Source organism: Columba livia, chromosome Z (assembly GCF_036013475.1).
Source record: "Columba livia isolate bColLiv1 breed racing homer chromosome Z, bColLiv1.pat.W.v2, whole genome shotgun sequence".
NCBI classification, from domain to species: Eukaryota; Metazoa; Chordata; class Aves; order Columbiformes; family Columbidae; genus Columba; species Columba livia.
In genome coordinates this window covers 72,110,036-72,182,124 of record NC_088642.1, presented here as the reverse complement: position 1 = coordinate 72,182,124, position 72,089 = coordinate 72,110,036, and the positions used below count along the sequence as shown (strand labels likewise).

Sequence of the window (72,089 nt, the reverse complement as noted above, 5' to 3'; positions counted from 1 at the left end):
CCTTTCCTTTTTTAATAACCTGGTCTCAGTAGTAAGTTCAGTGGGAGCCAAGAGAAATTCCCTTAACATATCTTTCACAACTCCTGTTGCAGTGTTTAGATTCTGTTGGGTACAGAATTATTAGGTTTGGCTAAAGGAACAGAATTAGGGCATAGATAAACCCACCAGACTTTCAATGAGAAAGTTTACCTTAGCAGGCCTCATTTCTATAAAATTAAGTTCCTTCTCAAGACCACAGCAGAGTTATTCCAAGGAAAAAGACATGGCAGATGGATTTGTGATTTTTAACGTGGATAGGACCTAGTGTTTTCTCCTTTTATCCTCTTCTCAAACTATTGCTGTGCTATGGCTGAGGATGAAGTAGTTTTCCTCTCAGAATAGGTCTAGCTCTTTTGCCTTCTCCAATATTCCAGACTGGGCCTCCTAATACCTCCTTGTTCCCTGAGCAAAGTTTAAGCCTGGAGTTTATCTCAGAGCATTGCACCGAGCTCTCAGTTCGAGAAGTCTTCCAAATCTGTGGTCCACCAGGGAAGAAGACAGAGGAAATTTCACCAATGTTTGAGCCATGTGAATTACACCATAGGTACAAAGACAGAACAATTTCCTTCTCAATACATGTGCCCCAATATGCTGTAAGCTGTGAATACTTTTTAGTGTCTTGATTCACTGCAAATGCAGGGATTACTGAGAAAGAAGTAGTAAGGCAAGCCAAGAGTTTTCCCATATGGTCCCTAATTAAGTCCTGTTGCTCTTTGGCCTTTAGGTGCCAGAAAGCAAACTAACTGCGAGTTTCTCTCTAAGTCTGAATTTCTTACTTTTTTATAATTTGAAGGCAAACTTCAATGATATATTTTAGAAATACTAGGAAAAGAGGAAATTATAAGCCATAAATTGCAGAGAAGAAAAGAAATGAAAGTTCTTGTAACTCTGAGACATTCCCAGAGCCTGTGGATTACTGACAGAACACCCCGTATTGGCTGTATCAGGTGTGTCAATGGGAGTAGATGTTTTCAGAAAATGAAACAGACTGTAGAACAAATAGGTTTTAGCTAGGACAACTTTGCTTCTACAATCATAACAGTTTGTGAGTTTTATGAGACAAAAGGAAAATCCTTTCAAGACACTCTTTGCACATCTGAAAGAGCAAGCAGCTCAGAATTGAGTAATTTTGAGAATAATAAGTTATCCAGACAGTTCAGCGCAAAATACTTGAAGCGTTGAATAGTTAGAGGCCCAAAGAAACAAAGCTGCTGTTTAACACTGATTCCGGAAAACACAGAGAGAAGTATGTATGAAAACACATACCTACAATGTATGGCACGTGTCTCACAGTAGTCCCTCCATATCTGATGAGAAGAATTAAAGTGACATAAAGCATGTCTTAAGCCTTGGAAAAGAATTCCTTTTCTAAGGGGACAGCAGAAACCAGTGCTGAAGACCAATTTACGAGGGTCAAACTGCAGAGGGCAAGGCAGAAGTAAACCACAGCACAGATTGCTGTGCAGATCCAGCAGATGAATTTTTAATCCTTGCCACCATGTACCTCTAATAGCCATATACATGCAAGAGGCAATGAAAATTCTTAAGCTCTGATCTTCAGTGGCCTGAGCAACAAGAGCAAAAAGCACAAGACAACCATGCAGTATCCAGAAGTGGTTCTGGCTTCCAGTTTTAAAGACACTGCTCCTTGGCAAGTGGACATGCCACATGCTGGTAAGCCCTGCCCAAATTTAAGAAAATTATGGGCAACAAAACTTTTAAATGTCATCTGCTTCTCTCTCTTGCATACATATCTTGAACGTATCAAGTATGCTCTGCAGCTCCTGACATCACTCAGATGTAGCTCTGGACAAAGAGACTTACAAGCATATAGACTTTATTTTTTCATAGAAGTCTTGTCTGTTTTCACAGTTTAATTGGCTTTCTCTCCCACGTTCTAAGCACAAGAGGTTATTGGCTGTGCAGTACAGGGGCCACAACACCTTCACCCACTGTCAGCATTTTTCAGTGGAACCAGTCTAAAAACTGCTTTCCGGCAAGTTTCTCTTCTGATCAACATAGGCTGAAGGGCAAGTCCTGATGCCTCAGCAACCAAACACCCTCCATGCTACAACCTCCTTTCACGTAGTTGTAGACAGTGATAAGGTCTCCCCTCAGCCTCCTTTTCTCAAGGCTAAACTTGCCATACGAGAGAATAAAAAGAATAGTTCTAGGCCCTCTTGCAGTTGACACACATCTGTGAAGAAAATTAATAAATAAAACTAAATTACATGGCCTTTGCATTAACCTGAATGAATGTGTCTTCCAACTGGAAAAAATAGTCTAGGTCATCAGTAACAACAATATTTAAGGGTCGATATTTACATCAGTACTTTTCATCAGACCACATTCTTTGCCTGATTTGTTCCCATTACCAAGTTTACCAGCTTGGAAACATAAAACTAAAGTTACGCAGGAATTGCAATGTTCCTTTCTCTGTTTTCCACTCAGATTACTGCAATCTTCTTGCCTGATGGTCACAGGATTACTATTTCAGATCTTGGGATGTTCTCTGATCAGAATGCAAACAATAACATTTGCATAGACTCTAAAGGAATTTTAGTATGGTTAATACTTCTACAAATATACTTTTGGGCTGCTCTTCTTGCATTTAAGCAGGAAGGGAAAAAAAAAATCTTAATCTTTGTCTGCTAACTATAAATGTATTCACTGACCCCGTTTCACAACTGCTTAGAATTTTGTGTTTGGGCAACAACCCCTGCATCTAGATCTGAAGATTCCCATCAGTTCCTGTAGGCTCTTTAAAATCATCTCCAAAACTGTCTTCAGGTCTTTGCTGAGCCAGTGTGACTCTCTTGCTCTCAATGTCACTTGATTGTAAAAGTTCTCTGGATACACTTCAGCATGAGCCCATGACTGGGGAATTAGGGATCACTGGTTTTTAACAATGTGATATTGCTGCCTCTTTCCTGGCAGCTCTGTGACATGAGTTGAAAATGAACCCAGAGGCTCCCCTCTTTGTCCCACCCAGTGTGGTGCAGCAGCAGCTGGGTACATTATCCCTCACGCCTCTGATATAATATCCCAGACCGTGCTGTGGCCACCGCACGTCGGAGTGGGAAGCAGGTGGCACATTTCTACGAAAAGCACCAGTGCCTTGGCAAGAGTATCACAGCCAGCGAGTCTGATCATCTCAAGCATGTGGCTGCATTTTCAGGGCCCCTCACCACCACTGAAAGAAGCTGTGCTATTCCTGCAGGTGCTTCTGGGCAACAGCTTGGAAAGCAAATGTTCTGCCATGTGGGCCCCTCGGGCACGGAGCACCACTGAAGATACGTTTGGCATGTAGGCCTGCTGTCAGGGAGGAGGCTAAAGCATCCTGCTACAAGTGGTGAGGGAACACGAAACTTCTGTGGGAAATGCTACTAGCAGCAGATCGTAGGCAAACAGCAAGAAGGCTCCAAATCTGACTTCCAAGATAAGGGTGGTGAGTCTGCTACAACTTATCATGAATGTGAGTCCAACAGGACATTGCACCTGGGCTCCTCAGTTTAAGAAGGATAAGGAATTACTGGAGAGAGTCCAGTGGAGAGTTACAAAGATAATCAGGGATCTGGAGCATCTTTATTATGAGAAACGACTGAAAGAGTTGGGTCTCTTCAGTCTGGAGAAGTCTGAGAGGGGATCTTATTTATGCTTGTAAGTATATCAAGGGTGGGTGTCAAGAGGCTGAGACCAGACTTTTTTCAGTGCTGCCCAACAATAGGATGAGCAGCAACAGGGACAAACTGAAACACAGGAGGTTACATCTGAATGTGAGGAGAAAATTCTTCATTTTGAGGGTGCCAGAGCACTGGAACAGGCTGCAGAGATGTTGTGGAATCTCCTTCTCTGGAGACATTCAAAACCTGCCTGGATGTGATCCGGTGCAACCTTGTCTGGGTTGCACGTTAGGAAGGGGCTGGACTAGATGATCTCCAGACGTCCCTTCCAACCCCAACCATCCTGTGATTCTGTGAGATGGCTGAAGGAGAGGGAAATAATTCCATACAAGCACTCAAAAGTCAGTGGGTCACATTCGCTGCAGGAGTCCCCACAAATACACCTTCTGTCCTTTCAGCTGTGTACAGGAGGCTACCAGAGTAGACGAAAGGGAAAATGTCCCTAAAACAGCGATGATAGCAGACACATTTGAAGAAACACTTGCAGAGGGGGGGCAGAAATAATGAAATATAGTAACAAACAAATAATATGTCTACAAATTTTTAAAAATGCAACAGATTTCATAATGAACTCCTTTATGGTAACAGTGCACACTATTACTCATTTGCACCCTTAAATGTGCTTGAGTTACACTATGCCTTTGTTTCTCTCCTTGTTCACTAATTTCCTTCTAAATAGAAAAACTTTATTCTGTAATAGCATGACTTAATTCACCATGGGAATTGTCTTATTAAATTTTATCCAGAAATCAGATTGTAAGTGCATATCAACTACCAAACAGTCACAGTGGAGAGCTTATGAGTTAAATTTTCTACATAGGAATGAGTCTGCAAGTATTTGTGAAACAGAGGAATTCAGCAGAAAAGGGGGGTGAATTAATTATTTACACTTACAATCAGAAAAACTCTGGTTTTAAACCAAAATTTCTTGCAAAATTAAGCTCCATACTATGTGTTGCATTGTGCTGCATGATGTCCTAGGATAACATCTATCTTAATTAAATACCATATTTTAGGGTGTTCTAGGTAAATTTACTGCCTACATACTAAACTGCCCTGCAAAAAAGATCTGTCACCTTGGAGTCTTAGCTAGCTGGGGAAATTTGCTTAGGTCTCAACACAGGTTGGTTTGAGCTTTTGAATACTAATAAATAATCTTCTTACATTCCTGGACCCACTGAGTACATTACTTAATTACTTACGTTACTTAATTAACTTATTTTATTAATTAATTAAGTTACTGTGTGATGTTTATAAGCAAAATATCTGTAACTGATCCCTTAATTTTGCTACTGCTAATGAAATTAATTAGCAATTATAAATGCAGGTACACAGTTCCAGTGGGACTTCTTTGATTCTTAGCTCAATTGTTTTCATCAAAACTTAGGTATGCTCACCATCAACAATACCATTAGGCAAGAATTCAATGCAACAGCATCCAAAAGAATGACACATCAACCAGCTAAACTGTGGGACAACAGAGCTATCTCACCGATTCCTCCCCCATGTCAGTAGACTAGCAGAGCTCCTTCCTAGCAAGACTGACAGCATTTGGAAAAATACAACACTGAATACAAACACTGCAACCTTTAGGCATCACACTCAATCCAGAGCCAAAGAGATATCAACTTCATGTCACAGGAATTTCAGTTGTTGTACTTTTCTACAGTCACTCTGTTGCATGCGTTCAAAAAAACCCACATGCATGTTTAACCATAAGAAGGTTTTGGAACATTATGTAGTACAAGCACTGAGTCAGAAAGCTGTGGTAGATGAGGAAGAAAACAAACAGTAGGCCATGGCAAGCAACTTAAGGCTGTCTCTGAAGCACCTCATAGCAGCCCGGGTGCAGCAGCTCACTCTGCCCTGGAAACTGACTGCTGAGGTGTCAGGAGGCCACCCCGACCATCCTGCTCGACTTGGCTGCAGGAATCCTCACTGCATTGCCCTCAGGGTGTACAGCATGGGAAAGAGGTGCCTGAGGCAACAGCATTTATTAGCCATCCTTTTGGATGCTAGTTATCAAGAAGATGTCAGAGAAACAGTGAGGTTAAAAAGTGGACTTCCTGATGGCTCCAGATGTGCAGGTAAAGCAAACATAAAGAGACTCCCTGCTCAGTATTACATATCTTTTTCAGATGCAAGGGTCTAACCTCTGTTTGGAAGGGTTTATGTTATTGCTAAGGGCAAACAGCAACAATTCTTATAGGAGAGAAATGCAGTGAAACAACACAGCCATAATAAGACAATACTGGCATCTAGTGGTTTTTAAAAGAAGTCATACTTGGGTATTTTGTGAAGTTTTTGTTTGTTTGTTCATTTTCTGTTAAGAAGCATTTCCTTTCGAAACAGATTCTTGATACACTTCCCATACTTTGTCAACTAAGACCAAAATAAAGGTTGTGATTTATTCCTAAACACTGAGGAAAGTTTTATTTCAACTCTTCTTGATTCAGTTTTGGCACTCACTCAATAAAGTCAATTGTTGCAGCAAGAAATAAGACACAGAAACATTTCATTTTGATAGAGTTTATGCTCTAGCAATAGCTAGACAGAGCGGTGATCTTCAGTCTCCCCAGGTTCCCACACCAGGACATCTGGTTTTCTGCAGTAATTTCCCTCTGCATTAGAGGACTTTTTGTGCTGGTGGTCCTGCCCTGAACTCACACTTATGCCATACCCCATTTTATTATTTACCTAAGAAAGTATTCAACACAAGACGGAACAGTACTCCAAAGTTTTTCTTGGTGATATGCTAAGAGGAGTGGGTTATCTTTGGGTTATGCATATGTTCTATTAATATTCTAATGAAAGCTCTAGAATATGGCTGAGACTAGGAAACATGCTTTTAGTCCATTATTTGTCACAGAACACATACGGTTGTAGCAAAACAATTTTTCTTAATCTGCAGTGGTTTACTGAGGCAAACAATGCCCGCACAGTCACATAAAACCAATTAAGCAGTGAAATAAACTGAAAAAGAGATCTACATAAAACGGGCAAAACACAGAAAAAAAAAGAAAAAAGAATGCAGCTGTTCTTCCTTCAGGGAGGACTCAGGGACTAACGCCTGCATAGCTGTACCTGGGAGGTAGTTAGAGAAGACTGTAGGAGAAAGCTATACACATTCGCACTTTTAATGGATGTGGTGACAAAAAATCAAAGATTTTTCCCACTTCTTTGAAGGTCACTGAGCTTGTAGATGGCACCTGAAATATCTGCACTTACAGAGACTTAAGAGAAGAGTCAAGAAAAGGCCACACATGCAACAGCTTCTTTGCGCTAAAAGAAGCAATACCTCTCCTCAGATAAAGAAGCAGTCAAAAGGAGAAGGGAAATAGACCTTGTGAGGGGACTAACAGAAGTGTTGGAGGGAGAAAGGAACAGGCACAGCCTTGTTTATGCAGGACTTAAACAATAGCAAAGAGTTGCAATGTTAAACAGGGAACACAGCTGATCAAACCACATGGCCTTGCAGTGTCAGTCCAGGAGTCTGTAGAATAATGTACGGATCAGGCGCAGGAAAAGGTTCTTGCAGAAAGATGCTAGCAAAAGCATCTCTGAAAAGAGCTTTTCTTTGCTCCACACCAAATATAGGTCGAGCAGTCTCAGGCATGCATGTACATGCTCCACAGAATACTGAACTGCTGCCACTCTGACCTGGGACTGTGGGAAAGCAGTGCATCCAGGGCTATGGGTTTTGTGATAGGGACTTCTCCATCCAAACATAGCATCATCTTTTGATTGATACAGACCTCGGACAGGCTCCACCTACCAATATGATTGCAAAAGATTCTGCAGGCCATTACCGGCATAATGGGATTCTGATACAAATTTCTTTTTTTTTTTAAGAATTTTGTCCCCAAATTCTGTTTTTTTAGATGTCTGTCTCAAAGTAAACCTCCCAACAAATTATTGTTTTAAAATTCTAATCCCTCAATGCATTTAAGCTTATTTACAAATGTAAACACACATTTCACTCTATTGGAATCTTTACTGAAGCAGCACTGCAAATAAAATCACACAATTCACAAAAAAACCCACTCTAAACTTCACTGATGTTTCTGCCTTTACAACAGCTGTCAAATCCTAAAATACCTGGGCCTTATACCAAAACAGAGAAAAGACAGATGTAATTATCATTTAATTCTGCTTGGCAAAACAGTGTAAAATTGGATAGTTGTATTGAGTTAGAGAGTGATGAGAGAGCACAGTTTACAAGATGAGACTTGTCAGAGCTTGAAACATTCCCCTCTATCCATATACTCAGAGTTTTTTAAGAAGCACTTGCACACTGGCTCACATTTGACTCAATCACATGCAGTGTTCCATTGTATTTCAATAAGAAAAGAAAGAATACAATAACCCCCAGGTCCACTGCAGGAAAAAGGCTTAGACTCAGACCATCATTACAACCAGTAATGCAGTTGCCACTGGGCAGAATATTATGAAGCCCACTTCATCTATGTGTGTTTTCTCTTTTTTTTTTTGCTCAAGTGGTCATGCCTTCTTTAGACAGAGATGAGTTTTTTATTTAACTGGAAAAGCAATGGAATAAAGCATTTTTCTTCACATTTGACCAGCTTTGACGATTATAAATTCCACTGTATTAAATACCATTCAAACATGAGACCAGATGTCCTCATGTTTACAACACATTCTTTTGGCACAGCTTGTCAAAACACTGTCAGTGTTTTGACACTAAATTCTGCTTTTCAGTCCTCACGGGTGAGAAGGAACCTCAGGTCATGGTCATACTGGCCTTCACTAAGGTCTCCAGTGTCCTGTAGAGAAAGCTCGAGGGCCATCATCTCATTGCCTGATTGAGCAGGCACCTATGCAGTTTTCATACCTTCTCATAGAGTACAGTTTCACTATTCCTCCTTACTTTCTCCAGATGAGTTTTACAATGACATAACACTGACAGGTAAAAGAAATTTCCTTAGCTTAGGAGAGAAAAGAAATACAAATCAGGGAAAACTAGATTTCAACAAGATGTGCTTAGTGGCTTGAGTGGATATTTTAAATGCAGGATTTTGTTTCTCAGATTCCAACATTCAAATACAGCTTTGTCTTCTATACTTGTTGTAAAAGCTTGGAAAGGGAATTTTTTGTTAGAAAGATGTGTGTCAACACAAGGATTCAAGAAAACAGTGTGCTCAAGGGAACACCTGTGCTACTGTTGCCCTACTGGGGCCATTAATCGCTAAAATAGCAGTAACTGAGGAAAAATTGCAATGATAACAGAATGGAGAACTGTTGTGCATCTGAATTTAACAGACAAGCTGTAAGCTTACTGGAACATTTGCACTCCTACATAAAGCAAGTGATTAAACAGATCCATGAGCTCTAAAGTCTCTGTTTTTATCTAGTTTAAGGTTTTTTTTTTCTGAGAAATATCTTAACTTTTTATTCCCAGTTATAGTCACAAGCAACACAGAAAGAAATGGCCCTGACTTTGTGGCAAAACTCTTTGTGCTACATAGAGGTTCAGAAATTGTACCCAAAATTCATGTAGAGGACACGCAATTGTTGCTAAAACCAAAACAAGGTTTGGGGTTCTATTTTTTTTTTCTTTCCATTCCCTTAACTCTGACTCTTGTTAGGGGAAAGCATAGCTTTGCTTTTTCTGTCTAGACATTTACTTAAAATCAAAAGCAAATAAAAACCTATATTAAAATTAAATCATGTGGTGTACCCTTTTAGGCCCAAAGGACATACTTTGGGACTTCTTTAATTAGAACTTACTAACATTTGTTTGTTTGTTTTCCCTCAAGACTGTACATTCTAGCAAGCAAATCTGAGAGTCCATGTATTTTTCAGCCAATATTGTACAAATTTCTCATGCCTATTTTTTAAGGATGGTGACTTCTTTGTTACAGGTTGCCAGAAATACTACTAATTTTGTAATACATGGGTTGCTTCTGTTGCTCATTTTATGATCAAGGCAGGTCCTGCTTGCTCACTATTTGAAACCTGGCTTTATTACTAAAGCTTGTAAGGTATGATGCTAATTCAGGTGCATAGAATGAGGGCATCACACAACTAGCCAGAAATGAGAAGCTCCTCACTTTTCTAAACTGAACAGTGGCTGAATCTGAGGGCAGGGATTGCTGAAATTGTCCTGCAGTTAAGTGGTCTAACACAAACCTTCTGTGGATCACAGCCCACCCCCTGGCCTTTCTGATTTTCTAGCTGTGTTTCTTCATCCCAGTTATGTCTTGGAGCCCAGGCACTCTGCAGCCTATGTTTGCTGCAAGCCATGGGCACACAGGAGGAAAATATATCTATCTTCAGAGTTACTTTTGTGCTCTTCAATGCAACTCAACAGGAAAGGCACATGTTGGAACTTTGGTGAGCCTTGCAACATCAGAATTATCCCTGCCCAAGCACTGTGCCATATATTTGAATTAATGGTATGTGGTTCAGTCAAATGTACTATCGTGATGAAATAAAAAAAACCAAACGAAAACCAACCCAACAACTGACTGCATTTTTAAATTCAAAATAAAAATCTGAGGGTTTCCAAGGTTGCCACATCCTGTAAAGAAACAGAATTCAGATGATATGCAAGACACAGAAGTTGGCTGCGGACTATTCAGATACTAGTTTTATAATATTCATATGTCTGCAAAAAACACCTCTGAACACTCTAGTCCCTCTTTCAAAGTAAACCATGCATCTGTGTATTCAGAACGACTTTCTGGTAGTTGTTATTAAGTACAAAGCTCACCAGAACTAAGTATGTTTATTTTTTCCAAAGTACTCAACTCAGTATCCAAGAGAAAATCAAGAACCTTTCTTCTATCTGTCATTTACTCATGTCTGCTGCATCAGACACCCTTCAAAGGTACATGACTTTTAGAATGTTCCATGTCTATCAGTTTGAGACATTTTTTCTCTTCTGCTCTTCCTCGTAATGGATGGGAAAAGGAAGAACAGGAAATGGACCTACTGCAGAAGGAAAGAGGATGCACGTATAAATTTGTATGCATACATGTAAAACACATGACCATGCATGACTTTCCTTTGACATGTGTAACAGTTCTACCTGCAGATGCTCATAGTATCAACCCTAACTCACTCTTTAGTGGGAAAAAATTGCTCACACCCAAGAAACTCATTATACTGACAAAGTTTGGTTGGGTTTTTAGCTATAATACACCTGGATGTATAAATAAAAGAACTGTTGAAATATACATCTGCATGGACACATGCATGTCTAAAGTATGTAGGGAGTACAAATATTTTCTAGACATAATTAACAGGGCAACCTGACATGAAACCTTAACTTTCTGAAGAAGTTTTCTGAACAAAGCAGCATTTTAAATGAAGTTACTTCTGCTTTGTGATTTCTAAGGTGACAGGCTGCATTCAGCCTTGCTCAGCAGGAACTGAAAGCTGCCATTATCCAACAGGTACTTGCTGGCTCATATGGAATGAACTGACACAGTTAACTTGGCACACACAGGCCTAGAGGCAAGAAAATAGGAACACCTTTTACCCTTAAATAGGGCACAAGGACAGGTAACCTGCAAATGCTGTAATTCTGTTCTGGAAATGCAGTCATGGGTCAGTATCTGTCTAACAAAGGCATTTTAAAGTGTTCCACTGAAGGATTTCTGGAAAATTTTCTCCACTACCGATTTTCACATTTTTGAAGGTAAGAAATCACAAACTAAGTTTAGCTGAAATTCACATATTTACAAATGACATCATGGGAAGCTATTGTTGAATACTTAATTCTACCAAGCAGTACAGTGAGATCTTTTGTACAAAGTTTAGTCACACCTAAAACTGTTTCACTTTGTTTCAAGAGCATCTATTAGGACACAAAAATGATCTATTTCTCAACAGAGTTTCTTTCTCTTTTCATGAGTCAGACAGACAGCATGCTCTCTATACTTCAGGCATATTAGTTGACTTTTAAGGAGGAGCCTAATAATGTACACATAATCCCATGCAGCATGCAGTTCTTTATATTTTACAGGCTTCTTACATCTCCAGTGATCATAGTTTGGCAAAAGAGAAAATGGGTTATAAGACAATTAAATATTTGCTTTAACCTGGCACAGAAAATTTATTAACTTTTTTCTCCTGAGATCATACTGTTAATCTTGAGAGTGCAACACAAGGAAGACTACGTGCCTCTGCATTAGTCACATCTCCGAATATACATAAAAACGGAGACTATGTTACAATAAAATTCAAGCAATGCTGAAGGACTGTAAAGTCAGAAACCATTTGTTGTGTGGATGGCTAACATAAATGTCAATATGGCAGCTGTGTTTCCATAGCTGCTTAGGTCTCTTTCCTTCTTTAATAATCTTCTGCTCCTCCAAAACATGTATAGGGACTTTATAGCAGCTACGTGTAAATAAGTAAAGGACTGTTTTCTTAGCACTTCTCTAACCATTAACCTACACTTTTCAGTGCACATACAACCAGCATGTAACTTAGAAATTTCTAGGAGTTTAAGTATGTTATGTATACAGTATTGAAAACACAGAGTATATGAATGTGAAGATTGTACATTCAAAAAGGGTATTAAACTTAGGTCTGGTTAAGTATTCTCCAGTTGCTAGGAAAGCTCTGCAGTTTCATGTTGACCCCCAGGACATTCATGCAGTTGCTTTCTGTATTACTTTTATCACACAATAAGAAGGGGACATGCAGCCCTGATTTACAGATTCCCAGTAGCTCTGCACAGCTGTGAAACTCCAATTCACCATATGTGCTCATCTTCTTCACTGCATACCACAGGCTATGGCCCTGCCTTGATAATGTCATAGTCACTCTGAAACTGAAATGAAAGTGAGCAGAAGCATCTAAAGACAGTTAGATGGCTGTTGCCTTTGTCAATGCTGAGCAATCATTGTTACTGACTAGTAACATGTCAGAGAGGTCATTGTTGCTAAATAAAGACCATTCATTTTAATAACACTTTCCTGAGCTTCCCATGGCAATATAATCATGTCACTTCAGGGTGGTGAGGTTTTTTTACATGTGAAACCCTGCTTAGCAGTTTATTCTCACAGTACCAACAGAGGGAAACACCAACCCTATTTTAAAGAAACCATGTCCCCAGAGCAACCTGTCTCACTGAACAGCTGTGGGACACCAAAGCGTGGCACAGCACTGATATCCTTGCTTTACTGAGCAATTCTTCCTCTTCTTTGGGACTTTGCTCTGGAAAGAGGCCAGAAAATAGAGAGCCAATGGACTCGCTAATGGGTGTGTTAGTAAAATAAATGTGTTTATAAAGCAACCGGATAGAAGACACTGATGTTTCTGTCATGTCACATTACTTTAGTTCAGTAAGGCCATTTGGGATAAGTTACTGTAGGTTTGGTACCGGACCTATATTTGTCTCCTGTGAAGTGCATGTTGCCGATTCAGTGGTTTTTCGTATTTGGCTTAGTCTGCTGAAACTGCCACAGCTGCTAATGCTCCAGAAATTCCAGCGAAAAGAGAACTTCTGAACCTATGGCCTTTGGTGATGTTTGATTTTTATTATTTTTTTTTTTTTTTTCTGAGAAAGCTATTGCAAATCAGACCACACAGTATTTTTTGTATAAGGATATTTTACTGCATGTTAATAACCAGTAGGCATTTGGCTCACGTAAGCTGTATCAACAGACAGAGCAAACAAAGAAAACAAAGATGTGCTTTCTACTTTTCTATCAGATATGGGCACGTAGCCTGTGGAGCTACCTAATCTGAACACAGACCGACTTCTCATGCTGTGTATTATGTTGCAAACACCAAAAAAGCCTGAGGAAATCAAGTCAGAGGTCCAGGTTTTCTGCAGCTAGCCTTGACCTCCTACTCAGACCTTGAACATCTTTGGTCTGGGGGTTTCCACAGCAAGCGCAGGACGGGCAGCCTCAGGCGTGTCACTGTGCTCCGTCTTCAAGAGAAGCAGAAACCGGTGAGCACTGAGCATCCGCAATGCCTGGGTTTGCTTTGCTACTGTTTTTCTTCTCTGCGGCTCACCCAGCCTTTTACAAACAGTGGCAATTACCACTTCTCTGAGGGAGGGCGGGCATGGGAGCAGCTGTCAGGGCACTGCAGATAAGGGTGGAAGGGGAGGGTTGAGTGGAGGACAGCTGCAGGAGAGGCTGCCTGACAGCTGAAACTCCACAGAAAGGCAAGTGCTGCCCTGGCAAGGAGGCCACCAGGAGGGCAAAGGGGGAGAGCCTGTTTTGGAGGGCCCGCAGCAGCCACATTGCCCAGGGACAGCCCAGGACCAGTCCTCCAGCCCCAAGTATCTTCCTCCCCCGGCTGCTGGGGGCAGCTGTCCCCAACCCGGTGTGCCCACGGTCGCCAGCTATCCTGCGGGCTGGAGGCAGACTACACCACACACCCTGCCTGAGCCTCCCCTCAGGCCGCCGCCATCATCTTCCCAGGTCACCACAGGCCACCATCTTCCTTCAGGCCGCAGGGAGCAGCGAGCAGCCAATATGTTGTGCAAATCTGCCATCTTCTGGTGAGTAAGGCAAGTGGGATGCTCGATGAAGCTGCGCTGCCTGAGCAAACCGTGAAACAGTAGTAAATACGAACTTTCTGTTGTTGTTGTTTTAACTTATGCATTTCACACACCACGATTTCTCCTACATGCAGGACGCTTGTTACAAATACACGGGATCTGGCATTTTTCGGCAAAAGGAGTATGCAGCAGCTGATGGGTTCCCTTTGGCAGCACTGCACCCTATGTTTTCCCAAATCCCTGCTTGGCTGGGGAGCTCGGGAACTCTGCCAGGGGCTGTCATTGGGAGCAAACCCTGCAGCAGCAAACCCTGCAGCAGCAAACCCTGCAGCAGCAAACCCTGCAGCAGCAAACCCTGCAGCAACAAACCCTGCAGCAACAAACCCTGCGGCAGTGCCTAGGGTGTGGGGCAGGACCAAGGACCTGGCCATGGCACGTGGGAAGTGTAAAATCCCCGGCACCCTGCAGGCACCAAGGTCTCACAGCCCTGGTGCTACCTGGAGGTCTTTGCACCCTCAAAGACCTGGTGCTGGGTCTTCCACCACCTGTGTTATGTTCTTCACTGGCTGACACCATGATGTCAGCGTGAGAAATGTGAAGACCAAGAGCAAGCACTGGGAATCGGGGCAAGATCATGTCCCTTGATCACAGGGCAGCTTAAAAGTGGATGCAAAATCATTTTCAGGTTCAGTGAAACAAGCTGAAAAGTCCTGACTGACTGGTACTCTCTTCTTTGCAGGAGGTTGCAAAGTTGAGATCCTAGCTCCTCAGCATAATGGAAGTCTTTTCCACAAGCTACTTTCATTTTTAATGTGAAGAAATGCTGTAGCTGTGAAAAGGAAAGATACCATACTGATCACATCTCAGCTATTGCACTAGAGCTCTTCTCTGCAGACCTTTAACTGACATTTCTCCGTTAGAAGCAAAACTGACTCAATCAGTAATAAACACAGTCTCTTTATTTCGAGTAATTGCATATTAAGTTGTACTGAACTAAATCCTATAGCTGAACAAAGAAACTTCACCTATGAGTATAGATGGCTTTAAATTAAATGTTTTGTGTCAAGCAGTGGATTTTAGTTTGTAACCAGCAGATGGCCATTGCCGGTTCTAATGAACATTTACTTCTGGTAGCAACTCTAGGTTCTGGCTGTCATGTTAGATATAGCTTCCATTGTTTGCAGCTGCACATTTTAGCTATCATTCTGTCAGCAAAAAATGCTGCTAAGGAAACCAAGAAACCAGTCCTGGAAACCATTTGATTGCTGCATGACTGGTAAATTCTTGACAGGTGTTTCTGGATTTTCAAATGCAGTCTTTAGGCATTCCTCGGGAAGCCTGACTGGTGTCAAGTAACTAGTTCAATGCCTTACATGGTTTTGAGTATTTTTCTTTGCTGTTATTTGTCCCCTAAGAAGTAAAGAAATAAGCTTTGAACTAGTTTGCAAGGAACAAGTTTGCCAGCGACTTCCTGCAGTATTTTGGAAATGGGTCTGATTTGTTTGGCTTTGTTTTCTTTAGACACGTTATTTGCTTTCTCCATTCTTTAGAATATAATTTTTGGCACATGTCCTAATTTTGTTAGAATGTGATATTTCCTTCAAGCTGCACTGTAACTGAAAGGCAAAATGTCTGTGTAACAGGCATTCCCTTTGCAGTCATTTAATTCAGTGTGCTAGCACATCTCTAAGAAGCTCCAAGCATCTCTAAGAAGTGTTCCTAAGAATATATGGACATTGTATGAATAAGATAATATTTTCATCACAAGTACTTCAAGGTGTTCCTACTGCCAATTTCAGGGACATCACATCAATTAAAGAAGCAGTGAATTATACAAATTGCATTTTTGATGCACTGCAAAGCCAATGTATGTAATTTATTAGATTTTTTTCTCATGATGGTTCACAAAAGCTGCATTTCTTGGAAAGAACTGGATATTTGTTTGTGTTTGTGATAGATCACAGTATCACAGTATGTTTGGGATTGGAAGGGACCTCAAAAGCTCATCTAGTCCAATCCCCCTGCTGTAGCAGGAACACCTAGGTGAGGTCGCACAGGAACATGTCCAGGCGGGTTTTGAATGTCTCCAGAGAAGGAGACTCCACAACCTCCCTGGGCAGCCTGTTCCAGTGCTCTGTCACCCTCACTGAGAAGAAGTTTTTTCTCAAATTTAAGTGGAACCTCTTGTGTTCCAGCTTGATCCCATTACCCCTTGTCCTATCATTGTTTGCCACCGAGAAGAGCCTGGCTCCATCCTCATGGCACTCACCCTTTATATATTTATAAACATTAATGAGGTCCCCCCTTAGTCTCCTCTTCTCCAAACTAAAGAGCCCCAGCTCCCTCAGGCTTTCTTCATAAGGAAGATGTTTATCTTGGTTGCCCTACACTGGACCCTCTCCAGCAGTTCCCTGTCCTTCTTGAACTGAGGGCCCCAGAACTGGACACAATATTTCAGATGTGGTCTCACCAGGGCGGAGTAGAGGGGAAGGAGGACCTCTCTTGATCTACTAGCCACCCCCCTTCTAATACACACCAGGATGCCATTGGCCTTCCTGGCCACAAGGGCACAGTGCTGGCTCATGGTCATCCTGTTGTCCACCAGGACCCCCAGGTCCCTTTCCCCTACACTGCTCTCTAATATGTAATTTCCCAACCTATACTGGAACCTGGGGTTGTTCCTGCCCAGATGCAGGACTCTACACTTTCCCTTGTTAAATTTCATCAGGTTATTCCCCGCCCAACTCTCCAGCCTGTCCAGGTCCCACTGGATGGCAGCACCGCCTTCTAGCGTGTCAGCCACTCCTCCCAGCTTGGTGTCATCAGCAAACTTGCTGATAGTACACTCTATTCCCTCGTCTAAATCGTTAATGAATATATTGAATAATATTGGCCCCAGCATAGATGATATTGTTTCTCCAGTTTTAATGGTTGTGTGGAACTCTGAGATGTTTGGTGTCACCAAAATATGTTCCTTGTGCTTGCTTTTGCTTCTTCACTATTTTCTATTTCACAGTTCCTGCAGAGGATGGTGTTTACTTCTTACCAGGATATTCTGGTCATGTGTAAAAAAAACCCAATGGATTTGCTTCTGCATCCACTTTTACACATGTCCAATAGAACTGCATAAAATTTAATTCATGGCTCCATGTTTACATTTTTTAATGAAACAATTTTTATCTGACAATCTGCAACAACTAAGTTGATGGCTGCTCGTGCTACCCTCCATGTTGTTGTGGTTTAACCCAGCAAGCAGCTAAACACCATTGTCATGGAGGCAACCCACAGGTCAATTTAAGGGACAACAAGGTCCAAAAACAACTTTTATTGAACTGGTGAAAAACAGGGTTTTAGCACTCCAAAAGTGACTTAAATACAGGTTCGGATATCAGTTGAGGAAAATTATTGAGACAGAAACTAATACAACAGGTGGTCCACAGTGTGCATGCACGTGGCTTCACCCAAAACAATGCCGGAGCCGTCCCCGAGTCCCGGAGGAGTACACACTTGCCTAAACACGGTGCAGGATTATTTTTAAAGAGATACACGTACTCATAGTGAGTACGGAAAGTGTGCACTCGCGATTCTGCGAGAGTAAATTTATAATACGCTCGCAGTCCTGCGAGAGTTATTTTACTTACACGTGCAGATGTGCAAGGAATCCTACACGTGCTTATGTGGAAGCACAGGAGGAAAATACGCTCGCGATTGTGCGAGGGGCTCTCGGCGGCCACTCGCGATTGTGCGAGGAAATAATTTAAAGTACGCGTGCTCGTATTGGACACGGAAAGTTACGCGTGCAAGTGTGCACGGGAGGAAAATACACTCGCGATTGTGCGAAGGGCTCTCGGTAGCCACTCACGATTGTGCGAGGAAATAAAGTACTTGTGCAAATGTGCACGGAAAGAAAATACACCCGCGATTCTGCGAGGATTAATTTTACACGCGCTCATATGGAGCACGGAAAGTTATACGTGCATACGTGCACGAAAAGTGTAAATATACTTGCAATCCCACGAGAAGTTTTACTTACACCCGTGGCGGCAAGGCAAGCGGAGTCCCCATCCCGGGGAGGGGGCTCTCGGCGGCAGCATCTTGCTCGTGCTCCGAGAGACCTGCAACAATGGGCGGAGTCTCGACGAGAGTCCCGTTTTTATCTGATCAGATCTGACTGTAGGCACTCTAGAAGCTTGTCTGCACCCCCACACTGGCTGTGGGTGCCCCTGAAGCCTCCAAACTTCCCCCACACTGGGCGCGGCTCAGTGTGCCTTGGCACTCCCTTCTCCTAATGGCCCTGGCCAGGGTGCTCTGGGGCCAAACAAAAGAAGCTGTTAGCCTCAAGTAGCAGAGAAAGAGAGATGTGCCATACTGAAGGAGGGAGGGGGGTTGCATTCTGTCACAACCATGCAGCTGTTCAGTGTCGCCCCACCATGCAGTGGGGTGGGAAAGAGAGTCAGGAGAAAAGGTAAATCTCATGGGTTAAGATAAATGCAGCTAAATAGGACAGAAGGGGGAAATAATAACAATAGTAGACTATATAAAACAAGCAATGCACAAAGCAACTGCCTACCACCTGTCAGCCCATACCCAGCCACGTCCCAAGTAGCGGTCCCCCTGGCCAGCTTCCCCCAAATATATACTGAGCATGATGTCATATGGTATGTAATAGACCCTCGACCAGTTTGGGTCATCTGTCCTGCCTGTGCCCCCTTCCAGCTTCTTGTGCACCTGGCACAGCTTGAGAAGATGAAAAGTCCTTGACTACTTGACAACAATTAAAACATCAGTGTATTAACATTATTCTCATTTTAAATCCAAAACATAACACTGTATCAGCTACTAGGAAGAAAATCAGGTATTCCAGCTGAAACCAGGACTCATGTATAAATTTTAATTCCTTCCACTCTTCCCAGTGAGTTAATCAAAGCATCAAGGGACTAGAATAAGGTATTCAAATTTTAAACATACCGGTGAGAGCTGAAAGTGTGCTGTTGATTCAGAATACTATTTACCTTTAGTCTGTAATTCCCCATTGTGTCAGTTACTATTGGAAAATAAAATGGCAAAACAGAAACTGAAGCTTCAGTAGATAGAAAACCAGGAAGTGCCATGAAAGCCCATGGACTTCTGCTGACTAGATGAAAACACTAAATTTTCAGGTTTTCTGGGTTTCACTTGCTCAAGCTGTGGAGAATTCCAATCAGTTTCAATCCAAGCAAGTGGCTTTCTCACCAAGGACTGAAATATAGCACTCACCATGTACCCTCAGCCTGCACTGTGGTCTCTAGCAAGCCGCCAAATATTTCCATGCCATTTTCTTTTACCACAGACCCTAAAGGTCAAATTTTATTAAGCATTGTCCTTTAATACATTTAGACTATTTTGAATCATATCACAGAGCCAGTTTTCAAGAAGGCAGTCTTAAAATGTTGCCTCACATATAGATATGCAGAACACTAATGAACCTTTTAGGATGGACACAAATATCATCCAGGTACTACAGTGGCTGAGCAGTGGTTAGCAGGTACAGCCTAATGTAACGATATTGCCTTATAAAGCAGAAAGCATCCTCCTTGAAGGACAAACTCTTTTCTTGTGCACTACTAAGGCAACTGCATACTCTATAGAGTTATGATCTGCAGCTACGTCATTTGAAATAGAAATGATTATGAAAGCAGACACACCAAGCAAGAATCTGAAAGGCAGGATCGGTTGCCCTTAACTGTCGATTGTTTGTGAAGAAACTTCTACTTTCTACCGAAACAGAAAACTGGGACCTTGCTATTTTGTATCTTTAAAGGAGTCAGTGACACTAAAACCATTATGAAAAGGCGAAAAAAAGGTTACAGGTAAAGCCCTATACAGTGCAGGGAAGAGAAGTTTCCCAATAGGAAATTACTAAAATAACAGAACATCCTGAAGAAAGTAGGTTTTTTAATTGGATTCTTGAAATATGTCTGGGGCTACAGTTCAACTCCTCGTGGGGAAAAAGGAGGTGTTTCCCAGGCACTAAAGATTGGCTTGTAAGAAGGAGTGAAAATAGATGAGAATAAACACTTGCTATATATGTTAGTCATAAACTAGTTGGAAGCAGGCACCTGAATAAAAAACAATTTTGGATACCAGAAGTTTAAAATTGTGTTCTGAATCTCTGGCATTTGAGCTCATTTTTAGGAAAGAGGTAAAGAATTTATACTGGATACTGAATTTTATTTAATAACAGTTTGCAACCACCCTCTATATATACATGTACACACACTTGTAAGGAGTCCTATTTATTCTTACTTTTTTCTATAGCATTACTAATTCATAATGTATTGTTACAAATAGGTTCTAGAGAGCTACAAAGAGTCAAAAACACAGCCATTTTTTACAATTAATAAGGATTTCTACCTGAACATTTCCCTGCAGGACTTAGGTTGAACACTAAAGTCTTTATATGAATTTTAAAAATTTCAGTGTGTAAATACATGTTAAAGTTATGTACCATATCTCACCTTAGTTTGGAATCAAGGATCCAGTACAGCTCAGCAACAATCAACCTTTCACCTTTATAAAGCATTTTTTCTGATCTCAACATTGTTATTCAGCCAGTTACTTGCAGCCTTGTTTCAAAAATAGGAAAGCTGAAGATGCTCAAAGTTCAACAAATTACACTAACACAGAGCAGGTCTACAGCGAAGTTGGAAGTGTTCTTCATGTCTACTTGACCAAAATGTTATATTAGCACAAGGCCATCTATATTTTTGAGTTATATACAGTCACAGAAGTATTGCACCAAACCATTCAAAATCTGATTGTATAAAGATATCAGTCTCCTTTAGGTTTTCACTGGGAATGGCGTCCTTGGAGCATTTTCATTTCAATCACCTGAGTGGGTGGTAACAGCCTGTGGACTGATGTCCCATTCCCCACTTCTGTTTTTTTTCCTCTAAGGAGTTTTGATCTGTCCACTGTTAAAGGCTTCCCTCAGTTATAAACTCTGACAGAACCCTCAACCGAGAGTACGATTTGAAATTTTTAGGATTCAAGCTTTTGAAATGGCACCTCTACAGATTGAAATACCTGCATCGTTTAGTTAGAAAGAGAAAGTTTGCTTTGCAAAGGCACTGAGTATGTCTCCTACTTGTAAATCAAGATCCATTAATAATGAAGCATTTGAGAGTCCTATGATAAGCAAGTGTCAAAAGTTTCTTAAATGTCTGCATGAATACTGTGAACTGCCTCCTTGGCATTGTTTCAGGAGGGATTCAGAAAAACTGTACTGCAATTACTCCATTGTGCTTAAAAGGAGATGGAACATACTGTAATACAGTTTCAGTAGCAGCCGAATTATTAACCCTTCCAAGTACTCTTGTTTTCTGTAATTAAATGTGATGAGCCTCTGTTTGGTTTTTTTTTTGTTTGTTTTGTTCTGTTTTCCTCTGGGACAAAGGGTTTTGTCTGTTTGTATGGTTTCACTCTCATGGCCTAGGAGCTTCCAAGCAGACAGCACAGGATCACCCCCTTCCTGCCTCTTCTAGTTACTGGCAATGCCCTCAGTTTTTGAGGCACATCAGTGGTTCCCAGGATCTCTGTAAATCACTGTTCATAAAAGAGAAAATCAGACAATTATGTCCCTTTCACTAGTCCCCATCTTCTAGAAGTAATTTTTCAATTTTCTGCAGAAAATTGCTCTTAGGGTAAGTGCTGCTGACAATCTTTTAAGAGCTTAAATCTCTCTTTCTCTCCCTCCCCCTCTCAACCCTGCCACCTCTCTCAGCTTTAAATGAAACATGTAAAAACAAGACGTAACTGAAATTCATAAGACCTAAGCTGACGAAAACTGAGGCCTTTCGAAAATATATGACATGCTCCAAAGAAAAGGGATTTAAGCTAGAGTTAGAAAAATACCAGCAAATTAATTTTACAAGTAGTTTTTTACCAAATTTTTAATTGAGGTGAAAAAATGCTGAGAAGAAAATTCAGATATTCCTGGCAATTGAGATAGACTGTATTTTCCCTGTAATTTAGCAGAATAATAAAGTCCAACTGCTAACAATAATTTTTAAAAAAGTTAGAAAAGTCCAGAAATAATTATAGTGGCATCATGTTGCATACTGGGACAGCTTTGACAAAACTGGTTAGCTTATGGAGTGGGAAACAATTCTGAAGGAAATTGCTTGAAGTATTGAAACATTTACCCTGGCTAAATCCAAGTTAGTGGGCTTTCAAAAAATTGTTACAGAGAATTAATAAAGACGTATCTGTAAAAATATTGCATTACCAGAGTTCTTCACTGTGACACATTAATCATGCGTAGTCATTATCATCTTTATTTACAGTTTTGATTTTTCTTTACAGATCAGGTAGCAACCTTCATTCTCCTTTTGCCATTGTGTCTAAATGTCCCTGATGTAAATCTGGGTCTTCCTCCTACATTCTAAAACCAAATCCCATAGTAAGAGTACAAGGAATAGACAGAGCCAGGAATTTGTAAACACAGGTGAAAAATCCGTGTTAAGTATGTGACTAGAATTTTTTTCACCCATAAGAAGATACAATTTGCATAGCATTGCTTAAAACATGTTTAAATAAAGCTACTTGCTTGGATTCTGGCAATTTGCCATGAGAGCTGAGACTTCTGTTGTATCAGCAAGTGTCTTTTTCACTGTTTCTTGTAGCTCTCAGACAAGCAAATTATTTCTGCACATGCTAAAGACAAATGGAGACCCTGCATTCACCACAGAAGGCAGCAGTAACAAATATTGATGGCAGTTCTCATGTGAGACAGAGAAGATGCCCTCAGGGGCATCACAAGGTAAGTCCAGACGTGCTTGGCTCTAGTCATTGTTCATTTTATACATTAATAAATAGTAAATACATATCTCACAATTTTATATAGCACTGCCCCATTCCTCCCTCGCAACTGAGATTCATTCTTCCTTTAAGGTCCTTTTGTTCCTCTCAACTAAAACACACAAAACTGGTATTGACACTCTTCATCGGGGAGTGCCAGTAGACCCTGCATCTCTACATACTTCCTTCCTTGCATGCCAAGTGCCATTCTGCACAAATTCTCACCACCATCTCCCAGTACTTATGAAATTTCCAGGCCATCTTGCAGTCTCTGCCATACCAGTAGCCGGCATTCAGCAAATCTGTTGCCTCTCAGCTAGTTTCACCTAGAAAACAGGGTTTCCAGTCATGAAAAGGAGGACAGCATAACAGAGCAGTTGGAGTATGTCTGTACCCCATCAAAGACACCTTCAGCCCAGAAATCTGGTGAAAACACATTTGTTCAACACAGAGATACAAGCACATCCTCAATGTATGATGTCAGACACATGTAAACCTTTGTCCGCGTCTTTGGTCCTGCCTGCTACCCTCTACTTTGCCTGCTGTCCCGGATACTGCTTGCTCTGCCTCTTGTTCCTTTAACCACAAACATCTTGGCTATTTAAACTATTTTAGAATGCATATAGCCTGCAGGACTCCACACAGTCCTATTGGAATCATACAAGTCCAGGCAAAAAGGAAGTAAATTTTCTTCCCCTCTTTCTTATTCCCAGGTTTTAACATTTATACCTCAACACTTTGAGCAGGCTTACCAAATCTTGTTACCACAGCTTTCTGTGCACAGTTACAATACATACATTGCAATACACCATACATTATGTGAGTACATTATATGTTTCTCCTACATATTATGTCTTCTATTTTAAACTAAAGTGCCTCCTAAGCACACAAGAATGGAGTGAGAAGTGTTGCTTCTCAAGAAATTCAGAGTTGGACCCACTGACTACATGCTATAAACACAGAGCAATGCAGTGAAATGGTGCTGCTAATGATAGGTCATGTTCATTCCATGGTTGGAAGTGAAAGTGATCTCAGGTTGTTTTTAAGAGAGAAGAGAATCCTCTTTGTGGGACCAGAAAGATAAGATTTTAAGTGTATCCCAGTCATAACGCACAGAGATGTAGCTGTTCCACAAAAGCTCACTAACTCAGATTCATGGGTTTTTTTTTTTTGGAACAAAACAAAGTGTAAGTTGGTTTAAGAACCAAACTTGTGCCCCGGGTATTTATTGAACCACTGGTACATCCAAGGGAACAAAAATAGTTGAGTTATTTAAGAAAATGATCCATTTGTGTTTAGCCAAAGCCACACAAGTAATCTTCTCTTCAGCTTTATGCTAGCCACAGCTCCCCAATGGAATTTCAATTTATATCTCTTACATAATCAGAGCACACTTTCAGGGGAGAATTTGACCCTGAGGGAGGCAGGAGGACTGGAGGGACTTGCTAATAGTCATGCAGTAAAAATAGTCTTTTCATAAGCCCAGCATGAAGCATGGAGAATGCCTTGAAACATGCCCTAGCTAGTATCAGAAATAGCCGAGCCAGAGATGAAAAGCATCCTTCTGCTCAAATGTAAAGGGAAAAAAACCCGGTAGAATATTCTATAGTAGTCCTCATGAGTCACTCCAATGTGCTAATGAGTCCATCATAAACCACCATTTAAAATGGTATCCCTTTCTCAGCAGCACAGAAGCACACCAGTTCAGTGGACATTCAGGTTTTCGTACAGTCCTTCTCTCCTTAAATGCGAAATATGCTAACATGAGTCTCATTTCAAGCTCTCTAGAAATCTGTCCTTGCAGTCCAGTCATTCATTAGCAAAAAGAAAACTGAATAATCCTTGTGATCCCTGAGAAGCAGCACTTTCTTCAGGAGTTGGGATAAGAGCAATTTCTCTGCTGTTTTTGCCTGTGCAGCATATCTAGTTTCCCTATGGTTGCTGCAGGTAGCCTGGCTCTTTAATCCCTTGTTGTTGGACAATGATAGATTTGTCCTACTTCATGCTTGGAGGGCTAAGGGTTTTGTGTATCATTCTTCCAAATGAACAGCTTTTATCTCTAAACTTTCCTGTCAAGTATGGAGCTGCTCATCCAGCTTCCATGGAATGTAAAGAAGGCACTAATAAGGTGGGGTTTTAGTTCCAACTGACGTATAGAGAACAAAACATATGCAATTTTAAAGTCACCTCCTATTAATTGGATAAGCACTTGGGGCAAGAGCAGGGGACACACCTAGTCTTTTTTATGGCCAAGGAGTGATGTTATGAAGCAATGCAACAAATTCTAGTGGCCAAGCATTGATAAAAAGCTATAATTGTTAAGAAACTAAAGTGCCCATATAAATTTTGTATGAATCTCTATAACTGCAGCCAGTCTGAAGCAGATATTTTGAAACAGGAGTGTGCCCGGGAACCTGACTAAATCAGTGATAAAACTGTCCGCTGTAAAACACTACAGAAACTCCAGAAAATGCCAAGATATTGATAACATCTGTGTTTGAATTTAGAATAAAATACATAGAATTCTGTCCTGTTGAATACCTACTTACTATGAAAGCAATTTCTTGTTTGTTTGTAAAGAGTAAATCCTTTACAATAACCCACCCTTGCTACTAGAAACAGTTCAGCAACAGCTGCTGTAGAGAGGTATCTCTCTGAGGTTTCAAGCAAAGCATTTACTCTTTCCTTTCTGGGCAGAATTTTGCTTTATTGCATATTTACTTTTGAACATCTTTTTTTTTCCTTTTTTTTTTTTCTGGTGCCTCATTACAGCTGAGGTGTTCTTGCCAGTGAGCGACAAGTGCAGAGTCCTCCACAAGTGAGGGAGATCCAGGGTGACAGCAAAGCAGTCAGAGTAGTGTCATTGGAAAAAGGGCCCAAGTCTACAGTGCCTGAAGACGGCAAGCATGGCAGGTCTGCAGAGGTTAAGCAGGGTCAGCCAGAAGTGGAGATTGACAGACAAGTCCATGGTGATGAGACAAGTCTGAGGTCAAGCCAGGAAGTAAAATCCACGTATCAGGGTCAGGATTGAGATCAACAGGGTACCTGGCCAGGTGTGGGCGTAGTTGCAATGTAGCTCTGGCAGAAAACAAATGTGAGAGCCCAGCCTAAAAGCAGCTCCTAGAGAAGGATGGAGAGCCCCTTTGAGGGCTTCTCAGGTAGCTCAACCTCATGTAGCTTCAGAGAGCCACACTGTGAGTGTTTGCCCTGGGACCAGGCAGCATAGCTTCCAGGAGAGAGGGGTATGCTCAGAGCCCTGACAGCTTGTGTCAAGACTGTGAGTCTTTCCCTTTACTACTCACTGTACACATACACAAAAAATGCAGGAGAATTTTCCATTAAATAAGTGACAGTAAACCAAGGGGAGATTTGGTGAGCATTATACATCTGGCTGCTATAATATTTATGCCTTTGGGAATCTCCTGCTTTTGGAAGTTTAACAACCAAGGAATTATTATTTAGGAATCAAATTATCAGAAAATCATAGAGTGATTTGGATTGGAAGGGACCTTGATGATCATCTAGTTCCAACCCCCCTGCCATGGTCAGGGACACCTTCCACTAGACCAGGTTGGTCAAAGCCCCACCCAGCCTGGCCTTGAACACTGCCAGGGATGGGACATCCACAGCTTCTCTGGGCAGCCTGTTCCAGGGCCTAAAGACCCTCATAGTGAAGAATTTCTTCTTCATATCTATTCTATTCTCCATTCTGGAGGATATAATTGAAAAAAGCAAAGACATGTGCCAGAGCTTTCAGTCAATGTGAGGCTGAGCCCTAAATCATATGATAGTTGCATGTGGCTACAGAAGGATACCTTATTTTATCCCAACAGGTAAGTCACATCAAGTTTCAAAACTCAAACACATTTGGGATTCAAATTAAAAATATTTTTCTTTTCTGTATCTTCATCTCTGTCAGCATTTGAGCTGCTGTTCCTTGTGTCAGAGGTACAGTGTGAATGTTAGATTGATCTCTGGGTGCTAAATGTGACAGGAAAAGAAGTTGCTGGATCCCCAGTGTTTTCTGACAGAAGGAAGGTGTGTCATACGTCAGCAACTAAAGTAATGAGCCCAAAGAACCCCGAATGGCAAAGAAATATTTTCAGGTTCAGTACCATGTGAAAATCCTCAGCTTCTCCCACTAGACTAGTTCTGACAGCTAGTCAGTCACAAAACAGCCTACAAAATGGCATAATGCCAAACTGGACATTTACCAAGTTTGCTCCACTTGAGGCACAGATTTAAAAAGCTCGTTGAGACAAAGCCTTCATCAGCATAAAGACTGGGATGTTAAACAAAACTGTTTTTTACTTCTTTCTGGAACTGTGATTTATTTTAAGTATTTTTAAATTTATTTTAGTTATGTTTTAATTTTAATTAATTTTAATTTTAATATGAGAGTGGTCTTGTGATTAAGATCGTGGGCTGTATTTTGGATCTCTTGTTTACATCCAAAGATTCAAGGAGAAAGTGTTCATTCCTACTGTTGAAATATCTGTTCTGCTTAGACATGCATTTTCTTTAATCATTCTTTATTCCTGTATTATGTTGCTGAAACTAGAATAATCCTTTTTTTTTTTTTTTTTCCCTGTGAAGAAAGTTGAGAATATGTTTGTGTAAGGCATCTTGATATGTAGTAACTGATAGAAGCCAGAATGGTAAAGACTTCCAGCATGTAAAAAGTATACTGACTGTTCTCTGTGTAGTTAGGATAAACACTGAGCTGAAATTACGGCAAGATAGAAGCAGGTGGGATCGTAGAGAAACCTACTAACAAGGAAGGGTAGTGAAGCATTGGACTACACCACAAAGGGAAAGATAGATGCTCCACTACTGAAAGTAATTAAAAACAGGTTAGGCAAACGTCTCTCTAGCCTGACATAAGCAGAAATGATCATGACTTGAGGAAAGGAAATAGTTTGGACTTCTGTTTCATTTTGAAGCTTGTCCAAAGAGATGATTCAAAAGACTAAATGATCCTTCAGTTACGAAGAACCAAGAGACTCCCTGTCTCAGTGGCCTCTCATTGTCTCAGTGATTCCTGATTGCATGAGACCCTAGAAATGTGGAAACAATTATGCTTATGAGGGTGTCTTTTTGAGGTGGAGTAATGCACAATGACAATAAATGTGCAGTACCAACGTGCACAAAAAATATGGGCAGAAAATCATTCAAGTATTCTGAAAACAGAAGTGAGTCATGCAGTGAGAAGGGAGGAGGAGAAGAAAAACCCGTTAAGACAAAATTCAGATTTCAGATGAATGCCACTGCAACCAGTGGATCTTAGGAGTATGATGCAGGTAAGAATTGAAATGCCCCTCGGCTGCCATCTGTCACTGACATCCAGATCCTCCACAGTAGATCTTCAGAGCAGCCAATTTTACTGTTCTTAAGCATTGCAGACATCTGTAATATTTCTGCCTGTGTGGGAGGACTGAAAGATGGGAGGCATTTGAGAACATCAGTGATGTTCTGCTCAGTTTCTTTCCAAACAGAAAACCCAAATTATTCTGTGCTGAACTGGGACCAACTCTTCTTAAGCCTTTCAGGCAGTCATCCTATCAAATCGAAATTCATTCTCACATTATTAGACTTGCTGAATGCCCTTTAAACAACTACAGCATTGACATACTGCATTATAATAACAGAAATTCAATGACTTGCTCAAGCAAGTCCCTTGATGCAGAAATCTCTTTTAAGTCATATACTTAGGCTAGGATTTTCTAAAGGTTAACCTGGATCACTTTCAAAGTGAAGTTCCTGTTGGCTTCTCTGAGAACCGTAAGTTCAATTTTTCTTATCCAGTCTCTTTAGAGGTTTTCAGTCATGTGTTATATCAAATCATTAAGACCAGCAGCATTTTCAGCTAGAGAGGTAATAATGGTTACCTGTTATTTTTCTAGCTGCGAGTATTTTCCTTTCAAAATTCCAGATGTCACCATTCTTTCCACCTTCTCTTTAGAAAAAGAAAAAATTACAGACTGCTTTACATGATGAAAATCCTGGAATGTTGCTGTCCTTCCACAACAGCTCAACTGTACTGGTCAGTCCTCTATACAGACACTAGTGCATATTCTTAAAGAGAAATAATTCTTCTTCAGGTTTGTGACATATCCCAGATGACAGTCTTCATACAACCTGCAGGGAGTATACAACATACTTTATGTTTCAAGTTGTGATATAGTATTTTCTAACGTTATTGAAAAGGATCAAATATTCAAGCTTGTTTAGTGCTGCAGATCAGACCCAAAGTACAGCAATGGAACAAGCCTTTCCATGATGCCCCATGAACTAGTGTGGACCTGCAGAATGTATCTATAAAAGCATAAATTTGTTCAGCATTCCTACTACTTTGAGGGTCCAGTGAAGGCTACCTGCCACTTTACCAATGAGAACCATTTCCATTTTTGAGCTTTTCATGAGTTTGTGAGTTATGTGTAACGTTGCGGGTGGTAGTCAGAAGCACTTTCTTAGCTGTAGTTTTCAATGTCCTGAATTACCTTTTCACAAAACTCCTCTGATCTGTCATGCTTTTACTGCCTCCCAGCTCTGTTCCTTTGTGTAAACTATGTAACTGTTTGCTCCTTCTGCTGCAATTGAGTTAAGCTGTCATCAAAGATTAATCATCTAACAGTAACCTTTCAGATCAGAGAAAAATGTCATTATTTCTTCTATATTTTATGATTACCATTCTTTTAGCCCAAGGCCTCTTTCTTTGGGAGAGTGTGAGAAAGAAATGGATAGGTACTACAAAGTTAAAGGATGGTGTGTGTGCAAGGCTCAGAAGCTTGCTTACTGCCCTCCAGCTCTTCAACAGACCACACATGTTGCCTGTTCAACACTGCCAGCAAATTGAGGGCACTCAACTTCTGAAGCTGCTGATCTGCTACAAAACTTATGACAATGTTTATTCTTTTACTTAAATTACCAAGAATTCTGGAGAAAATCAGATGTTGCTTTCTAATCTTGCTGATCTTGCTCAGCTGAGGTCTGAGTTTCACTGAACCACATGAACACACACATATGTTACTTGAATAAGAGTTTGCACCCAGAAGACATGAGAAAAGATGATGAGTGGGAGGAAAAAAAACACTGGCGCAGTTAAAACTAATGCAGTGGAATAATAATAATAATAATAATAATAATAATAATACAAACCACAGCGAAACAAAAAAAAAAAACAAAAACAAAACAACAAAAACCAAAACAAACCCAAACCAAACAGTTATAACCAGATCAGGCTTTTGATCCAATCGTCCAGTTCATCTCATAAGCAGCAGAAATCTTGGAGGACCAGCACCAGAGGGAGAGCACACAAGAAGACCACACTGTAAGGCCTCTTTTGACACATGTACTTATCAAAGAGTCATAGAATGATTTGGGTTGGAAAGGGCCTTCAAAGTTCATCTAGTCCAACTCCTGCCATAAGCAGGGACATCTTCACCCAGATCAGGTTGCTCAGAGCCCCGTCCAGCCTGTTCTGGGATGTCTCCAGGGATGGGGCACTTACCACCTCTCTGGGCCACCTGGGCCGGTGTTTCACCACCCTCACTGTAAAAACTTTCTTCTTCATATCCAGCCTGAATCTCCCTTCTTTAGTTTAAAAACATCACCCCTTCTCCTGTTGTAACAGGCCTCTGCTAAAAATTCTGTTCCCATCTTTCTTTTAGGCCCCTTTTAAACACTGAAAGGCCACAATAAGGTCTCCCTGAAGCCTTCTTTTCTCCAGGCTGAACAACCTGGACTCTCTCAGCCTGTCCTTGTAGGAGAGGTCTTCCAGCCCTCTGATCATGCTCGTTCGTTTCAATGTGGAACTGCAAGACAACATCACCACCCTTTATCTGTTGGGCTGTGTTATGTAGGAGAGCTAAACTCTTTCAGCAGGCTAAAAGTGCATCAACAAATGGTCATGGCATCCCAGTTGTGAGTGTAACCACTTTCTGTGCTGTGGTGATGTGGCCGTATACCAGAACCCTGGGAACTTCTCATGGCTCTACAGCACAGCCCTCTGCAGCTGGGGAGAAGCAAGGGTAGGAGGCCACCAGCTGCTGCCACCGAACTCCCGGGTGAGAACCTGAGATCAGGAAGATGCTCTGCTCCACTTCTCCTAAGGACTCCATTTCTGGTGAGCCGTCCATCGAGAGAATATTATCCTTAAACCAAACGACGCAGAGTGGGGGTCTGTCTGAAGATGTTCCGCGAGGAAACCACTAGAGGGAAGTGTCAGAGTGCTCTGGCCGTGACTGCTCTCCACCTCTGCTCGCACGGGGTCTGTTGTCATCCCTGAAAGAGAGACACTCAGACTCCATAACATTTAAAATGCCTTTTATGAGACCTTACACTCTAGAATGAGAATAAGATAGATGATCTTACACCCCTCTAGATGCCAGGAGCATGGAGCGGCTGAGCAGGATGCCAGCCCATGTGCAGGATGAACATACCCTGCGTAGTGGAGTGTTATATTTCAAGAACTAAAGTTTTAGATGCTGATTTCACATGTGACAACACAGTTCCAATAAACAGTATCTTTGGAATTTAATAATTCCTTAAAATTTCAGATGAGCCCTGGTGGTGATTTTTTGAGATTGTTTTCTGTTGAAAATGTGTCATGCTAGAAAATTTAATCAAATTAAAAATGTAGTAGTTTAAACATCTCTATTTGAACTTCAGCTTGTTATCAAGACAAGAACCATCTGGAAAGTTTAAATGCCATAATTAATTTTTTCAAGGATATTTGAAGCTTTCATTGCAGTAATTTTTGTTTCACTGTATTGCTGGATATTGCTTTCCTAAAATAGTTGAAAGCAAATTATTAGCAAATTTTATCCAGCAATATTTTAACTATTGTTATTATTTCCTGCAAATACAAATTATTTATATCCTATTTATAAAATTATTATTCAAAATAATAAAACCACATTTTTTACAATATCTACAGTGATGTTTTGCATAAAACTTTGAAATATTTTTATTTTCCCTCTGTTTCAAAGCAGAAGTTATTATTGAGTTAATGAATAAAACAAAAATGATGCAACTTAAGGGTCTATCTGAACACAGCCAACATAACAGAAATAAATATTTAAGCATAAAGTTATCTGATAAGCTTCATTTCAACCAGTAGAAATCACCTATTTTTTTCAGATTAAGAAATACCTCTAAGAGAAGAAGCCAAAGTACTCTGTTATTGCACTAAGTTAAATGGCAGTAGGTGGAATTTTGTTAACCTATGCTAGACTGAGTCTGACTGTGTTAATAAACTAATTGGTGGTATGATGCAATATTAGGATGTTAATGTGAATTATATGACTGCATATAACCTACAAAAAGAAAAAGGAGCAAATTTAAAGCAAATATTATTAGGTTCGAGATGACATCTCACCTTATTCAAATCTGATTTCTTTTATATACAGAGAGTTGTAGATAGACCTAAAGAATCTATTAGCCACTAAGCTGTCAATCCCTTCTTTTTACCAGGGTACGTATATTTATACTGCAAAACTCTCCTCACTGGTTTTCTTTTTAAAGTTTCCAGTGCTTAAATGCAGAGATGGTTTCTCAAATAGCTGGGATAGATTATCGAATCAGACAATCACCAGCCATTCCAATCCATCCATCTTCAATTCAGGATTCCAAGACTGGCTGCTCTCCAGGAATTCTGAACTTGGTGATGGGCAACTATCTATAAAGGTGATGTATTATCTTTACAGTACTTGAATCATGATATTAATGTCATGTGAATATTTGACAATCCCGTTAAGGCAAATAGGATCAGTCTCGTAATCTTTTGGCTGCTGTAGGGTCTAACGAGCTGTAATCCTTAGATTCTCTGCCAACAAATTCCTCATTAAACACAAGATATCCTAAAACAAATCACCACTAAGACTTCTCTAAGATGTGAATGTATGTAGAGTTCTTTAAAGCAGGTAATTCTAGGGAAAAAAAAAAAAAAAAGGTATTTGTTTCACTTATCTTTCTATGATGTAGACAAACTGAAATACTCTAAGAGCTTCCATATATTAAAACCTGTGATTTGGGTGAAATGATCATAATGAAGCACAGGAAGACACAAAACAAATGGGGTTTAGGATTTCACTACTAACATAAAATTTCAGCCTAAATGTTTGTATTAGTTTATACAAATACCTCTTTTATGAGTGAATCCAAACAGATTTTTTTTATTATATACAACCCCTTTCAAGATGAACTGGGCACACACTGTATTTTTCCATGGAATTTTGATGCAATAAATAGCCAAGGCCGAGCATTTTGACCAAGTTTATTAATGTGAGTTTGGTCTGAGAGACAGAATTCCAGAGAAAACCATTCAGAAGAGCTGAATCACAGCTAAAGTTCTGTGTTGACAGTGACTGTAGCAAACAGAAATAGTCATGGACACATCTATGTCTTTACCACATCAGCATGGCCAGGCAGAGTTCTGTTTCACCTATGCATGAAGCAGGTCACTTCTCTACACCTCCAGGGAATGAAGAATAGAACTCATAGGGTCTAGTAGAATTAATGTTGGAAGGAATCCCAGGAGATCACTTAGTCCAGCCTCTAGTATTACAGCCTGTCTTGCATAGGTGACTTTTTCTTGCCTTGGAGTTTGTGCACCTCTCCTCCCCATGTCAAGCTCTGTCTCTGTGTTCATTTCTACAGTGTTGATTCATGTGCCTAAGCATCAGATGCTGCCCAAGTTCAGCCAGGCAGTGAAATAAAATCCTCTCATTGCTTTTCCAGCTTTGAGCTGACAGGGGCACAAACTGTAGTAGTTTGAGAGTGGAGCTGCCTGTAAGACAAGTGACGATTTTTCAGAGAGGTTCAGCAGAAGTGCAGGGGGGTGTCTCCACCTTGCACCAAGAAGAATTGGGGTTGGGTGAGAAGAGGGAAGGAGGAGACAGAACAGCTGCAGCAGCTGGAGTTGCCAGGATCAGCCTATCTGCTAACCCCCCTTTTGAGGCAGGGACACGTAATTCAGTAGCAACAGCAACATCAGAAGCAGCCCAGACACTTGGTGAGCTGGGTGCATGTCAGGGAGCATGAGAGCTGTCAAAACACCAGCCTTAGGGCTCCGAAGCCTCCTCACTTTATTGGTAGGTAAACTACATAGTTCCACTTGCCAGAACTTATTCTTGTCATCTGTTCATATGGAAAGATCTGTATATGGTTTATTGCAGTGAGACAGGTAGTTATACTGGGCAATTGTAATGTAGAAAACAGGAGTAATAGGAGAATATATTGGGAAAATCAGTTGTATAATTCTATTTTATTCCATTAATAGTATGATAAGTAATTGCATAATCCCATAGATTATCATCCTCCAATAATATACAGGAAAATAATAGCAGATTATACCACCAGAAACTGCTATCTTTTACTGCAAGTGGAATAAGACCAGTGTGTATTAACATTACGTGTTCTGTTCTGTTCGTATATACCCTAGAATGTATACTTTAATATATGATGAGTATATATATTCTAATGTATAATATATCTACAGGTATAATGTATATTCTCCTATTGTTGCAATTCAATCTATATGCTAATCTGATGCTGTATTCTACCTATAATATGCTCATGCATCTTATTATCTGTAATTATATATGTTAACATTTATATAATTAACAGTTGTATTGTGTTATTAAAGGTATAACAGAAAATGGCTCACTCAAAGAATTTAGGTGTAAAAGTTTAAAAGAAATTGAGCAGTTTCCAGCGTGGAGATGGAGGGGAGTGCCATTTTAAAAGCGAAGAAAAACCTCTTTAAATCAAATGTCTCTCTGCATCTGGTCCTAGAATCGCCCACTCTTTGTAGAGAAATTCTGCTTCAAGGGGACAATTAGTTATGTTCCCTCATTGTTTCATGGCTAATTTCTGGATAGATCAAAATAATACAAAGATCAAGATTGTAAACACTTAGGAAGCTGTGATTTTTTGCTCCAGAAGTTGAAGAGAGCAAAATATGCCAGCCTTTGTTTCTGCCTTTTGCTTGGTTTCTTTAGGAGAAATATAAATTTTGGAGATGGCACTCATGCTTCCCCTGTTCCCATACTGTCCTTTTTTGGGGTCTATTAATATGCTTCTTTTTTTTTTTTTTTTTTTTAATTTATTTTATGGCAGGTGATATTAGTGGAGGGGTGGCATGATTTAGATAACAAAGACTATGACTGTTGGCCCCTGGAAAAACCAGATGAGTATAATATGCTGGACTGTGGAGGTGGGTGAGTCCTAAAGCTGCTCAACAAAGAGAATTTCTTGCTTGGGGAATGGTTAAAAACCCCAAATTGGTGTATTCAGAAAACCTAACTCATGATGAATATTATGCTTGGTGGAAAGCATCTGAATCAGTGACGACCTCTCTAGAGAAATTAGTAAAAGAAAACAATGAAAAGATACTTCAGAGCAATTATTTGTTCAATATTCATGGGATCCAAAAGAAAAAGTAATAGCAACAGCTGAATCTCGTCCTCCAGAAAGAAACCAAAAACATTTTATTTCTCATTAGAAAACCAAATGCAACTCAATCCAAACAAAGCAGGCACAGAACTCTGCATTGCAGCAAATTTTATTGAGTCATTGCTGAAATTTGGTCACATCATTTCAAAAGTGGACTGTGTTTCAATGCTCCAGCCAGTAAGCAAAATCACTGATTCTACACATTATGCTTTTCTACTTTGCTCAAACTGTGTCTATGAGTACTTTAAAAAGCCCCTTGGCATATTAAACCACTTATTCCAGTCAGTTTCAAAAATGAATTTACATGATGAAATGATAAAAAGTATAATAATTTTGTGTGTTGGAAATTGATTGTTTGAGATTGAAAAATAATTAAAGAGCACTGAAATACCGGAAATTCAATTTAAATATAAGAAAAATATTTTGTACTGCAAGGGTGATGAAATAGTACAACAGGTTGTCCAGAGAGGCTGTGGTTTCTCCACCCTTGGAGATTTTCAAAACTCAACTAAACAAAATCTAGAGCAACCTGCTTTAGGTCACCATGCCTTGAGCAACACAGGATGGGACTAAATTATTTCCAGAGGTGCCTTCCAATTTCAACTATTCTGTGATTTTGTAACTCAGAAACTGATAAATAAGTGACATAGAGGAACACTTTCTGTGTTGTAAACTATAAGACCAGAGACAATGTGTTTCAGTAGTTGTTTTTTTAAAAAACAAAACAAAACAATAAAACAACCAAGAACACATGAGGAACTAATATGGATAAAGCACTCCAGGAAATACACTGCTGGGTTGCACTCTGAGATCAATATTACATTTTAACATTTTTCAAAGAGCTTTGTTGGAACAGTGAAATTTAAAGACTATCTGGATGATTGTCAACTGCGACTGATCGTTGTATGAAATCATTATTGCTTTAACATTGAAACAACTATTTATTGGAACAGATGACTTGCTTGAAGCTCTTCTTACTAATAATCAAAGTGTGAACTGAGTACATGGGAAACTAATATGAGCAGGTTGCTTAATTAACACATAACATTTACAACCAGTTTTAGAATTAACTCCAAGTTCTATCATGCCTTTTTCTGTAGTTCTTCCTTGTCGTCCTCTGGGCATTGCTAAAACCAAAGCAAGAGGCATATACTGTAGCCTCATTGCTGTGGATTTAACATGAGATCTTCAAAGCATTTAGATGTGGGAGTATCTATAGCTGAAAGGAGAGTTTTGTTTATCTTTGTGAGACCTTTAAAGGGAAGTAAAAAGTAATTTAACTGAAATTTATGCTGACCTTTTGCCATTATTCTCATGCATTCTCTGAAGCTCAGGTCTTTCTTACCTTTTAGTGCAAATCGCACTGGCATTTTTTTGTAAATCTTTGTGTTGTAGTTTCTCTCATAGTGTTAGCATTTATAATGAGTGTTTACTTTTCAAGAGGGATGTGAAATCAAGAGCTTATTTTACATTTTGCTTCTTTATATCTGAAAGGAAATTATGTTTAGGGGGAAAATTCCAGCTTTGCTAGCAATACAAGTGAAGAATACACTTGTATAAACAACTCCACAGTAATAAAATAGTTTGTAATTGCACAATAACAACAAAAAGTGAGGATTTATTGAAGGGCAGGTTAATATATCCTCTGCAGAAGGGATTTAAAACTTCCTGACAAACTAGAGAGCTACATGCTTGCACAAGGTAAGTAATTTGATGTGGTGCAAATTAAAACCTTTATCCAACACTATGGAAAGAGATAGGTGAATGGAGTGTGAAGACTTTTGTAGTGTTGTTTAAGAATACTGGTTAAAATCTTCTTGCACCTCTTATCTCACTTCATCCACAAACTCAGAGCAGGTAATAAAGTGTCCCAGGGTCAAGAGAGTTCATTGGGATAAATTATTTTTCCTAGTAAGAATGTGGAAATGGAAAATGACAGAGTGTTACTGAGTAGCACTTCTTCCACTATCCTCTGTTCTGGATATGATATGGTTTTATAAAATGAGAACACTTTCTTAAATATACAATTAATAGTACGTATAACTTATGTTTTATGCAGTTAAGGGTTTTAGCTGAATTTCATGTGTGCTAGAGTTGTCCTTCTTCAATAATGAGGTAGGCCTCATTGAAAGCACCCAAGAATTAAGAGCAGTGCTTATTGCCCGATCAAAGAGGAAAGCAAATATATCAGGACAAGCAGCATTGCGTTATACTGGGAGACAAGTTACTTTGGATAAGATGACCACGTTTTTGGTCATATTTCTCCAATTGCTTGATCTTTTCTGAATGTCAGAATTGTTCAGTTAATGTGCATTTGTGTTTACCTATATAGCCACTATAATCATTTTTTGTTTGGGGCTCATAAAAAGCAATAGGAACAATAGATGAAAATTGCCACAGAGAAAGTTTTACATTTGTATGCATCTGTAAAGTAGAAAAGTATAGTAAATATGTTGGCCCATGACTATGTTGTTTCCAGGCCTGGAGATGTCGTGGGTGCAAAGGCCTCCAGAGAAGGTGGTGAGTGGGGAATTCTTCAACGTGACCTATGCAGTCTTTGCTGCAGACAGCTTTTATCAATACGCAGTGCAAAACGGAATCCTTTCTCACAGGTATTGCCTCCTATAAAAATGCTTTCATGGTCATGAATCTATGGGGATTCTGTGTGTACATTTTCATTAACATAATTGGAACAAGCTACTCTGGAGCTCCTTGCCAATTCCTTGCAACTCTTGAGGTTTCTTATAGCTCTGTTTGTCCTGTTATTTTCCTCTCTTCAATGGCTTTACTCTCAGAGCATTATGGCATACTTGCCTGCACGGCCAAGGTCATCCTGTATCTGCATTACTGTCTCAGTGCAGCTCTGAATATCACTTCTTGCCTTCTCTACACATGGAATTTACAACTGAAGTTTAAGCACAAGTCCCAGACTAACTGTGTCTTACACTCATTTTAATCCTAAGTGTGTTTGAAGTGCACAGCATGGATATGAAAAAGAGGCTGGCCCAATCCTGCATCCACTGAATTCAGTGATTAACTTATTTTGATTTCTGTGGGACTGAAATCAGTCTAAAAGCTTATGTATCAGCTCAGAGACTGTATTGGTAACTGTGGACAAATGAGGTTAAATATAGAATGTTTATGTGTACGACTCCAGATCACTAAAAAGCTAACAGACCCTGATTTTATGCTTTTGTCTGTACATAGTTCTCCATCCATATACAGCAATGTCTGGGATGGAGGCTGCAGATCTATTTCCCCACTTTCTGTGCTGTACTTGATTAGTGTAAGAGATGTTTATGGAAAACCTCCCATTTTTCTCTGCCAGTCTGAGTGTTCACATTGCAAAGTTCAGATTGTAAGAGCTGTTACCCAGAGATGGGTTTTTTCATATTAAATGGTGGCCTATAATCCATTTGCAAAGGCTAAATGTTGATGTTGTATTTTGATTATCTGTGTACTATAGTTACCATTTTGCAAAATTTGTTTATCACATTTTCTGGAATTTATGGCTAGTAGTAGTTCCAAGAACTTAACTATAAAGCACTGCTTGGAAATAAAACTCTTTTGCCAGTATTTCCAGGGAGACCCACTCCCTTAAATCAGCAAGGAATTTGGAAAATTCTGTTCTTCGTGTACCAATACATATCTCACACATAGAGACAGATGGCAAATATTTAAAAAGAGAGAAGTCCATGCTGCAGTTTTTCAAAGGGATCAAATTTACACCTCATTTTAACTAGAAGTTGGTCTAGTTGACTCTTAAGCTTACAGTGGCTGACCCAAATATGACTGAGGCTGGCAAGCCAGTGTATGGGCATGAGAAAAATTGGGTGAAGCCATGATGAAAATGTCGAATAAAAAATACAGAATACAGGATACATTTTAAAAAGCAGCCATAAAGACAAATATGTGACGGAATTGGGCACCACCTTTCATAAGAATTTTTTTTAACTCCCAACATGGGCTCAAAGTCCAATAGATTTTAGATGTTCAGGTATTTTCCGTATTGACTAATTTGCTTATCTCAGGTTTCCAGTATGCCTATGCCTTTGCAAATCTGGCTGTGAATACAATCTCTGTCAACCTGATCCCCTATGTCTGTCTTTGTTTTTTATCATAAGGTCTTCTGTCTTAAATGTACTGTTTGGGTTGTGGAGCAAAGACTGGAGCTGAATTATATGTATTAATCACATGCATAGATGATAGTATATAATCAAAAACACTGAGAATGAAAGTAGTCAGGGACACATATTTCTGAGAGTGGAAGTGGACTAATGGTATCTTCTTCCGTGCCAGATGTAGCAATGCCAGGTAACCCCATCTGGTTGTGAAGTCAGTCTGGGAAGAGAAGTTCCCTGCTTGCAGCATAGCATCTGCCAGAAATCTCTACCACACAGCAGTAGACAGCAGTCTGGTTGACAGCAATCTTCATTGCTCCAGGGACACTTCAGCCAGAAGGAAAACAAAAGAGAAAGAAGTGGTGTAGCAGTGTTTATTTCACTGCATATGTTTTTGTTGTTTACCTGTCTGTTCAGGATAAAGAACAGCCTCTCATGTGTTTGCTGTAGTTCTGGGGAATAAGGAATGAATATAAAAGCTTTTTCTCTCTCTGCTGCTTGACTAGCAATGCTACTGCTGCGAAGGAATTCTGTGAGGAGCAGGAGTGCCCTGCCAGCTGGAAAGATGCAAACGTGGACAACTGCTGTGTTTACCACGCCAACATTCACTCTTGTCCTTTGGCGTTCATGGTTGGTATAAAGATGCAGTACCATGTACTCTGTTCTTGCTACTGGATGAGACATCATTGTAATAACCAGGTTCAAGTTTATAAAGTCTTTCTGTGATTACCAAATCTATTGTTCACTAAAATCACCCTCTCGGCTGCAGAGCAAATGGCTGGATTTTTGTACAAGGTACTATTCTGAATAACTTATGTTTAGTGGGGCCAGCTTCATCTCTTTGAGCTTACTTGACTCAGATCTGTGCACAGTCAATAGAGAAAGGCAGATCATTTCATTCTAGAGAAAGCAGGGTGAATTGTCAGTTGGAGGCATTTCTGTCTCTGCAGCTAGTAGAGGGACCACAAATTATTTGCTTGAATTACTGAAGCTGAGTGGGGTATCACTGACTGTGACTTGTGTCACTGAAGTCAAGATGTTCTGAGATGGAATTATTTTTCTGTACACCATCAGAGCAAAAAAAGGAATCCAAATGCAGATAAAATTTGTTCTTATAATGTAAGCAAAATCCATTCTTAACTTCCCTGCCTGTCCCTCTTTGAATGAATATTTAAAGTTTTGACTCCAACAATACAGTTTGGGACACTATTTATTTATTTGTTTGGTTTTTTTGTTTGTTTATCTGTGAGGTAAGCCTTACCCTGCATAATAACCTCCATGCAGTTGCACGGTCTTCTTAATTAATCTTCATTTCTGGCAATCAGAGACATTATTTGTGATCAAAGATGGTTTAACAGAAAACCTAGTCTACACAAATTGTGGCTTTTTCAGGTACCCTTCTGTGTGAAGGCTTAATGTCTCCACAAGACTCCTAGCCTACTTCCTGGAAGTCCCTTCTTAAGGAGCTCTTTTATAAGTGACTCCCTGGGGACTTCAGCTGATATCAGGGCTTTGGTTTAGAAGAGGAATCCCTACTGGAACCATCACATCAAAACTTTCATCTAGAACCATAGCAAAGAACTTGAACATCCTGTCAGCGCGGTGATCGCCTCATAATTTCTTACTTTCACAGTCAGTTCTGCTTGGAATTAGGGTGCGGAAAAGGTGGAATCATGTAGCCAACATGCATCATTTGACTTCCTTGTAATACTGCAAATATTTCAGTTCCTGCTTAGAAGTAAAAGCAGGTTGGCTCTCCTACAGCAAGAAATCCATGAATATCACTGCATAAGATCAAACATCATACACTTCAAATCAAGCTTTTTCCTTTATTTGGGAGGAGGTTTTCTTGAAGCATTTTTTACAGTGTCATGACTTTAAAAATATTTTATCTTGGTTAACATTAACTCCATTTCTTTTGATTTGGTCTGTGTCTTACAGTGCATTGCCAGAAGTGCCTGAAAAAATATCTGGAGTTAAGAGACAGTCTTAATTCTTTCAGTCACACACAGAAATGCAAGATTTTTAGACAGCCAAAATAATCCCCTATGGCTGAAATTGCTGGGATATTTACATCTTAACAGCTTTGCTGAGAAACAGTCTGCAAACAGACACATAAGAGATGCCTTCCTTCCTCTTTAAAGAAAAAAAATCCCTGTCATATCAAAAGTGAAACTGCTATAAAACCCATTTAGAAAATTGTAAAACCTGAGATATAATTCTGTTTCTGGTTCTAATACAGCAAATTGTGAAAAAGCGTATTAGCTTAATAGAATTGCTGCAGTTAAAATTTGGAACCACATTTTGGCTCACATATTTTAAAAAATATCAGTATTTGTGTGAATTTAACTCAGTATAGACGCAAGTGCTTCTCTATTATTTTTTCTTCTATCTTATCACAGAACAGTGCTGGTTTTGCTTTAGGATTTTAATAGATTTAATTATAAAATATCACTTTATTTGCTGTTAGAAAACACAAGTAATTTAATGAAGTACAAGAGGAAGACATAGGATTTTAATTGTGTCATGGTTTACTGACATAACTGATATGTCTGATAAAGGGTAGAGGAGGAATATGTGGTCCGTGGATCCCAGATGATGGCCAGATATTTACTCACACTTTTTCTACAGCTGGCAAAATGAGCCAAAGAAACTGGACTGCCAAGGTAAGGTATATTTGTTCTATATAGGATTTTACCTGGTTTGCTCTTTTCAGAGCTTACTTGTTAATAGTTTAGTGCAGTTCATGTACGTGTTCCCCATCTCATTTATTTGTCAGTGTTATGTGTGTAAATGATGCATATGACTGAGAAATATCAGTTCCCAACTGACTTGTGTTGTAACCAACAGCTTTTCACACTATGACTCCGTAGGTATTCGGTAGAAGTAATGGGGGTGGGAGGCAAAAGAATAGCCTAACCTGTCCATTCAAGGACTACACTATCAATGTATTGCACTGCAGACCGGACTGTGTTGCAGGTTAATGTGGTCGTTAGGGGTTTCTACACAGCAGGAGGAACAGGGAAGCAAACATGGCAGAATGCATGGGCTGATAGCCCTGCTTGGTGAATATAATACTTGCCAGGAGAGGAATCAGACTTGCCTGTTCCACAAGAGTTGTCCCTCCAGCTTCTGGTTGTCCCCACAGTCAAGGACACCTGGCCCTCCCGATTCTGAAAAAATGCATACATTATTTCAAAAGACACCACAATTGGACAATTGTTGTTATAAAAGTCAAATCAGAACATTCTCTGATTCTATTGTATGCAAGTGAAGTTTTGATGCTTGCTGCTCTGTTCACTTGTTTGGCAGGTTGTTTTAGTTCATGTGGGTGTGACTTCTCTCATCGCACACATCAGAGTTGGAAGAATGCAAGTTGCTCTGGAAGCAAAAACCACAGTCCTACCTGCAGTAGGTATGATATAAAATGACAATGCAAGAGAAGTGCTTATTGCCTGCAAATCTCAATGCTTTTGTCATTTGCAAATGATCACTAAGAGGAAAATGGATTCCTATCCCCTTCTTAACACTGAAAATACACAAAAGTCTTTGTAAAATTCTTCTTCATATAACACTGAACATCAGAAAAAGTGTTTGAGTTCTAACCTGTATGTGAATCTAGAACATTAGGAAGCCACTCTTGTTAAACAGGTAAAGTCAAATGCCATGACCAACAGCTTCAGGTACTACAAGGCTTGTCAGCAGTTTATGGGGAGGTGAAAATATTATTCCAGCTAGTATGTTGTAAGGATTTACACACTTCATCTGAAGGGGAGAAGACTAGCCTCAAGCGTTTTGGAAATGTAGAAACCTGTCTGGGTTCCCTTGTTCACAGTAAAATTCAATTGCTCCCAAAGACACCAGTTTTTCATTCACTTCAGTATAGCCATATGCAAGGAAGCAGAAATAACAATTCCCTTAGCAATAAAAGATTTATAAAATTGACTTTATTTAATAAATCAAACACACAACCTGAAGGAAAATATTGGGTAAAATATGAATGTCTTCACAGCACTCTTGTTAGCTACCCTTCTGGAATATATTTGAGAATGAATTTCCCAATGTTATGAAAAAAAAGAATAACCAAAGCAACTTAAGTGTGGATAGAGGTGCTTAGCTGTAGAATTTGCTATTTATTTCAAGTCAGCTGCAGCTGAGTTTTCCAGGGAATATACAATTTATCAGAAAAGAACTTTTAAAATGCAGCTCTGCCCCTGAGGCAGAAAGTGGTTTTCCTTATCATCCTGGTATTTTAGTGGAATCAAATGGACTGAGGCAGAATTATTACTGAGCAGTAAATTTTGTTTTGTTGAGGCTTTAAAAAAATAAATTACACAGTGACAAAACAATACCTTCAGCTTGTCTCAGAAGGCTGAAGTACAGCATGATATTATTTTAGTTATAGAGGTAAAATTGAAACACCATTCAGGACATGAGAGAGTTTTGTCCTTTAGGGCTTTTGTTTCAAATCAGATCTGATACTGATGATAATTTTCATTTGACCTTCAAAAAAAATAAATCCTTCAAGTACGCATTGCAAAGTTTCATTCTGCAGTACCCAGTGTCTTCTGCTTCTGCTGAGGAAGGGTCACCAGCTTCTGAGGGTCTCGAGGGCTGGATTAAGTACAGATAATACAAGACAGTGCCCACCTTGAGGAATTTTAAGTCTCAGGAAAAGCAGATGGGCAATGAGAAACAGAGTAGTGATGAAGTGGTTTACAAACAAAACATGTCAAGGCTCTCATGTCATTAACAATTTAATCTGATCAAAGAGATCCTGACCTCTTTAAAAATTCAGATTATTTTTCAGCTGCTGGGGTGCTATCTCTAGATTCTTAAAAATTAATTCTTTCTGACACTCTGAGGTTTTCCTGCTTAAAAACTGTGTGGTTAAATCTGCATATAACCTCATGAATGGATGAAACTGTCTTAAAATATTCTGATACGTGTTTCCTTTTCTAATCAGTCTGTGGAGATGGTTTTTGTGAGGAAGAAGAAGGCTGCTCTATCTGTCCCGCAGACTGTGGGGAATGTCCGCTGTCTGCTGATGCTAGGATAGCAATTGCCTTACCAATATGTTTAGTCTGCGCTAGCTTCATTTTGACAGTGATGGTAAGTGTCCTTTCCCTGCTCTTCTATTTCCTTTCTCTTACATCCACAATTTTACTAGTTGGAGTGGAGCTCTCTCTTAACAGAGGGATAGATTTTCTCCTGCATTCAGAACCTGTGTGCTACAGAAGAAAGCAGAAGGAAGGGAAACAATGTTTTTGGCTTCTTTATGAGGGGAGGCTCATTGGGCTAGGAATTTTCATGACATAAAAGACTGAAGAGGAATGTAACAGAGAGGTGGATATATAATGGTAAAGGGAGAAGAGGTTTTTAACTTGTGAACTAGGAGGTGCCAGTAAAGTAAGAGTACTTTCCACTCAGAATAAAACTCTGTTATGCGATTAAGTACTTCTGGCCTATGGAGGCCTGAAGTATAAATGAATTCAAAAACAAATTAGGTAAATCCGTGAAGGGATTAGCTCCACCAGAGGCCGTTAAATCTCAGAGTCCAAATGCAAGTTATAATTGAAAACATTCAACTTGAAATACTGTCAAAAGAAATAATGAGGAGAGGATTTTCCCACGTGTGTTTGGTTGGTTGGTTGGTTTTGTTGTTTTTTGTTTGTTTGTTTGTTTTTAGTATGCTCATTTTCTTAGTGTAACTGAACCCGTTCACTTCAGTTCAAAGTCATCAATTTTGCTTATTAGTTATCAATTATTATTACACACTCATAAAGGAAAACAAAAAGGCAATGAGGAAAGAGGAATGTATGAATGTGGGAGTAGTTTTGGATACCTTTAAAAGAAAATGTCTGTATAAAGAGGAGATAGCATGCTATTATGGCTTATTACTTCACAGTGCTTCTGGGAAAGAGGACCTACCTTCCTTACGTGTCTGCATCTTGAAAAAAATATATTTCTGAATTTCATAACAAACATTCAGCAGGTGAATATGGCAGCTGTAGTGTCATTATTTTGACTGTACATGTAACAGATAATCTATTTGGGGTTTGGCCTATAGATCTTTCAAATCAAAAGGTTCCTCTTTCCTCAGAGATTCCTCCTCTTTCCATCTTGCACCACAGTTGCAGTGAGTATCTGAAGCAGGCGAGTGCGCTTAGAGGGAATGAGCAGAAGGCTGATGGACCACTGAGTCAGGGACTACAGGAGGCCTGAATCACAATCAGGTTTTTCTCTCCTCTGCGCCTCTTTGTGTGGCTTTGTGAGTTAGGAACAGAAGCACTGTTGAAAACTATTTCAGCATTTATAATCCACAAGACAGCTGTAAAAATGTGTTTATAGTAATTGTCCTGTAAAACCATATGACCTGATAGAAATGAGTAATAGAACAGATGAGAAGTTGAGACAGTTTTAAAAAATGGTTATTTTAGCAAAAGAAATAGAGTTTCTTGGCATTGCACAGGTATATCTGAACATGTTGTAGCAAAATTTAGCTATTATTTCTGATATTTTTCTATAGGTTTTGAGAGTTGTTTTTTGTTTGGTTGGTTGGTTTTATCTTGCATTTCTGTATCCTTATTCCTGTTACTTTCTGTAGTAGTGTCTTCTCCTGTTTTATGTTTTATTTAGGTCATAAGTAAACAAGATAGGGAAGATACTTTTATCTAATGTAGTAATTAATATCACGTAGAAGAATCATCTGGGAAACTAATGCCTTCTTTAATCATTCAAGTAGAGGAGAGGATTCCTTTGATATCGGTGTCTGTAGCAAGCCTGGTGGTCACTTCTATCTGATATATACTTGCTCAGTCATACCTTCACAAGGTGAAAAGTAGATGTCTTTTCTCAGAAACCTTTTCAAATAACTGGGATGGCTTCATTTTGATGAAGTGAGCTCTGCAGTTGTCATAAATTTCTACCAAAATATCAACATAATCTTCACACCATGCTCCTTGCATCTTATATGGGATTTTTTATACCTGTTTCATTGAATGCATAATTCCTAATATTAAATTCCTGACTATAGAAAATGATATAATGATGGCAAAATGCTGCTTTGTTTTTTTTTTTTTTTTTTTTTTGTCATTGACTGCACCTATAACTGCTGTATAATTTGATCTGCTGCTCCTCTTTTGAAAACGTGTGTTTACACTTTATATGTTAGTTTTACATGTCAGCTCTAGAGAAAATTGATGCCTTCTTTACCAAGTAGCCACAGGATCCCTGCCTAATAATCTTTGTGCTAGAGTATTTGACACAAAAAGACTTCATTTGTGGATCGGAGACTCATTATATTACAGGATTTGAGATGTAATGCTCCTAATCTTGGGGTTGGGATGTAGTGTGTTCTTGTCATGCACTTACATAGCATAGGACACTTCCATGACATGAGGAGATGTAAACCACTCTGATGTCCAGGCCGAAATGTTAATGTACTGCATAGGAAGTTTAGACAATAATGGAGAGTTTGTAGCCAGTACAAAATATAACATGTAATTAGATTCCAGAATAGAAAATATACACTTTTAAAGATATTTATTATATGTTGTTTTCTTCTAAGCCTGTTATTAACGCTCTTGGTTTTAACGTTATTCACAAGATATAATCTTAAACACCAGGTTTTGTTTGAATACTAAAAAATTTCTCATTTGAATCAAACATCTCTGGTTTAATTCATTCGCAGTCAGTAGGGATACTTCAGGAGTTAATATGATTTGTTTTTGTAGTGGTTTCAATATCAGAAACAAAAGATGTTTTGGGATGAAAGCTGGATTATAGACTTCTCCTGCATCAAACAAGGTTAGTAACTTGTCTTTTTGATACTATATGCTTAAGTTTGCTTAATAATTTTAAGAAATAATCTCAATCATAACTGAATCTTCATGTTTTAAAGGTCTTAAAAAAGGAGCACCCATTTCTGAAAGACATATCCAAAGTTTTATGCCTGTAACCCCTGTGATTTATTACTAGCATTTTTGGGTTTTGAAACTTTAGATGTCAAACTTATTTTAAATAATTTCCTTCTTTTTATGGTGATTTGTCAATTAGAAAAGGCCTATACCAAAATAAACAGGTAACCTCTGGACTTGGACAAAATAAATTACAGTTGCTTCAGTGGATGTACCGTGCTGTACAATTGCTCACACTAAGTTGTTCTGGATTTGCATAAATATAATGTGGAATATTATGAGATCTTAACTTCAGTGTATGTTATCTGTGACAGACTTCCTGCAAAAAGTAATTTATTGGGGCCAGTTTTTTTCATTTTACCTTCTGGATCTAAAATATGGTTTAGTTGGTTCTAATTTAAAATATTAAGAATAAATTCAGTTGTTATTGTATGCTTTACTATGCTGCACTTAGAATAGGTACAGTTTACTTTGGTGTTCGTTGTTTTAGCATTCAGAAGGAAAACAATGCCAAGACTCTCAGAAAGGGTAAATCTGCAGAAATCTGCTGAAGTTGATAGATCTGTGCTGATGTATACTTTCTCACTTTCTGTCTCTGTGAGGAATTGCTAGAAAGATGTCTGCTTTATCTGTGTTATGTCATTGTGTTGCTAGTAGAAGTGTCAAGACACTCTTATGTTAAAATGTAGTAGAGATAATTTCAGCCTTGGACTTGAACATTAATTTCTGTGTAGTTTTGATATTATATCCTCATTGCTGGAAAGAACAGGTGTTAACTTAGAAATTAATTTGAGAACATTAACCAAGCTGGATTTCAATCCAGATTTGTGAAAACAAAAATGGAACACACTCAAGGAAATGTGTCTTTCGATATATTAAGAGCAAAAAGGAACATGAGCAAATTCTCAACTGATAGTGAATTAGAAGAAGCCATAAACATCATGTGGGAGGAGAAACAACAGAAGGAAATTGAGGGAAATTAGAAGCATTATCAAAAAAATAGCACACTTAATTTACTCTGAAAAAAAAAAAACAAAGTGGAAGAGGATGTTTTCTTGGTGAGGAGCCTGCAAAGCAACAATACAGTTTAAGACCTAAGAGTGATAATTAACAATCTAGGAGTAATGAGGACAGATAATATGATGAGATTTGGAAACAGACAGTATGTCTTCCATGGACAGAGCCATACAGAGATACCCAGAGCAACCTGAAATGTACAGTTATGTAAATGGAAATACATCAGCAGTGCTGTACCAACAGCATGTAGCCTGTGCTGTGAAAAATAATGAACTTTATTTTTTCAAGATAACCCTTTTTTTTTTTTTTTTTTTTTTTTTGGTGCATTGCACCATATATAAATGTGCAGTCTTATTTTCAGGGTTCTCTAATATATTTCTGGGTGGAATGCTATAGAAAGATTCCAAATGTCAATGTAATTTTGAACTGCATATGGATAATACTGTGGTGTGAGAACATGGCAGTCCTGATGCAAGGTGAGATGATGAACTTCCTCAGCAATACTTCACTGGATACTTATACCAGGAAGAGTTGAGAGGTTTCAGCAATGCTGTGATTAATTGGCTAAATCTGGATTTTAATCGGATATAGTGAAATTATATGCAATTCATTAAATTTGTTTTGAAACCCGTTTTGTTACTTTGAGCTGGTCAACAGAGACTAACAAACATATTTTGAGATCACTGATTTTTTTCACATCTGACTGTATTGTTACTCTTCTCTGACTTTCCTCTGGTGTCAGAATCACTTCCCACATCCCTGTACTTTACAGTCTTTTAGGAGCTCCAAATAGACTTGTTAAAGTACAGTACAGGGCTTGCTCTGCTTCCCAGGGTTCTGTCCTCAGCATCTTAGTAGCAGCAAGGGCTAATCATACCAAAAATGAAACCTGCATCAAACCCTGTGAATTAGTGGAAAGATCTCTGGCAATGAAACACCTCTGGAACTTTTTTACTTTTTATGCAGCAACTACATTCCAAGCAATGGCTTTCTGTCTTAAGTGTTAGCAAGACCAGCCAAGATTCAAAGATTTAAAGAATTCTTTACATTTGTCTGCTTCTGGCGTCTATAACTTGGCAATAATATGTGTCTTCAGGTGCTTTTTCTTATCCCACACGCCATTTAGATCACACAATATGGACAGCAACAGGAAGCATGATGAGTGCTCCCCCAGTACCCAGTGACTGCACTGCCAGCTGTATCACTGCTCTGAGCTCCTGTACAGCAGCTGCTAACGTGTCCAGGAAACAGCACTTCACCCACACTGGGAGATAGTAAGTCAATATATTGTGCATTTACTGCAGTACCTACTATTCTATATAGTTCCATTCTGTCTTTTGTTTTTTGCCACTTTACTGTCGACAGGTAGTGCAAAAGCTTGCATTTCTCTTGCGAGGCCAAATCCAGCAAACTAATACAATCATCTAACTTCTGTAACACACACTGGCTGCAGAATATTTTACAAGCCAGGCTTCTGTTTTGGTTGTCATTCCTCCTTTTCTCTTGGGGACATGTTAAAAGGCTGCAGCTGCATCATGTGTCTTGAATGAATGGCCCTTGCTGATCACACATTTTGAACCAAGGCTTTTAGGCAGTCATTTTTTCTAAAATCCAGGCAACGTGCAGCTAGTTTCTTTGTACTAAAGAGTGACATCCTATACAGAAGCACATTAGAAATCTTGTCCTTAAACCAGCTGATGTGACTGAAGATACAGAGTGTTTCACCTCTGGATCGCATGATAAAGATGCTCATCATACAACTATATGGGCAAACAGTATAGCCATATCCCGCTATCCACAAAGCATTTTTTCTCATAAAAAATACTACTGTTAGGGGGTAAGAGCAGCACATGTGCAAAGATGGGAGCATTACTTACCATTTGAATGCACAAGGCAGGATCTGTGCTTTGCAGGATTGCTTATTTAGGATCATCAGCTGAGGGAACAGCTGCCTTTTCAGCATAGATCACTGTTCTGGAAAATCACAGCCACTTCATTGATAAGAACCCGTGTCCAGCATAGATCTTGCACAGTGAACATTTTTGCTGCTCCTTTCTGAATATCTTCATCATGTTCATCATCTTCCTTAGATGAATGAAGGTCAAACACATTCATCAAGTGTGAAACATGTAAGAATGGGGCATTATGTCTCATTGGCAAAGCACCTACGTCTGCAAAACCACGGACCCCATACTCTGTATTTATTTGGTGGGTATCACTTGAATTCCTGGGTGTAGCTCCACTGGATTCCTTTATTCTCCCAAGAAACTTTGCTTTGCTGTCATCCCAGCTGCTTCATCCCTGAGAATGCTTCATCCCATAAGAACAAAAGGGTGTTAAATATCAGTGGTGGATCTCCAAAACAGTAGACAGAAGCAATGGGTAGGAGGGATGTTGCTGTATGTGTTTCATTAATGTAATCACTAATTATTCCCTTATCATAGGAACAGGTCCCCATCACCTGTCATGTACTCAGGTTCAGATTTACACCAACATATCAACATGCTTAAATTCTGTGCCTCATCTCTAGAGATATGAAGCTGATCACTACAGAAAAAATTATCCAGTCCATTTTTGTAGTCTGGCTGGTTTATGAAGTTGACCTAAAACTCTGTGAGCAGCATTTCATTCTGTTTCAGCGATGGTAGAACAGTGGCCATAAAGAAAATAATGAAGAAGGCATTCACGCTGTCCAAATCCATCCGTAAAGAAGTAAAGCAAGTGAGGTAAGAAGTGAAACCTGAGAAGTGTATGTTTTTCCATTTTTTTTACACTGGTTCTTTAGGGGTTACAATCTACCCAAATGTGACTGTAAATTCACATTCCTCTTTCTTTCAAACTCTGCTTTGACGTAAGATCAAAATCTCCTCATGCCTGTTTGACTTTTCTCTCTACATTGTGAGACAAGGCACTTAGTTTTCTTGTTACCCTACAAAAAGTAGGAGGGACATACATGAAAATTGTTGAGGTGATGTGATTTCTCTTGATTTTCACAGGGAACTTGACCATCCCAATCTCTGCAAATTCATTGGAGGTTGTATAGAAGTGCCAAACGTTGCCATTGTTACAGAGTACTGCCCCAAAGGCAGTCTGAGTGATGTTCTGCTCAACGAAGACATTCCTTTGAACTGGGGCTTCAGGTAGAAAAAACTTTTGAAAAGCTAAATGATACAAACTGTTCTATGTGCTGTTTACAACAAGATGTTAATTTTACATGAAGTCCTTGAATAGACAGGCATGCGCTATGATATGTAGAGAACAAAGAAGAAAGACAGCACGCTGATTCAAATATCCAGAACAACTTTTCTTCTGGATTCTTGAGCAATCATATGTATACCACTGGTCATGATAAGCCAATGACTTTTCAAACCATCTCTAGTTATGCTGCAAAACTGTTTTTAAGACTTTTGTCCCATGTAACTTCACTTTGTTCTCAAATATCTTGGACATCCCTATTCAGTTAAAAATTACTTCATCTCTGTTTGTAAAGACATATTGGTGAAATGATTAGCATACCTACAAATATTTTATTATATTTACCAATACAAAAAATGAGCTCACACTGTCAATGAAACTTCTGCAAAGGCAATTACATTGTTTTTTGAGAATAATTTCCTTGGCACACTCTCTCTACTTCTGCCTATGTTTGCCTTCAGCAAAGAAGATTGTAAGGGAGGAAAACATACAAATAGAGTGAGAAGGTTAATAAAAAATGGTTTCTCTTGCAAATATTTGAAAACACTTTCAAAGATACAAAGGTATTGGGAATTTCTAGAAGAAACTCAGCTGCTTTAGAGAGAATAGAGGTCTGTGGACTGTGACAACTGAGTGGGAGCTAAGGGCTTTCAGCAACCCACTTTGTTTTGGAAAAATAAGCATGGGAACACAAATGAAAGCTATTTCAGTCAGAGTGAGACTTTCTGTCATCTTCAGAAGGCTTTGGAGCCACTCGAGTGAAGGTTTAGTGGAAATACTAGTTCATTGATTTTTGTCTTTCAGGTTTTCTTTTGCTACTGATGTTGCACAAGGAATGGCCTATCTTCACCACCACAAAATGTATCATGGACGGCTGAAGTCTCGTAACTGTGTGATAGATGACCGATGGGTTTGTAAGATTGCAGGTAAAGAGAAGAAACAATTTTCAAAATTGTCCAGATAACCCACTAATGCGTATAGACTTCATATTCCAAGAAAACCGAAGTCAGTTATTCCTCTCTGATGCTGAGTCACATGCTGAGAGTCTCTTCTATGTTAGGCTAAAAGTATAACTGCAAAGATGTTTCCCATTTATTCTGCCTTTATTCTGAAGCTAGTGGTGTGCAAGTAAAGCCCACCATCTGATTTTCAGTAGTTCTAGTCTGCCTAACTTGTAGTTACTCCAGGAACCTGCCACTGCAGATAAGATCAGGGGACAAGTAGAACAGAAACCTTGCACTGAAGTGAGCCTGTTTTCTGGATATAATTTTATTAAATCATAAAAATAATTCTGATTGGAAGGGCCCATGTAGTTCAACTTCCCTGCTGTCATGAAGTCTCACACAAAGATTTGGCTTCCAGATGCTATATTTGCAGTTGGTTTAGAGTGACATGACCACTACACACACACTATTTTTAGACTCAGAGATGTATTTCAAATAAAGAATATTATGTCCTTTAGACTAGTTGTGTTACTGTCTACTAATGAACATTTTTCAGAGAAGTACCCACCGAATAATTTGATTCCTGTTTTCTTTCATGTTAGATTACGGTTTGCAGTCATACAGAAAAGAAGATTCTCCTGAGGAGACAAACTCATACCACCAGCATTTGATACAGGTTTACACAGCTCCTGAAATCCATTCCCTTTCAGACTTCGAACCCAATCCTATGACAGACGTATACAGGTGTTTAAATTTTCCTTTTCCTCACTCTTAGTAGTCTCATCTCGAGTTGAGTATTCTTTAATAACAATTAGGCTGAGTGTAATTCTGTGGTCACCCTGCGTATAAGTTTGATTGTATTTTATAAAGGATTGATTCTGGAACACAGAAGAGCATAGATATCACAGGATCTACTCTTTCAAGGTAGATAACCAAATGCTGAATTCACAGACATTATATAAATGCAGAGCTGATCTAATGATTTATAAGGAGTTGCTCTGAACTGGTAGATAAAAAAGGTATAAAGATCAGCTATTATCTAATATTCCCTTTTGGTTACTGTTTCTTATGAAAAAGTACATTATTTTCAATAACGGCAATACCTTAATAACATCAGTCTTTCAGGATGTCATAATGCACATATGCACCCTTTAATTCTATTAGTGTCAACACATTATTTTTCTGCAAACACACTGTGGCAATATTTGCTTTTCAGATAAAAATATAGAGGTAGGAAAAGGAAATGAATACACTAGCAATACCACCATCCCTTTCCTTTTGAAAGTCTTTATAGGAGATTGCTGTGCAATAGCTTATTTGGCTCTCAGATTCAGCCTTGCTAGTGATGGACAGCTTCTATCCAGCCACTTTTCAGATAAGAGGGCTTACAACTGAATTTTTAGAGAAAAATAATCCGATGAAAGAGTCATTGAACCAGGCTTTTTCACAAAATTACCCACATTCTTGGTTCTCACATGAATTTTCTGTATTAAACAGGAAAATCCCTGTGTTCTTGGTGTATTCTGTGGCATAACAGTGATACTTCCTCTGCCTGGTTATTTACAGTAGTTTGCTGAAAGCATTTGAAAGGGAAAAATGCAGAAAGGTGCTACAAAATGTTTTGTGGCCCTATTCTCCTACTTTTGCTTGCCACATTCCCAGCTGAGCAGAAGTCTTCTGTTTCCTGGTGACTTTGGTAGCTAGTAGAATGTAAAGAAGTGGAATTCAATTAGAGATTTGAATGCTGATAGTACAACACAGTTGAGCAGAAGAAGGCATGGTCATTAGCACTGTTTATTAACAACATTTACCAAGGAGTAGCTATTACTGCCTTTTATTACAAGCTCTGAGTTTTGCTGTGGCCTACACTAGGCCACAAGACGTATTTACTGCCTTAAGCAACTATTATAGGGCTCTTATGGAAAAATTAGTTGCAGAAACAGAGAATGTTGTTTGAGTCTTCTCCTTTTTAAATTAGGACTCATTAAAAATTGTATGAACTAAAGCCATGACTTTCTAGATAAGATTTACTGGATTAATGCACATTATTCCCTTGTAAAGAAATGTATGCATACACTATGTGCTAGAACATTATTAATTGTTAATTCATTCTATCAGATTACATAAGTAAGAATTTGATGTCTCAATAGTATTTACATCTATAGGCTCAAACATGCCCCTAGAATTTTCTTCAAAATAGCTCAGCTAAAAGCAGTTTGTCACTGTTGGTATTTCTGTCTATTGTCATTTGTCCTGTGTCAGTCTACCTTTTCAACATGGACTGGCTTTAGAAAGTACTGTGCTCCAACTAGGCCATGATTTTAGGACTGTCTTATGCATTGTTGTTCACAACTGCCCCACAGCCGAAGTGTATTCCAGAAATGTTTGCTTGGTACTTACCTGGTTCACACTCTGCTGCTCTTCAAATTAGATACCATCAGTTGACTTTGTAGGCAACCTGGCCTCTTGAAGCCATTTCTTGACAAGTACTTCCCTTAAAATTGTGCTAAAATCTGATTTGCTCATATAATAGACGATGAACTTTTGACAGATTAAGTGAATGCTGGCTGAATCTATCTTGCTGTCAGTCTCTGTGTCTGCAAAATCCAGGTCTTCTTTTGTTGTACCGCAGTTAATGCTTTCTTGGTAAAAAAAAAGAGCCAATAAGAGATGAAATCAGAAAAGGAGGAAGAGCAATGTACAGTAATGGAAAAAAAGATAGAGATGTACCCTTTAATATTAAAAGGGTTGTCTTTTTAACCAACTTATTCTTCAGAACCCACATTTTGACACAGTTTGTGTCTAATGATACGAGCAGGTGCTAAGCCCTCCTGGTACATGTATGGGGGCTCACTGGCCATGGAGCAGTGTCCCAGTTTTGAAATCCTCAGTTTTTATTTGTGCTAAAATTACATTAATATTCCTGAATGTATGGCCCAAATTAAAAATTAGTTGAAACTGCAGGAATGGGACTTGAAATTTTGTGTGCTCCTACAGATGAATCACTTGCTTTTGAAGTTCTCCAGGGAATGTGTTGGTCAGATGGGAAAGCTAAAATGGAAATGGGAACAGGAGCATGAGAGAAAATCCTGTTTGAGCTGAAGAGGCTGTTTCCAGTCAGTTTCTCCTGGATTGGCTCCTCTTGATTTATAATTGTTATGTGAATTTCACTCTCCACTATGGTAGGACTTTTTTGAGCAGCGCTGCTGAAGCTGAATGAAATCAATACTGCTTTATCAGAATTACCATAATCTGATTACTGTCCTCGAAAATCTGTTTCAGTTTTGCTATCTCAACACAATTGATATTCCTTTCTACTACAAAATATACCCAAAATTAACATAAAAATCTCATCAGATTAATTTCTACCTTATTCAGCATGGTTTATACGAATTACTTTATTTGCTGGTTGTGGCCCATGAGTGGACAGAAAGACAGACCCCATTATACAACTAGAATGCACTACAGAACAGAGCAACTATTAGCAATACAACAGATTGCAAACCAACATTCCCCATAAAAATAAATGTTATCTAGTACAGGCACATGCAGGGAATTGATTTTCATGCACCTTTAACACAAAAAGAGGCAAGATCATCTTTACCAGGATTGCTGGCTGGAGGAGATGTTGGCTTCTTAGAGATCACTGCTCTTAAAGATCTCTATTGAGTTAAATAAGAAGACTGAACACTCAGTTTTTACCTCATCTTTTCCATTCTTCACCCCAATTACTGTGTTTGACCTTGATTCATCTGAAGAAGATGATTATGATGAAAATATGATTCAGAAAAACAACCAAAACTGCTCTCCACAAAATTTGTACTCTGGACACACACTGTTTCATCATTGACTTTATAGAGATTTTCAAGAACAGTTATCAGTGCTGAAAAGAAACCACTCCTCCAGCTGATGATCCTGATGAACCTTCCCCCTCCTCTTGATTACAGCACAAACCTGTCCTGTATGTTTAATTAGTAAGTATCATGTAAGTCCATGCACATACCCCCTCTGGGTTCCATTAATTCTGCCAGAGAAAATTGCTTTGCTGTCCATCAAACCCAAATGCTTTATCTCTGAGACTGATAACTGTGAGAGGAAACTGCTATGAAATGATCAGCGACAGACCTCTGAAAACAGAGACCATAACAGACAGCAGCACTGTTGCCATCCTCAGTTTTGGGATATTGGTCTTTCAGTCACAACGTGGGAGAGAATAAGAAATCAGGGAAAGAAGAAATAATTTATGTCATTAACAGTTATTTTGTTAAGATTTTGCTTTGCTTTCATTCTGCAGTTATGCCATCATTTTACTAGAAATTGCCACAAGAAGTGACCCTATGCCAGTAAGTAGAGATAAACTTTGACGTTTCCATGACAACTTTGATTCTGCTTCAGCTTAAGATACAAACCACACTGAGGAACTGAACATTTGATTTATTTTTCAAGCATGCATTTTTCTCTTGATTTTGTGGGTGCAAGTTCAGTTTCAATGGAACGTGCAATCATGGCTTCTTCATGCATCTACCAGTCCTCCCTTCAGCACTTTGAAGAAGATCGTATGACAAAAATAGTGTAGCTCCAAAACTGCCTTTTGGTTGGCCCTATAATGCTGAATGGCAGGGGCAGGAGAGGGAAGATATGCCATAACATCTTCCTATTTCTCCCACTATTCCTTCACTTTCCTGCTCTACACAGGCTCTTTCAGTGGAGTCTTTCAGTAGTAAGAGCATGCTAAAAGAGCAAATGAGCTGCTGTTGATAAGGAAAATGCCTTCCTTGTATGCATCTCATGATCAGTGCTGTATGGCAAACACCAAAAAACACACCCTGAAATTGAAACTAGGTGTTCTGGATGTGTAACCCTGTCCTGTCTGAAATTTGCTTAACAAGAATTCTAATAATGAAGACCTGAAATTGCCATTCTTCCATTTCTGACAGTTTGTGATAATAGATCAATGTGGGCTTTGTGGTTTCTCAGAAGTTATCCAATATCTTGACAGGTATTTGTTTATTATAAAAGTTGTTTACCTCATTTAAACAGTGAAATTAAGGTCTTTCAGCTATGAAAAAGCTTTAAGACAAAGCCATCCAGTTTAGACTGGGTTTTATATTATTTTATTTTCCTTGTATTTTCATGTAAAAGAGCTCATCTGGAAACGGTAGAGAAGTCGTAACAGTAATAATGATCATAGCAATATATTTTCAATGAGTGGTATGAAAAACACACCACTTGTTTCAACACTGTGTAATCCTTTTTTCTCTAGAAAGATGACGTGCATTCAGCTGAATATTCTTGGTGTCCATCTTTGGGAGAATTAATTTCAGGAAAGGCTGAGAATTCTTGCCCATGTCCCACAAATTATATAGAGGTGAGTAAGATACAATACTGTGCACAAAAGTTCTTTATTGAAGTCCATTTAAGACATGTCACAGAAGTTTTATGGCAATATTGCCTTTGATGAATGCAAACAACCCAGAAGTCAAGAATGACATCTCAGAAAAGGCACAATGAAATTATTTCTCATCCTTAATAAAAAAACAATCATTCTGACAAATTGAAAGTTTCAGTTGTCCCCTCAATTTGTCAGTGTAATAAATTATGTTTTTTATATTCAGTCATTGATTTTTGTGCTTTTTCGTTTTATTATAGTGTTGAGTTCCATGCATATTTTATATCAGTAATATCTGTTTAGCTTACTGGCAAAGGGCTTATAAATAGTGACATATGTGTCTCAGGCGAAGTATGAATTTGGTTTGATTCTCCTGCAAAAGTTCTAAGAGTTCAGTAGCTTCAAACTGCCTAATAAAACAAAGTACACCCCCTCCCAGTTCAACTAAATCAGAATGAGATTGTCACATCCTTGTTTCAGTTAAAGAGCTATATAGTTCATCTTTGGTGGTTTTTAGTAACCTGAAGGTAACACACTTCCCGTAAGCAGCACTGGATTTTAGTCAGTCATTAATATCCTTAAAAAGCAGTTGAGTTTTTAATTTTTTGTGAATTTTGTGTACAGACAAGTCCTCTGAAAAGAGTATGTGACTCCAACAGCATAACACAAGAGCTGAAGCAGTGTTTGGCAGAAGTAGTGTGAGCATCTAATTCATGATTTCCCACAGTAGCATTTTCATGAACTAACATCCTTTGTTGAGCATGAATCTGTAGAAATCTGGAGACCTCAGTATAGTTCTGCTACTCTTCACTAGCTGCAAGTAGGTCTTCACATGCACAGTTTGCACTGAGAAAATAGTAGTATTAATTAGAAATGCTGTCTGTGCTTGGAATGACAAAAGGCTGTGTGCTTTTCTCACTCTTTTTCCCTGCTACAGTTAATTAGAAGGTGCAGAAAAAATAATCCAGCCCAAAGGCCTACATTTGAGCAAGTCAAGAAAATGTTGTACGAGATGAATCCTAATAAAGTTAGCCCTGTTGACATGATGATGACTCTGGTAAATCTATTTTTTTAATTCAACCCAAGTCAGTGTGCTCATTTGCAATAACTTTCACCTCTATCCTTCAGCTTTCTTTTTTGACCTTGTGCCCTTCTTTGATGAGAAGATTCACAGTCATTTATTCATCTCTGGTGGTCTGATTGTAGCTGCAGTTCTGCTCAAGACCCAGCTTTCCTTCTCAGTCCAGCTCTGTCTGTTTTTCTCAAGTTTCTCAACTTCTTTGGGGCTGAACACCTTTGTTTCTTTGGTCAAATGTTGTTTGGTTTTTAATGCACTCACAGGAAATGGTATTCCCCTTTTTCAGTGGCTCATTGATGGTTTTACAGTACAGGAGGTATAGAAACCCTACTTGCCACAAATGACAGGTTTACAGATGCCTTTTGAGCAGAGTATCTCAAGACCATCAGCAGAGGAGACTCCTGTCTCTGCAACCTGTTTTCTCACACAGAGCAAGGATGCATAAAGCACAGCATAGCACAGCAGGACAGTTTATGAAACAGCATTGTGAACTTCTGATAAAAGACTGAGACTTAGATACCTCAGTTTTGGTAATATATTTTAAATATGTCTGCAGCTTGGTCTCTGCATTGGATTTGACCCCTAATCACAGAATCATAGAATGGTTGGGGTTGGAAGGGACCTCTGGAGATCTTCTAGTCCAACCCACCTGCTAAAGCAGATTCACCAGAGCAGATCACACAGGAATGTGTCCAAGTGGGTTTTGAATGTCTCCAGAGAAGGAGACTCCACAGCCTCTCTGAGCAGCCTGTTCCGGGGCTCTGGCACCTCAAAGTAAAGAAGTTTCTCCTCATATTCAGATGGAACCTCCTGTGCTCCAGTCTGTGCCTGTTGGCCCTCAACCTATTGTTGGGCACCACTGAAAGGAGTCTGGTCTCATCCTCTTGACATCCTCCTTTCAGATATTTATAAACATTGATGTGACTTTGGGAAGTTGGGAAGTGGCTTCTGCCCTCTTACATATAAGCAACAGTCTCAAACCTAGATTAATAAATTTACCTAGGGAGAAATCCAATGTTTGGATTTTGTGAAAAAAAGTTAGCTATCTTGGTTCTCAGTCTTTACTTATCTGAATATTTTCAAAGCAGAATCTTTCAAATCCTTTAATCCTACCCAGCTACGGATCTGTTTCAGTAAAAGGATTGTTTCATGCAAATTTCTATGTTATTTAGATGGAGAAATATAGCAAACATCTGGAGATACTGGTTTCTGAGAGAACACAGGATTTAATGCACGAAAAACAGAAGACTGATCGTCTGTTGTATAGTAAGTTATATATCAAAAATATTGGATATTCTTCTCAATAATAATTTGATTTTAACTGTCTAATTACAAACAGAAACCATTTGATAGGTGATTATTTAATAGATATCATTTAGTTGACAATGAAATAATATACTTATTCCTTGCAAAGGTGGAAAGATATTTATCTACTTTTTATATCTTCCTCCTAAAAACTGGTGTACTCATCTGAGAGCTATGACTGCAGAATCCACAGAGCTCTCACTTTGATCTTGATTGCCAGTTCTTCTGTACAGCTATAGATATTGACGAATTGGTTTTTGACTGAGATTACTTTTGATGGCAGTGTATCTTCCAGAATTCCACAAGAAAAAAGTCATAAAGAAACAGGTATAATACACAGGAGAGAAAAGGAAATGGCTGTGAAAGTGCAAGATATAAGAAATAAAGAGGATGAAAAAAAACAACAGAGAGGAGACAGTAAACAAACTTAACACAGGAAGAAAATGTTAGCAAAGAATTGACAAAGGAGAGTTAGTAACATCACGTTATTAGAATATAACCTTTATCTGACTAGGAATGTTGGGTATTGGCTTGTTTGAACTAAAAGCTACGGGTTTTCTGAAAAATCTGGATTTGTTATCGGTGAGATTTAATGTGAATTCTCACTCACAGCAGAGCAGATTTTGATGCTAAAGAGTGCTTTCATCTTCAGTATATTTCACATTTACAAACATTGTTTTGATACCTTTAAACAAACTTGTTCTGTTTATGGTGTGTTTTTATCCATGTCAAAAGAGTAACAATGCTTTACTTTCTACAACAGGTATGTTGCCAAAGCAAGTAGCAGATGATCTCAGGCAGGGAAAACATGCACAAGCTCAAAGTTACTTAAGTGCCACCATCTTTTTCAGGTAAACAAAAATGAAAGATAGGACTGGAACTGAATCCTACTGCAGAAATTTTAGGCTCCTCGTGGAGGTCAATCTCCCAACTGAGTACAGAATTTCTATCTAAACTGTGATTTATCATACCAGCTGGCAACATTTGACTCTGTAAATGAATGTCTTTCAGAATTCTCAAGTCTCCCTTTTTCATTGTAATTACTTAAATAAAAAAAACCAAGATTACTGTGGAGCTCTAACACACAGCAGCATGTCACTACATGTGTGTTACACACACAGGCATGTGTGTTTCATAAGCATTTAACTGTGTAAAGGAAATTTGCCTGTCCTTAGGGTCCACATAGATTTACAGAGTATGACTTGTTATGTGTGCATGTAGCAACATACAAATTGCATATTTTCCCTTGTCATAAATGGACAGATATTATGTGTCCTTTTTGCATTTGTACATAAGCCAAAATCAACTACTTAGGCTGTTACAGATTAAAGTCTAGCTGTAAAAAATGGCTTACTGCATTGGGAAACAAAAAGACTTAGGTCAGTCAGTCCTTTTAAATGGAAAGAGTCTGTTTTCAGTTTAAGTAAGCGTTTGAAGACAAAACTTCTCTGTAAGATCTTTAGTGAAAGAAACAAGGAAAAACAAAAGGTTGAGATGGCTCCACTGAGAAATTATTACTGTGTGTTTAGGATTACCAATCTGCAACGGCTAAGGCAGTGGATGAGTATGTTCTTTTGGTTGTGTTTTCACAGTGACATTGTTGGCTTCACTCAGCTGTCCAGCAGCAGCACACCGTACCAAGTGGTTGATCTCTTGAACAAGCTTTATACCACTTTTGATGAAATTATAGATAACTATGATGTCTATAAGGTGGAGACAATAGGAGATGCCTGTAAGTTCCTTGAGCTGTGGGCAATGATGAGGTATGAATATTTCATCAGGACAGAGATTGATTTGATGACAAGGAAGAACATTTGAAGAAGATTTGAAAAGCTTCTTACTACTGGGAAGAACACACAAAATATTTAGGGGAGAAGTCTTTGCTGAGACCTAGCAAACTTAAGGAACATTTTCCTGCATACCTTTCATCAGTTCTACAATTTGTGAATGTTGTAGGTGGGACAAATGAGTTGAGTTACCTACCACTGCTGTTTCTTTGGTTCCTCTGACCTGTAAAGTCTGACTTTAAACCTCAGCAACAGATTAATCCCAGTTGGCAATTTCTGTTTCACAGGAACACAACTGAAAAATTTACCTTCTGCATGGGAGCATAGATGCCATTCTATATGCTTTACTATCTCTGTCTTTCTTGCAAAGACCACAATAACCTTATGTCTCCTAATACTCTGTAGGAGCTTGTCTGCCTTGCCTCTTTGGATTTTTAGGAAAACGGCTTTCTGTTTGCTACCATGTAAATCTGCTGGGGATAGACTACTGTTAAAACTGAGTTCCATCAAAAACCTAGCATGATCTAGCAGGATATTTGGATGAGGCAGACAGGAAATCCTTTAAGAGATGTGGAAAAAAACCCACTTTTTTTGTTGTTTTTTTTTTTTTTTTGCTGTGGCATGGTTGAACACATTCTGGAGCATAAAATTCCTGAAAAAATGCACTTGGGGGATCTTGAAGAGACCCGCCTCTTGTCCTACACAGTAACAGTCAGTGTGGGAGGCATAGGACAGTGCCTACTTGGAATCACTGTCTCTCTTTATAATACCTGCCCAAAGACAATAGATATTAAACAGGCACTTTCCCACTACCTGTCCTACTTCAAGAATCCTCAGTGCAGGGAGGGAGGAAGAAAGGGTAAGAGGGAATAAATCTGATGAAAATGTAAAAAGGAAATCCAACATTTTTTAGAGCTAGGGTAATTACTCACGTGATCTGGGGCCCTATCCTTCATTTGTTTCTGGCTTTCTCTGTTCAACATGCACAACTGTGCTGCAGGATATGAAGGAATGTGGCTCTATTTTTTTTCTAACTTAAGCAGCACCTTTTGTTACATTTGTGTGTAACGTCAAATTTTAACACAATTGCATTGTTGTGTTAAGATATGGTGGTGTCAGGAGTACCCAAAGAGAACGGGATCCTTCATGCCGGTGAGATTGCAAGCATGGCTTTAGACCTTCTGGATGTCTGCAAGACTTTTAAGATCCCACACAAGCCCGACACCCTCCTAAAGATAAGAGCAGGAATCCATTCAGGTATGCTGAGAGGGCTCCAAAAGAGTCTTCCTCTGGTTTAGCAAAGATTTCTGTAGTGGAATTTCCTCTCAGTGTGAAAAAGAATACAACTTCTTGTTATGGAATGGAACAACTCACAGAGGTCATCCCAGCAGAATAAATTATTGGATACCTGGAATATTTGGAACACAATGTGGAATAAAACACTGAAACCACCACATGGCCCCAGTGCCCCAGTGGGGACTGCTATGCCATGCCATGTGTCTGTCACTTGGCCTTTTCAGCTGTTCTCTTCTCAAAACAATGAGCTGCTTGTTGACTCTTTGATCTAGCCTTCACTCTCAGACTCCCAGCTCCCCGATCTAAACTGATGTGTGATTGCAGCTCCTTCTTGAGAGGCAGCCAGAGCTGGACATATGCTGTGCAGTCCAAAATAAGCAAACTAAGTGACTTATGTTGTCTCAGCAAGAGATCATATTTGCTATATTTTAAATCTCCTGGGGATGACAGAAAGGAATCAAAATGCTCACTTTCTGCCTTCAACAGGAGCACGTTACTTCCTGTTCCTGCTTTTCCATGTGACTAGTGAACGTTTTGTGCCCAGCTCCTGTTGGCAGCATTGCTGTCTTACTGCCATTCAAAATATTTGGTTGTCGTGTTGAAACATAATTCTGCAGGTGTCTTAATTCACACCTATTGCTTCCATCCCACCATCGCTTCCCTCACCAATCCTCTGCGAGGCCCTTTTGAGATTCCCTCCATGGGTCTGGAATCCATCTGTAATTCAGATGTATAACCCATGTAAGACAATACTGACACTCAGTCTTTATCTTATTCATGAATGAGATGTAAGGTAGTGTATGAAGCAGCCGTGAGGCTGTATGACTGATTATGTGATTTAAAAATACAAAATATCTTGGAGTTTGTTTGCTTGTTTGTTTGTAACAGGAGCAGTTGTAGCTGGAGTTGTTGGGACCAAAATGCCACGGTACTGTTTATTTGGAGATACTGTGAACACAGCTTCCAGGATGGAATCTACCAGTGAAGGTAAGAAGGAACAAACTGCAGATGCATTTTTGACCATCCCTTAATGAGTTCTGAAAAAACGTTATGCTGAGTTTTGAGTCCTGTCCTGTTTAAATGACTGCAAATCCTGTAAGGAGGGTGTTGATTTCTGGGTCCAATCCGCCTATGAGCAAATTATGCCAGTGATATTTTCTACATCCTTTGTAACAAGATCCTCTCATTCCCCAAGTCTCAGAGAGGGATTTTCAGGGCTTTGAAGTTCTCTACAATAAAAATTAGTAAGAATCAGATAATATTAGTAAGTGGATATGTTAACTGTTTCTATTTCTTCCTGACACCCTGGTGAATTTATAGTTGAAATATTTTCATGACTCCTCTATTTCTCTGATAACTTCCTCTAATGGAGAACACAAGAGGTGGTAGGGCACCATGGGGGAGCTGTGTCTGTCTTTAAGCAGTATAGAAGATAATATGTGCACTCCAGGAAAGAGATTAGACAGAAAACTCTAGAGATTAAATAATGGATATATCCTTACTTTCACTTCTTCCCAGGAGATAGCAGAGCTCCATGTTTAGTTAACAAGCTTATTCTTTAGCCAGTATGAGCATTTGAACCTCAACTTATGAAATATTTTAGCCTGAAGAACAAACAAACAAACAACCCCCAGAAACAAACAAATAACCAAAGAAAAGAATAAGAGAGTTGAATGGCAAACAATCTTGATGACTTATATATGCTTGTTTCATTCCTTAAATGGCTCACACTGCAAAGCTTTGTAAATTGATTTGAATTAGGCAAAATCCAAGGTATTTTCAAGTTTAATTTAATTTTAAAAATTGATGCTTTCAACAACTATCATGATCCACTAAAAACAAGAAAGTCAGAGGAATGATCCTACGTGATGCCTTCGAAAGTTTAGCCTGGGGATTTGAGAATCAATTGGGATTCATTCCTTTCACCATTTTATATATTTTTTCATAGCAAATGCTGGCCCTAGTGGAACACATATAACTTCATTTTCCTCTGTCAGTCTTCCAGATAACTCCTTTCCTTCTCCTCCTCCTCCTCCTCCTTTCAGGCTCCTTGTATGACCTCACTTGACTGCTTTAAAACTAATGCCTTCAAAATCTGCTTCCATCATTCTTCACATTTCATCTTTCATTCTGTATGTCAGTCTGTTTCTCATATGGTGCATCAACACTACAAACTACACTATGAAGACAGAGCTTCTTATCTTTTAAAACTTTCTTTTATCTCCCTACTTCTCTGGCCACGTACATGTGAGGATTTCAAATTATGTTAATGTGCTTTAAACCTAAGATAATAACTTTAAAATAGATTGCATAATTAATCACTAGAAATATAAATTAAAATTGCTGTCAGCTGGAATCTGAGTGCTAGTGTCTTGTTCCCAAGCAGAATGACCACTTAAAATATCACATATCTACTGGAAAGAATTTTTCAGAGCTATGTATCTGGATACGTTAAAACATGTATTTGCTGGTCTACAGAGAGTGTTCTGAGACTTTCAATAAAAAACATTTAAACAACAACCAAAAAAACCTCCAAAAAGTAGATATTACAAAACTTTCATTTTATGAAATGAGAAAAATCAGCCTGTCCTACTATAATCTGGGATTTTTTTCCAACAAAGAAGTATAATTATTTACTCTATGTTGCAGAATGTTAAAGGCAAAAGGACCACAGAGGTCTTTTGTTAATTTTCAAAATTTTGGCAACATTTTGTTTTCTGGCAAAAGTAGGATTATTCAGAATTTGTTCTATCTGTTTTTCTCCTTATTTCTTCCTCCATCATTTTCAAAAGGCAAGTTAGCCAGGGTTTACATGAAGATAAATTCTCAACTAAGGAAAAATCACCTTGTTAAAAAAAATAGTGGAATTATGGCAATATTTTCTCTTCCTCCTGTTTTTATTTAAGGGTTTTGAGGCAGAGCAATGATGGTACTTTCTTTGATGTTTAGACTTTGCTGAAAACTGTATGTGCAAATAGAGTGCTGGCTCTTTATTGACCAGGAGGTAGAACTATGCATACTTTTCTTCACAAGATGAAAAGGATGCTTGTCAGTAACTTCAACCAGGCAGCTGTGAAGGGTGGACAAATGATATTAGATGCAGGATGTGAAGAGTAGTGCTTGTTGACAGCCACGTATTTGTCCTGAGATGCTCTCACAAAGAGGCCAGAATACTGGAGCTTGTGTGCAAACACTTCAAATAACACAAGAATGATGACAAAGACACAAAAAAAACCAAGGAGGAGTTTATTAATGAGTTTTGAAGTTTTTGGCACACAGAGGGGGATGGGTCGGTCTTAGATGTTTAAATCGTTATGATAATGTCACAATTGTCTCTCTTTCCAGCTCTTAAAATACAGTGCAGTTCAAGCGCATACCAGCTGTTGGAGCAGATTGGAGAGTATGTGTTAATATGCCGTGGGAATTTACAAGTCAAGGTGTGTATGCAACATTTATACACAGCTTTTCAGAGATGAGAGTGTGAAAATACTCTGGAATCCCTGAATTTTAACCCATGCAGTCCTTTATGTCTCAGAGTCCTTGGGTTAGACTATTTCCTGTCCCTGAAGAGGACAGGCTCAAGTTTTAAACCAGGACCATTCCCATGGGCTTGTTCATGGGACAACCCTGATAATTCAGAGATGAAGGACTTAGACAACTTTGGAAGTACTGCGTCTAATGTCAATTTGTCATAACTGCTTGAAACAAAAAAAACATCATTCGGAGACATCATAAATCATGATAAGAGTTCCATAAGAGGACTAACATACTTCCAGGCCCAGTTTTGGATGGGACTTCAAACAATTGTTTTAATCAATAGTGCTGCTGCTTCTTTTTAAGGAAAAGTTTTATGCCTCACTTTTCCTGTATGTAAAATGGATGATGGGCACATTGGTGTCCTTTGGGGACTTGCTTTGAGCTGTGATAAGAAGATTATTGTACAAATGACACTTAGTATTATAACCCCATAACTCTTTTTCTTTAGGGGAAAGGAGATATGGTAACATACTGGCTTGAAGGTAAGAAAGCCTCTGCCACCCAGAAGACAGTCACCAGCGCTTCTGTGACTCTTCAGGACCCCAACAGAGCTTCATTTAGTGTGATACCAGGTGTCCTGCACAGTGATCCCCTCTCAAGTCCTGCCTACTAGCCACTCACTGACTTCAACATGCATCATGCTTTCAGTCTGCTAGGTCATCCTGCTGAACTAGAAAGTAAGAAAATATAGATAGTGTGTCACTTTGGCCTTGTGGATGTGTTAGCTCACACTTTATTCACAGGTGACAGGAAAAATACAAAAAAGCAAAAAATCACCTTGAGAAACGATACGTAAGACTGGCCCACCAGGGCAGAAGGTAGGTCCCGGTGTCACTTGTTGACTTGGTTTTGCTGGTTAATCCCCTGCCAGCAACCTCTGTTACTTCAAAACCAGGTGGCTGGACATCCAGCCTCTAAGCTGTTCCTAAAGGGAAGAAAGAGACAGTGTAGTGTTGCTATTCGGTGCCATGGTAAACCTTGTGGGTGTGATTGGTTTTGTGCCCTGAAAGGGAACAGTGAGAAGTGTGCTGTGTTAGAAAGCAACACCCATCAAAAGAGGAGGATGAAACAGTGCAATTGCAGTGGATACAAATCAAAATGAGCATTTGTGCTCCTGCTTCTGTTTCATCTCTGTTGAATGGAACACAGCATGAGGAATTAAGAACAATGTCCAGGGTTAGTGATACCTGCCATCTTCATAGAGAGATCTAAAAATCTTTGGAGATAAATGAAAGACATTGCATGCTGTTGTTAAACAGAAGAGACTCCATTACAGCTGCTCTTGTCTCTGACTGTTCTGGGATTTCTCTGAAAAACTACTCATGACATTGGCTTATATTATAGAGTCGCTTTGATTAAAGTGGCGGTGGAAGCTGGTTAGTTTTCTGACTGTGAAATCAGGCAGCCCTCTGAGTCACTGTGTAATTTAGGACATAGTCTAGAAACGGTCATTCCTGAGCAAGCATTTCCTGTAAAGAGAGACCCGCCACTACAAGTGGAGTCATCTGTTGACGAGCACGGTTCCGTAAGCACTGCTGGTGTTGACTTTCTTTAAAGATAAAGCATATGTATGGTGGGCACTGTTTATACTTTTTAAGGTTTTATTTATGGTAATAAACTACCTTTCAGGGTTAATCTATTCAGCTCCAGTTGAACTGATCGGAATTAGATAGGTGAAACAGAGGAAATAAAGATACCAAGAGTCACTACAGTTCCACCACAATGTGAACTGGACTTGCCAAAGCTAACTGTGAGGAGGGGTAAAGGAAGGACCATGAGTGACATAGCACCATTTACCCCTCCTTATCCTGCTCCTGTACCTTCCAGCCTGTCCCCAATCCTAGGTACAAGTACAAAAACACGTATCTAGATGAAATTTTTCTGGTATAAAGTACGAATTTGTGTAACTTAAACAAACAGCTGACTAGTTGCCCATGTTCCCATGGAGTTAGCATGTGTGACAGTAATAGAAGAGTCATGCTGTGGTCCTTCAGCTTCTGTGGAAAACAAATGCAGTGGTAATGTTAGATTTTTCAGAGATGCTTAATAGAGGTAGCAAGCTAAATCCTTCTGAATTATGGAAGACTTGTTTGAAATGCACAGAAAACTATAGAAGATTCTGAGTGAAATGCTATCTCAGAAGTCTGTTGGAATGTTACCACTTGAATGGGACTGGAATCTCAGAATGGGACATACATATAGCTGATCTTGTCACATGAGATCCCAACATAGAATCCAGTTAAATTTTTTAAAATTAAAATTTTTAATTGGCTTCACATTTTTTCCCAAACTTAAAAGATTCTTTTCTCTATTTTTTAATTTCATATTGGTACATGATATGGTGCAGTTATCTTATTTGTAATCTTATGAAAATAAACCTTTCAGTTATCCAGAACCCAGAAATAACCTTTAGTACAAACATTTGTTTTATCTAAATGCTACCTAGATATTCTGAAACTCTCTGCTCTATTATATTGCTGTGTGATGTATAATATAGTTTACATTATTCTTTTAATGAGTTAGCCTTTTTTAAATTTCTATTAGAAAGGTGCGTATCATAGGGTCTTATCAAATGTCAGTGTGAAATCATGAGCATTGTTATATGTTCATCTGTACCAGTACTTCTGTTTTAAATTTCTGCATTATTTTAGTGTTGGTTTTAGAATTAAAAGCTTTAAAATTAGTGTCTTCTGAGTTTAAACTCTTCTAAAGAGAAATTAGTGATGAGTGACTATTAGAAAGCCTGTTGGATTCACCATTGATATGTCCTTGGGTAAATTAAAATTCTGCTGAAGATAGTAGAGATTCTTGCTGAATTCAAGACACTTAGAGTCTGATGGTTATCTGCAAAAGAGGTACAGCTTGAAGAACACCAGTGTCAGCCTGCCTCTCCATTTTGTTGTTATTTCTTGATCCTCTCCTCAAACAGAGCATCTCCAGAATGAGAACTAATTTATTCTCTAAGGACCATTGAATCTGTCATATCCCTCCTGAGACTTCAAGCAGTAGTCCTTATAATGTCAGTTTGTCCAATGACTGTGATGATATGAGTGTTGTTCCTCCAGAAGACAGAAGTACAAAATGAATGTTATATATGCAACCTGAAGTGTCTTCAGTCAACTGGCAAGTATTTAAGATTAATCTCAGGTGTTTTGACAGATGTAGTCATTGGCTACAGCCATATTCCGTTGTCAGCTACAAAAGACGAAAGCAATGGCAAGTTTCAGGAACATGAGCTCTATTTGTTTACACAGATTTTTACTAGAAATTAGATACAACGCAGCAATCATTAGAGAACAGAGCAAATTCAGCAGAGGTGGTTGCAGCATAAACCTTGTGAGATGTGCATTACTTTTACCTCCTGAGGATGGCACAGCTGCAGAGATTTTTTTTTTTTCTGTGTTGTTGTGTCCACAGAGGAATATGTATATGTAAAAATATACATATATAATATATAGAGACATTTATATAGTTATATATATGTAAAATATGTCTGGCTAAAAATATAACTGTATAGGGAGATGTTAGAGCAAATCAGTTTCCAGGATAAGGACACAAAATTGTTGACAATTGTAGCCTCAGGTTTGAACTTTGGAAGCATCCCAGGTTTTGGACCCAGCGAGGTGACACAGAGTGGTGGTTCACACAGAACTTCATATACAAGGGCAGATCAGCTTCGTAGCACCTGCAAACCAAAATGCTGTCTCATTTCACTACTCCATATCCATATCCTGGTGTGGGGTGGCATTTGTGACTCATGCAACTGCAAATTCAGATATCTCCAGAGAGCCCTGTTGTTGCTCCTTGTACCTCTCACTGCCCAAGAAATGTAGTAAGGAAACCTGTTGTGGCTGACACTGTGTCTGCTGACTGAAGTCCTGATGACCTTGGCACTGTAGAAGAGCACTTACCAGATGGCAAACTGAAGTATGATAACCAGCACGGTGCTCATCTGTGAGACGCTTGAAAACCACAGAGGTTCACATCCCAGATGTGGATTTAGTCAGCTAATCTATCAAGTATTCTTTTCTAAAACTGCACTTTATACAGATAAATATATGGTGTGTTCCTCCTCTCCTAAGAGATTATATCCCTACCAGAAAGTGGGAAAGCAATTGTAATAACAGAGCTGAAGAACTGAAGGTGATATGTGCTTTATAGATCACTTCAGTTCTTCACTCAGTGGCCATTCATTGTCCATGGTCATGCAAAATAATGCAGAGGATGCTAATACTGTATCCATTATTTGATGATTTTATGGAAAGATTGTGCATTTTGATTATTGCTTATTGCAGCTCTCTCTACATACAGGTGAGGATGCAGGCAGGTACATCAAATGAATCACACAACGCAAAAACTGACTTATGAAAGTCTTTAATTAGATCAAGAAACCTTCACAATATTTTTTCAGTTAGAATGTTGAGGAATAGGCTGAATAAACACAATACTTTAAAAAAAGCCCAACAAGTAAGAAAAATGGTTAATGTATTTGCAGGTGTAAAACTGTCTACATTTTGTTCAAACCATTGGCATTGGAAAAAGACTGTGTTTTGCCACCAAAATGTTAGTCTTTATCCCCTAGATTAGGCAGCAAACATCTTTTATTTAGGTTCTTATCAATACGTGCGGAGAATCTCCAATTCTATGGTTCTTTATGTGTAAACAGAAAAGTTATCTGCTTCTTCCTACAGCTAATTACTCAAACAAACAAACAAAAAAAGTATTTAAAGTGAAGTGGAACAAAATCAGGTGTTCTTTGCAAACAGTGCAAGGGCATAGTAGGAGCGCCAAGCCTGACCATGCAGTTGGAGGGTGCAGGGTCTCTTGAAGATCTATATCTGAAGAAGAGGTTGGTAAGAGCTTCCCCAGCATGTAGAATATCACTCTTTCCCACCCCACTCAGGCCCCCAAAAGTTATTAATAGCCCTTCCATCTGAAATGGTCTCAATAGTAGGATTCTTTGGTTTGTTAAGAATATTTCTGGGGCTGTCCTTTT

At 39.1% G+C, this 72,089-nt stretch overlaps 2 protein-coding genes across 2 annotated transcripts in view; one reads left to right on the top strand and one right to left on the bottom strand.

Annotated features, from left to right (window-relative positions):
- The first annotated feature begins 34,807 nt into the window (after window positions 1-34,807).
- On the top strand, window positions 34,808-70,220 carry LOC102088233 (atrial natriuretic peptide receptor 2). The gene is made up of 22 exons (XM_021298795.2): window positions 34,808-35,266; window positions 37,985-38,117; window positions 40,133-40,256; window positions 42,188-42,292; window positions 42,939-43,041; window positions 44,593-44,738; window positions 47,363-47,435; window positions 49,689-49,836; window positions 51,202-51,288; window positions 51,559-51,702; window positions 52,562-52,683; window positions 53,304-53,445; window positions 56,996-57,044; window positions 57,965-58,069; window positions 59,028-59,147; window positions 60,341-60,434; window positions 61,237-61,324; window positions 62,066-62,205; window positions 63,365-63,517; window positions 64,445-64,543; window positions 66,902-66,993; window positions 67,542-70,220. The coding sequence occupies exons 1-22, from the start codon at window positions 35,251-35,253 to the stop codon at window positions 67,704-67,706; spliced, it is 2,448 nt and encodes an 815-aa protein (XP_021154470.2). The 5' UTR covers window positions 34,808-35,250; the 3' UTR covers window positions 67,707-70,220.
- Window positions 70,221-71,451: 1,231 nt separating this feature from the next.
- TMEM215 (transmembrane protein 215) overlaps window positions 71,452-72,089 on the bottom strand; it is an 8,396-nt gene continuing 7,758 nt past the window's right edge. The window contains exon 1 of the mRNA XM_065046346.1: window positions 71,452-72,089. This exon is cut by the window's right edge and continues 7,758 nt beyond it. The gene's annotated coding sequence lies outside the window, so the exon portion shown is untranslated.

Excerpts from the sequence above, each read along its gene's own strand:
- LOC102088233 (XM_021298795.2), top strand. Across the intron at positions 43,042-44,592 it reads CACAGTCCTACCTGCAGTAG|TCTGTGGAGATGGTTTTTGT; the intron begins GTATGATATAAA and ends TTTTCTAATCAG. Across the intron at positions 59,148-60,340 it reads TTGACATGATGATGACTCTG|ATGGAGAAATATAGCAAACA; the intron begins GTAAATCTATTT and ends TATGTTATTTAG.